Raw genomic sequence first — 72,089 nt, 5'->3', positions numbered from 1 at the left:
ACACGTAACACACATGACGTCAACGTTTTTATAGTTTACACAGAGACGATAACTTCAGAAACTTGCACTTTGAAACCAGTTTCCAAAAGTTTGTGTTTTCAGACTCCGAAACGACATTATGGTGTAAATAATCAGCCAAAACGCACAAGTTTTCCATCTTTAGTTGAAAATGGTGTTAAACGTCCCCTCAAAGAATCTCATCCAACAAAGATTTTTGGATTTTTGGAAGCGGATCACAGAGTGAAGGAACAACAGAGACAGACAAAACTGTTTTTACAAACATGATCATTTTTATTGGTCTGATTACAGTCATCAAGAATGACTGCAGTCAAAATAGATTTCTATAGACACAACAGCATTACTCCAGTCAAGCACTGACGGGACGCGTCGTTCACGCGAGGACTCAGGAGTCAGACGTGCTTCGGTCTGTGTTGTGTTGAGTGCTGTTAATTCAATCTCAGCCCATAATAGATTGTGTAAAGCTTGGATATATAATGATGGCGAAGTCTTGAAGCTGTGCCGTCCATGTCACCTACAGAAAACAACCGCATTTGATTGGATTTGACAACTTTATTTAGGGATGCACGATATATCGGCCACCATATCGGTATCGGCCGATATATGTTCATTTTTAGTGTTATCGGCTAGAATAAAAATTTGTGTGATATATTAAAGCTGATAAATAATGTATTATTTCCTTCAGCTGAGACACTTCAGATGCCACTGTTCAACATGATGGTTTTGAATTGCTTGAAATATGATTGAAATCACTTCAAAAAAGGAAAATACAGTAAAGTGCAACATGTGCAGCAGAAGTCTGTCATATCGGCTACATACAATTATAGTGAAAACATCATTATAATTGTGTGTTTGAGACATGGATTTTAATGGTGAGACTTTTGTTTTTGTAATCAGGCTCTCAAAAATTATATAAAAATTTGGATTTGGATTTATCGGCCGATATATCGGTTATCGGCTTTAAAAATATAAAGAATTATCGGTTATCGTACGGTATCGGCCAAAATGTTCATATCAGTGCATCCCTAACTTTTGTATGTGATTAAAAAGGGATAAATCGATTCTTAATAAAAACAATAGCGTGTTGTTCTGGACGGCATGTATGAACAGATGTACGACACTTACATGTTGAAGAGCACAGGCAGCGTTTGAGCATGAGTGCATCACCTAAACACAGATCATAAGAGATCATAAGGTTTATATAATGAAAAACAAAATGCAGTCAGACGGGAAAATAGTGTGTGTTTGCTTGTAGTCTGTGTGACTCCTTCAGTGGATGTTAGCGCTGCACGATTAATCGCAATTTACATGTAATCGCACTTAAACTGATTTGGCTTATCACGATTTTGAAATTGCAAAGGCTTTGATCATAACTATTTTATTATGTGGCGTGTGTGTGTTAGACGCCCTCTGGTGTTCAGGTGGAAATGTGGTGTGTGTGTGTGTGTGTGTGTGTGTGAGAGGCCCTCTGGTGTTCAGAGGGATTTTTGGTGTGTGTGTGTGTTAGACGCCTTCTGGTGTTCAGAGGGATATTTGGTGTGTGTGTGTGGTGTGTGTGTGTGTTAGACGCCCTCTGGTGTTCAAGTGGATATGTGGTGTGTGTGTGTTAGATGCCCTCTGGTGTTCAGATGGATATGTGGTGTGTGTGTGTGTGAGCGCCCTCTGGTGTTCAGATGAATATGTGGTGTGTGTGTGTGTGTGTGTGTGTGTGTGTGTGTGTGTGTGTGTGGTGTGTGTGTGTGTTAGACGCCCTCTGGTGTTCAAGTGGATATGTGGTGTGTGTGTGTTAGATGCCCTCTGGTGTTCAGAGGGATATGTGGTGTGTGTGTGTGTGTGTGTGTGTGTGTGTGTGTGTGTGTGTGTGTGTGAGCGCCCTCTGGTGTTCAGATGAATATGTGGTGTGTGTGTGTGTGTGTGTGTGTGTGTGTGTGTGTGTGTGTGTGTGTGTGTGTGAGCGCCCTCTGGTGTTCAGATGAATATGTGGTGTGTGTGTGTGTGTGTGTGTGTGTGTGTGAGCGCCCTCTGGTGTTCAGATGGAGCGTTTACTCCCGATCAGCCGCTGCACTGACAAACTGCGCATAAAATAATCACAGCCTTTGCCAAATCGCGTTCGGTTTCATTGCGATTATCGTGCAGCTCTAGTGTATGCCAGTGTGATGTTTGCTCCTGTTTTATCGCACTAGTAGTAATAGTGACGCTTGCCTCCCCTTTGAGTCGTACCTCCTTTTCCCGGCCAGAACTGAGTTGAGGTATTTCTTGGCCGCCATCTGTTTGCGGTAGCGGCTGTAGTTATCGGTGAAGACGGCGTCTGAGTGCCGTTTCACAGGCGTCTGATCCACAGCCAGCTCATCACTACAGCACACACACACACAGGAGAACACACACACCACCTCATCATTAACAGCTTCAGGGAATCAGCAACACAACAGATGATAGTACATTCATCAGTTTAACATCCATCATCTATTATATGAACATCTATTATCAAGTCAAGTCACCTTTTTACACTACAGAGTGTTTCAAAGCAGCCTTACAGAGATAACAGGAAAATAATGCAATAATGAGTTTGTTTCTAGAAGAAAATAGCGTCATAGTCCAGCTTAAGTAAATTCACTGATGGTTCATTTTTGTTGTAAAAAAGTTAACTTATATAAAACGTCTTATATAATAACCTATATATATATATATATGAAGACTTCAGATGCAAAAGCCTCTAAGTGCCATCTGAAATTTTCTTCTAAAATGATCATTTTTATCAAGCTCGTATATTTAAGTTCAGTAATTTCACTTTAATGACAATTAATAGGTCATTTTCATTGCCATTAAAGTGAAATAACTGAACATAAACATACAAGCTTGATAAAAATTATCATTCTAGAAGAATCATATGTGACCCTGGATCACGTCACCAGTCTCGAGTCGCACGGGTATATCTGTGGCAATAGCCAACAATACATTGTATGGGTCAAAATTATAGATTTTTCTTTTATGCCAAAAATCATGAGGATATTCAGTAAAGATCATGATCCATGAAGATATTTGGCAAATTTCCTACTGTAAATATATAAAACATGTATTTCTGTGAGTGAATGCTGCACAATCGTGAACATAAATGAACAACTTTAAAGGAGATTTTCTCAATGTTTTGATTTTTTTGCATCCTCAGATTCCAGATTTACAATAGTTGTATCTCAGCCAAATATTGTCCTATCCTAACAAACCACACATCAATGGAAAGCTCATTTATTCAGCGTATAAATCTCAATTTCAGAAAATTGACCCATGTGACTGGTTTTGTGGTGCAGGGTCACATATAATGGTGTCAATGCAGGAGATCAATAATATTATTGAATATTAAATGTCCCCAACTAAGCAAGACAAAAGCCAAAGGCGACAGTGGAACAGAATGAAGAAATAAACCTTGTGAGAAACCAGTTCTCCTCTGGCCAATGTGTAGTGTATGATTATGATTATGATTCAGCGTGATTACAGGTCAGATTGGATTGAAACATCAGTTCTTATGTTCTCGTTACCTGACTCTCTTTGCGAGTAAAGACTCCAGATACTCTTTCGCTGACAGTTGTCCGAGCAGTTTGCTGTATCCGCTCGTGAAAAGCCCGTCAGCGTGTCTGGAGGGTCTAAAAGCAATACAGATTAAAACAAAAACGCGTTTTATTGGATTGTAAGAGAGTGCTTTCTCGTAAACTCAGAGTTGTTTGTCCCCAGGAAAGCTCTTGTTGATCATCATCATCATCATCACGTTTACAGCTTAAGTCTTTCCTCTGGAGATCTGTAATGTTTTACGAGAGCTGTGTGTAACGCACCTCTGGACGGTGTTGGCGAGGTCATACAGGAGTTTATACGCCTCCAGATCCTGCAGAGACGCGTCTCTCGTCCAGTCGTCCTCGCCGTCCTCAGCAAGAGCGCTGCAAAACCATTAAGATGCAAAATACAAATTATTGTTCTTTACGCAAAGAAAATACGAAAGAAATGTCCAGGTCATATTTCTCCTCAAATCCAATAGAAAGAAAGAAGCCAATATTATTTTTTTTGCATTGTTGCATTATTTTCATGGCGATTAAACCCATTTTATAACAAATTCTGTTAATTCTCATTATTGAAATGCATATATATATAATATGATGCAATAATAATGCAAATTTAGAATAAACATTGCCATTAAAATATAACATTGTAAAACAAACCATAATGATAAATAAATATGGAGTTATGGATTCATATGGATTCAGTTATATTTTAAAGAATTTATATATATATATATATATATATATCATTGGCATGAAAATAACGTCTTAAAGAAATTATAATAAATATATGCTGATTTACAGTTACAAATTTCTTTAATAAAAATTGGCATAAAAATAATGTCACAACGCGAAACGAACCGATAATGATAATAAAATAGGTTTCATTTGAACTAATTTATCTTTAGAAAATGTATAAATGATATTTAAAACGTCAAAGTAATTAGCCTACTGTTTTTCCATATTATTTTGGGGTGAAATTAATTTGATTTAATTTATAATACAACATTATATACAATAAATATATAATGCAATAATAAGCATATGATACAATAAAAATAAATGATGAAAATAATACGTGATAATAATTTGGTTTAATTTATAATATAATATTTAAAAAAAATATATATATATTACATGAATCTTGATTAAATAGCATCTAATACCTGCAGATGAATGTGTGTGTCTCACCTGATGGTGTGTGTGTGTGTGTGTGTCACCTGATGGTGTGTGTGTGTGTGTGTGTGTGTGTGTGTGTGTCTCACCTGATGGTGTGTGTGTGTGTGTGTGTGTGTGTGTGTGTGTGTGTGTGTGTGTGTGTGTGTGTGTCTCACCTGATGGTATGTGTGTGTGTGTCTCACCTGATGGTGTGTGTGTGTGTGTGTGTGTGTGTGTGTGTGTGTGTGTGTGTGTGTGTCTTACCTGATGTCTGTGTATGCGGAGATGGCCGGCAGAGCGAGAGCCATCAGGAGAAGCGTCTGGAAGCTCATGATCACACTCATGACTTCTGCAGATGTGCATCACAACAAACATCTGCATTACACTCAGGATTCACAGTCACTTTCAGATCAACTCATCAGACGTTAGTGTTTGTCCTTTTTACATAACTGGCACTTGATAAAAACAGCAATAAATCTTTTTTTCAATACTAACATTTTAAATTAAAACGATATAAAATGCATCTGTATCTAGTTTCCATTTTAACCCCTCTTTTAGCTTTTTTCAGTTCATTTTAATGACTACATCACGTTATACTTTATTGCCCCATTCCTGGAAAATTTGTAATTTGTGAAATTAAAATCCATATGTAAAATGTGCGTATCATCAGAGACAATTCTTTTAGCTTGCTTTAAAATAGATATATAGATAAATAGTAACAAATGCATTTGTAAATTTGAACTATTTAGTTAAATTTTTTGTAATTTAACTAAAACATGCTTATGTTTGGGTCAAATATGAACAAACCCAACCTAGATTAATTTAACCCAACAGTTGTGTTTGTCCATATTTGACCCAAACATGAGTTGAAACAACCCAGCATTTCTTTTTAAAGAGTGTACCGAACTGATATGAATGTTAAAAGTGTGCTTTTATCCATCAGTATAATAGTAGTAAGTGCACAGCTTGAAGGAACTCACGGTTCAGGATGTTTTCCCAGCTGTCCGGTCGGTCGTATATGATCTCTGACTCCTGTCCGGATGAAGAATAGTTTCCTCAGCGCTGATCCCGTCGGTCTGTCTCTCTCTCTCCTGAACGCTTGCTTTTATACACCTGATTATTCCCTTTACTGAAGAAGTCTCCGCGTCTGTCCTGCGTCACGCGCTCCCGGTGGGATACACCCAATGCATGGTGATCTGGCGGTCAAACATAAATTGGGTTTCTCGGAAAGATTTGTCATTGCTGACTCATTTTTTTTATTTTTTACTTTTTTTATAATACTTAAACGGCATTCTGCATGTGTTTGGCGATTTGCTGTGACTTCTAATATGTGAAATGTTTGATTTTGGAAGTCAGATGTTGATGTTCCAGAGTTCGGAATGGGTTAAGCCGGTGGTAATTGGGCATCTTCATTAGATTGTGAAAGGTATGACGTGATGTGTGTTGAATCAGGGTCATTATGGAAGCATCGGTCAATCATATTACAGAATTCTGCAGGTCTGCTGATCTAATATTACTGCACAATATTCTCCACACACACTGTATTCAGGTCAGTGTACAGTACAACAGGTCATCTCAGGTCTTAAGAATATATAAAATATACACAGTTCTATTAAACATGAAATTAATAATTGATTAAATTCATAAATGCGTTGATTTTTATGATTGCCCATGCAAAGCCTGTTGCCAGGGTGTTGCTATGATGTACAGTGTTTATAGTGCATTGCTATAGTATGTGGTTGCTAGGGTGTTCTGGTTGGTTGCCGAGTCTATTTGATATTCTGGTCTGTATTTACAGGCCAGTTTTAAATGTACGCTGATTTAATTACAATAATGTATATTTTGAATAAAAATAGTCATGGAAATAACGTCACAATGCAAGATGAATCCATAATGATAATGCTAGTTTTCATTTAAATTAAATAATTATTATTATTATTTATCCATGTGATTTTGGAGTGATTAATATATTGAAAAAATTTATAATATATATTTTTTTGTTAAATAAATTATGAAAATAATTTGGTTTAATTTATAATATAATATTATGAAAATAATACACATTAATCTGAATAAATAAATAAAAAACATTTTGTTAACTAAATTATAGATAATATGTGTACATTTATTGTGTTTTATGGAACTTAACAGCTTGAATATAGAACCAAAATATGCACGTTGTATAAAATTAAAATTCTGTAAGTGATCACATTAATAAATGCATTAATTTCTATCAAGCGGCAACCTTCCGCTCTCTCTCCTGAAACCAACTTAAACTGCAGTTCATCCACTGGCCACTAGAGACCGGCTGCAGAAGAGAGTCAATCCCATAGACCCGCATGTTAAAATGCCCAACTTTACAGCAGAAAAAAACATGTTTACAGCCTGGTACAAAAAGTAGTTTTGATCTATAAAGCTAATTTTGTCCTTCATGACGACTGTGAGAAAGATGAATTTTTTTTATAACTCATCCGTTTAAATTATATTAAGCCTTAAAGTTCTGCATAATTAAGGGGTGTGGCTACTTGAGTGACAGGTGGATTGCCGCTGATGCTACTAGCCGTTTGTCTTCTCTTCTATCTGTTAGCGTCATGACACCTCTATACTTGTCAATGCAAAGCCTGTTGCCAGGGTGTTGCTATGGTGTACAGTGTTTATAGTGCGTTGCTATGTGTTTGCTAGAGGATTTTTCTGGTTGGTTGCCAGTCTCAGTGATACTCCGGTCTGCATTTACAGGTCAGGTGTCAATCCATCAGCATCTGGGTTATCTGGGTTTCTTGCAGTGATGCTGGTCTGAGTTTGTAACGACCCTCTGAGGACTTCATTTCCTGAGGACCGTCAAACCAGACCAGAAGACCAGAGCTGGAAATCAGCCACTAATTAAGAAGGTTCTAATGATGTTCTTTGATGAAAAAAGTTTGTTTATTTTTGTACGAAAATCATTTCGCTCTTTATGAGGAGCCATCACATTTCTCTTCACCGGTGTATCTGTTGTTTGTTGCTTTCCTCTTGTACATTTATTGCTAAAGGATCCAGTTCTGAATCTGAAGAACCACTAATGAACACCAAGAACTCTCTGAATCAACGAAGAACATATAATCATAATAATAAGGACTTTGCTGAGCATAAACTGCTCTAAAGAACCATTGATGTGTGTATTTTCTTTCTTTCGGCAGCATTTGTATGTCCACTAATTATTTGAAATCAAAGTTATTTTGCATATGAATAATTGATGATCCATATATTTCATCTTTTGGTTTGTAAAATGACTATTATGTTATAGCTTTTAGACAAAATATAGACTTTGACTTTTTGCACTTGATTTGATTTGATTGACCTTTATTAACCTAATGAAGAAAATGATCAAATGCACATAAAGTGAAAGTAGGGATGCACCGATATGAACATTTTGGCCAATGCGATAACCGATAATTCTTTATATTTTAAAGCAATAACCGATATATTGTCCAACAAATCTAAATCCGAGTTTTTATATAATTTTTGAGAGCCTGATTACAAAAACAAAAGTCTCACCATTAAAATCCATGTCCCAAACACACAATTATAATGATGTTCTCATTATAATGTTATGTAGCCGATATGACAGACTTGTGCTGCACATGTTTACTTTATTTTCCTTTTTTGGAGTGATTCCAATAATATTTCAAAACCATCATGTTGAACAGTGCGCATCTGAAGTGTCTCATCTGAAGGAAATAATACATTATTTATGGGCTTTAATATATCGGACAATTTTTTATTTTGTCCGATATATTAATAATTAATAATTTTATATATTATATATATATATATATATATATATATATATATATAATATTTTTATTATTATTATTATTATAATTTTTTTAGCCGATAACAATAACATTAAAAAGAACATATACCGGCCGATACCGATATAGTGGCCGATATATATCATGCAACAAAGCGCGTCTGAGGGTTTTCAGTCATCTTTAGCTGTTTCTCTGAGCTTTTTTGATTTGTCTTGTTTAGATTCAACCGAACCTTGTGACAAATGATACAGCAAACGCTCGTCAGCCTCCATATCACAGACAGAGCGAGTGACTCGACTGTGATTTGATATAAAGGGCAGTTTGTGTGACATTTGAACTTGTGCTTTGTCTTATTGGCTGAGATGCTTCCTCGGCTCTCGATTGACAGTTTGATGTATGACATCGAGACGAGACACTCGGGTCCACATTTGTTTTCCCACAACACAGCTATTGTTCTTTGTGTTTAGTTTAATTTCCAAATTTTATAGCCAGCCTGCGCATTAAAAGAGTTTGACTCAGTATGACGTGGAGAATGCGGTGATGAATCAGGCCATATAATCTCTGATATCCTCCATCACTTCCTTCCCAAACCTTCATATACTCGACCATTCAAAAGGTTGAGGTCAGAAAAATGAATACTTTTATTCAGCAAGGACGCATTAAAGTGATGAAACATGACAGTAAAGACTTTTATAATGTTACAAATGATTTTTTATTCAAATATATGCTTTCTATTAATCAAAGAACTGAACTATATCACAGTTTCCATAAATGGATTAAGCTGTTTTCAACATTGATAATAATCATAATTCATAAATGTTTCTTCAAATCATCATATTAGAGTGATTTCTGAAGGATCATGTGACACTGGATACTGGAGTAATGATGCTGAAAATTCAGCTTTGATCACAGGAATAAATTACACTTTACTATATATTCACTTAGAACTGTTATTTTAAATTGTAATAATATTACACAATTTTTTATTATTTTTGGTTACACTTTATTTTACGGTGTCATTGTTACAGTGTAATTATATATTTAAGTACTGAGTAATATTAAGCAACTCCATGTACTTACTATAGGGTTAGGGTAGAATTAGGGTTTGGTTGAGGGTTAGTTGCATGTAATTATGCATAATTTACTGTTATTACTATGGTAAGTACATGTAACATATGTAACAAGGACACTGTAAAATAAAGTGTTACCTTATTTTATTTTTATTATTTGATCAAATAAATACAGAATTGGTTTTTTCAGAGTTTTGTCAGAGTTTTTTTTTCAGGAACATCTTTACTGACCTCAAACAAGATCTGTTTTCTTTTGGGATAAATGCATGTTAATGCGCTGTGGTTTTTCACATTCATATCCATCATTGTTTATGAATCCCAGTATCTATAAAGTCCATCCGCTCCATATCTGACAGTCAAACTCGCATCAGCTGTTTTACTGCAGTTATAAAACCATCGAGCCGGAGTCGCAGTGCTTTTCTCTTTGCGATATGTTGTATAGCAGCCGACTTTAATATGCCACTTAAATGGACCACAGGGCTGTTTGGGTTTACATCGTATATATTATATAGTGTCCTGCCTGTTCCTGTTTTTGGTTTAGTCTGAAATTGGATTAAATTGATGTCTGTCGGATGAGCACTTTTCTGCATTTCCTCACTGATCGTCTTGTTTTGACAAGAAAACTCGGTAGCAGTTCCTGGATGTGCTGTTCATGTCAGGGTCATCTGTTGCTCACATCAACACGACTGTAATTACACTTCATTAGGAATGATGAGACACTCCTGACGAGTCCATCAGCACGGCTGCCTTTAGAATGGGATCTACTACTCCTACTACTACTACTTTTTTACAATATGCATTATACTAACTGTGCATAGTGTGGATTATACAGTACTTCTTACTAACTATATTTGCCTAAATTAATTGCATTCCCACAATGCAATGCACCTGACGTGACTTTCCACTTCTAGTGCGATCAAATTAACCGGAAGTGAAATTAATTGTTTTTATCTCCTTCTTTTTTTATCTCACAAATCGGACTTGTTTTCTTGCAATTGCAAGTTTATATCCAGCAAATTTTACTCTTTTTTTTTTTGCAATTGCAAGTTTATATCCAACAAATTTTAATTTTATTTTTTGCAATTGCAAGTTTATATCCAGCAAATTTTAATTTTATTTTTTGCAATTGCAAGTTTATATCCAGCAAATTTTACTTTTTTTTTTTTTTGCAATTGCAAGTTTATATCCAGCAAATTTTACTTTTTTCTTGCAATTGCAAGTTTATATCCAGCAAATTTTACTTTTTTCTTGCAATTGCAAGTTTATATCCAGCAAATTTTATTTTTTCTTGCAATTGCAAGTTTATATCCAGCAAATTTTACTTTTTTTTTGCAATTGCAAGTTTAAATCCAGCAAATAAAATTTTACTTGTTTTCTTTCAGAACTGCGAGAAATAAACTCGCAATTGCGAGTCATAAAGTTCCAATCAATTATGACTTTTTCCCTCACAGTTTTTTGTGAGTTTTTGTCTTGCAATTCTCAATTGAACTGTGAGATAAAAAGATGCAATTACCTTTTAATGTCTTAATTCTGTGGTGAAAACAAGCTTGTACAGAAATCAGCTGCGATTCTTAATATCTCCTTTTCGACAAAATTGGTTTAAAGGGGTCGTGACATGAGAAATCAAATTTGCCTTCATATTTTGACATATAAGAGATCTTTGTTCCATTAAAACATCCTGCAAGTTTCATAGTTTAAAACGTCCTCCTCATTTTCAACAAAGCATCTATTTAATCAAAAACAGCTCGTTTGGAAACTACAGGATTTGTGACGTCACACAGAGAAATACATTTGCATATGCCAGCCTCCAGAGCGAGACATCGACAAATAGTTACACATCATCACACCATAGGCCCCGCCCACTGGCGTTCAGTCGCTTAACGGATGACATTTGCTCACACTGGATGTGAGCGTCGAGTCAGAAGTAAATATAAGCACTTACTCGCGTGCTATAGCAATTGGCTGTGTATACGGTTTCGTATGCAATGACATTAGCCAGTCACAACAGTGGCCGTTTACTGACACGCCTTAAAGGATCCGCGCCTTAAAAACTGAACATTTCAGATACAGGCTCAGAATGAAGGTTGAAAATAATAATTTTTCTGCTTATACATTAGTTTTTTTGCACAAAAAATTAATTAACATTATTAGTGAACCTCAAAGAACATATTAATGTCATGACCCCTTTAAAAACTGCAAAACAATCCTGGGACCCAGGAATAGACTTTTGTCCACTGTAGTGGACATTATATTTTAGTGAATTTCTTTGACATCATACATGTCACATGTCACGACCTGGGTGTCCTGTAAAGAGCACATTCAGGGCTTTTCAGAGATACCAAATGTTTGGAGGTTTCACCATGAGAACTTCTCCTTGGTCTTTAAAAATGTCTGACACAAATGTATATTGTAATTATAATTTAAATCGGACTACTTTTCAAATTGTATTTCATAAACCAAAATCGCAGGAAAACATTATGGGGTTTCCAATAAAAAAAATACTTTCTGTTACAGAACAAGGCATTGATTTCATACGTGTCCACTGTAGAGGACATCAGGACTTACATCATGTTTATCAGGCATTTTGGGAGACACAACAAGAGAATATGGAAATAAATTATACATCAATATTCCTATGAAATATTAAATATTATTATTAAAATGTTGCCAATTATTACTCCAATTATTACACTTCTTTTTTCATTAAATGTTGCTCCAAGAACACATTAATGTGGTCATTAGATACAGTGTATAGATACATTGCATTGAATGGAAATATTAATTTATGGCCATTTTACCCACATATTGCATAAAGTAAAATGGTGTATCAATTCATTCCGTTATATCTTTCATAACATAGTTGAGAATCATCTTTATACAAATTTTGGTTAAAAAAAATCCTGAAACCCCAAAATTTATTGGTGATTGGAAAAAAAAATCCCATTGTTTTTGCCTATACATATAATTTCATGTCATTTTATTTTTTAAACAACTGAGTCCTGGTGTCCACTACAGAGGACATAGCATAACGTATGAATAAAATATTATTTTTAAAAAATGTTTTTGTTTTTTACCGTTTGTTTCTTATGCTCTAAACAATGTGATGACATGGAAAAAAAACTAAATTCAAAAAACTTTTTTTTTTCGGTGTCTCAGTTGTTTTTTTTCCATCTTGTTTTGGTTTTTGAGGACCTTTTTGAGGTCACACATCCTGCTCGAGTCAATATCCGTTTAATTTTACGAGTTTCTACCAATTGACATGAATTTGTTTGACTGGACACAACCTTTGACATCAACAACAAAAAATATGAGAAGTGTTTTTGCTCTCTTTTTAAAGGCGATAATCATATTTATCCTGCTGTCTGAACTGTGCACCATTATGCGGTTGGTTGCACTTTATTATCTGCATTTGGCATTATTTTTCCCTGCGGAGCAGTTTAAAATCATGATGGATTGTGTTTCTCACCGAGGGTTGTGGGATTGAACTGTTGCGCCGACTAGTGGTGAACATTTGCAATAGATATTTTTGAAAGGGAATAAATAGTGTTGACATCTTTATTAAATGTTAGAAAATGAGGTTTATTGGCAGAGTGAGTTTGTTTGTGCTTATTGTAAGCAATGGAATGTACCAAAACATGAAAACATTAAAGTTGTTCATGAACAGCTGCCCTCATGAATGCCTGTGAAAGAACCGTGCCTTCGTCCTTCGGTTCACGTCGTGTCTTCTTCACATTTATTGGCAGTAAAGGTCATACTTCAGTCTGGCTCCGAGTTTTGTCCCAGCTAGTTTCGCTTGGAAGAGCTCATCCATCTGTTTACTCTGGACATCGGAAAAATGATTCTTCCAGTCGCCCACCTCGCCTGTTTATAACAGAAGACAAATTACATGATAGCAAAATCACACAGCAATCCTTTCATCATAACCAACAAAGTGTAAACATGATGTAAATAATAGATCTATCATTCTATCACTCTGTTATTCCATCCATTCATCCATCCATCCATCCCCAGCCCTTCTTCTCAGATCATATAACTTCTCATTTTATATATATATTTATATAATAAAAACATATAACAGTTGCTGTACTATCCAGATCTTGTCTTTTTCATGGAAGTAAAAAAAAAAAAATCACCTTTATAAATTGTTTAAGAGCAAATACAAAAAAAACAAGTGCTAAATATATAATATAATAACTATAGTCAAAATTAGAGTCAAATATAGTCAAAATTCGGTAAAATATCATTATATATATTTTAGAGATATAAGTCACACATCCATAAAGTATTCCAAAGTTTTTAAACATTAGTATTTTTAATTTTTTAGAAAGAAGTCTCTTATGCTCATCAAGCCTGCATTTATTTGATCAAAAATACAGAAAAAACGGTAATATTGTGAAATATTATTACAATTTCAAATAATGCTTTTCTATTTTAATATACTTTAAATTAGAATTTATTTATATGATGCAAAGATGAATTTAGCATCATTACACCAGTCTTCAGTGTCACATGACACTGATCATATATATATATATATATATATATATATATATATATATATATATATATTGAGAAATATTCAATATTTCTCCTCAATAATTGATATGAACTCAAACATTTCTCATCATGTTCTCAAAAGATGAAATGATCCGGCTGTTATCTGGAAACATTTTGTACTCTGTACCCGAGGACTTTAAGGAGAATCATCTTGAGTTAGTTACGTAGATCTGAAGTCCGTCTTTTACCTTTTCTGAAGAAGATGTTGCCGAAATTGCCATGAGATTTCTGGGAGTTTTCCAGCATAGCATTGAACGTACTTTCTCCAGCGATGCTGCCGATCTGCTCATCCGTCAGTGGAAGGTTGAAGAACTCGGAAACTTTCTTCACTCCTTCTGGCAAGTTCTGCATGAACAGCAGAAAAGTCTCAGATGTTTAAAGGGGTGGTTGATTATGATTTGACTTTTCTAACTTTAGTTAGTGTGTAATGTTGCTGTTTGAGCATAAACAACATCTGCAAAGTTACAACGCTCAAAGTTCAAAGCAAAGGGAGATATTTGCTTTTAAAGGGGTGGTATAATGCCCTTTTCACAGGATGTAAAATAAGTCTCTGATGTCTCCAGAGTGTGTGTGTGAAGTTTTAGCTCAAAATACCCCACAGATATTTTTATATAGTGTTAAAATTGTCACTTTTTGAGGGTGAGCAAAAACGCACCGTATTGTGTCTGTCCCTTTAAATGCAAATGAGCTGCTGCTCCCGGCACCGGGGGAGGAGCTTCAAGAGCTCGTGTCCTTTTACCTCACACACACGCACTGAAAATTTCACAAACTTTTAGCCTTTTATGTTCAAACCGGAGTCAGACAATGATGGAGAGACTCAAGAAGAAGTGACAACATGTAGAAGCAACAGGACATTTCTGAATGGATAGTTGATGAGTTTATGAAGCTGATGTGTAGTTATCTTCTAGTCATTGATTAGCATATTCTGTCTTGATAATCTATAAATCGTGTTCAGGGGGCGGGGTTTATGTAAATTCTAGGGTTGGTGATGTCACTAACCCGGGAGGAATGTGGTGTAGTCTCTACCAGCCGTTTGTTGTAGTCCTTAAAAAGCGATTTCTTTAAAAGCAAATATCTCCCTTTGAACTTTGAGCGTTGTAACTTTGCAGATGTTGTTTATGCTCAAACAGCAACATTACACACTAACTAAAGTTAGAAAAGTAAAATCATAATCAACCACCCCTTTAAGAAATCGCTTTTTAAGGACTACAACAAACGGCTGGTAGAGACTACACGACATTCCTCCCGGGTTAGTGACATCACCAACCCTAGAATTTACATAAACCCCGCCCCCTGAACACGATTTATAGATTATCAAGACAGAATATGCTAATCAATGACTAGAAGATAACTACACATCAGCTTCATAAATTCATCAACTAACCATTCAGAAATGTCCTGTTGCTTCTACATGTTGTCACTTCTTGAGTCTCTCCATCATTGTCTGACTCCGGTTTGAACATAAAAGCCTAAAAGTTTTTGACATTTTCAGTGCATGTGTGTGTGAGGTAAAAGGACACAAGCTGTTGAAGCTCCGCCCCCTGTGCCGTGAGCAGCAGCTCATTTGCATTTAAAGGGACAGACACAAAAAAACGGTGTGTTTTTGCTCACCCTCGAAAAATGACAATTTTAACACTATATAAAAATATCTGTGGGGTATTTTGAGCTAAAACTTCACACACACACTCTGGAGACATCAGAGACTTATTTTACATCTTGTGAAAGGACATTATACCACCCCTTTAAAACTCAGACTGGTTACAATAACTTTGCAGGTTTAAAATCAGATTTGACCTTATTTACTTCTTAATACACAACTGATCCTGTGCACAATTAGGTCTTCATGATCAGAAATATTTGTTTAACTTATAAATGATAAAAACTCGTACCTGTTTCAGATCCTCATATGTCACGATCATCACGTTTGGGTCGTCTAGACGTTTCTCCCAGGCGAGAGCGTGATCAAAATAAGATCCCCAGGCAACTGAAGAGGAGACGCAAAAAAAACGTTAACAATTTTATTAATTAATGTTTAACTTTTGTGGTTGAGTGTTTTTCGCACCTTCACCGGCCATGAAGTCGGAGAAGAACTTGTCCCACGGCTCAGCGCTGGGCAGAACCGGGTTTTTGTTCATGAAATGGAAGTATGAGACGAGCGTGTCTTTGGGGTTTCTGAACACCACCAGAATCTGAAAACAGAACATGTCAAATTCTGTGTTGAGGAGATTAGATGAGAGGAATAGTGTGTGGCTGCAATGCTCGAGTCCGAACTGCATCACTCTTTATCTTTAGCCCAACACAATAGAAGTGGTGTTTAATGTCTTTTTTTTAAATGTAAGTTTTGCACCAAAAGGCACAGAAACGTAATTCATATGATGCATTCTGAAAGGGTTTGCATTTTTTGGTTTTGTTCTGATTTATGATACAAAGTTCAATATTGGCTAACAAATGTTATTACTTGCATAGTGAAATATAATGACAACCGACTAGTGGAGACACTTCACTGGGCCTCACTAGTTAAGTATCAGACAATACATGTTTTTAATGAAATACCTGTTTCTGTGATGGGCTGGGTTAGTGTATGTGTGGTGTGTGTGTGTGTGTGTGTGTGTGTGTGTGTGTGTGTGTGTGTGTGTGTGTGTGTGTGTGTGTGTGTGTGTGTGTGTGTGTGTGTGTGTGTGTGTGTGTCTGTGATGGACAGGTTTAGGGGTCGGGTTAGTGTGTGTGTGTGTGTGTGTGTGTGTGTGTGATGGACAGGTTTAGGGGTCGGGTTAGTGTGTGTGTGTGTGTGTGTGTGTGTGTGTGTGATGGACAGGTTTAGGGGTCGGGTTTGTGTGTGTGTGTGTGTGTGTGTGTGTGTGATGGACAGGTTTAGGGGTCGAGTTAGTGTGTGTGTGTGTGTGTGTGTGTGTGTGTGTGTGATGGACAGGGGTCGGGTTAGTGTGTGTGTGTGTGTGTGTGTGTGTGTGTGTGTGTGTGTGTGTGATGGACAGGTTTAGGGGTCGGGTTAGTGTGTGTGTGTGTGTGTGTGTGTGTGTGTGTGTGTGTGTGTGTGTATACACTAACATTCAAAATTTTGGGGTCGATTAGATTTTTCGCTCACCAAGGCTGCATTTAAAATACAGTAGAAATAGTTATATTGTGAAATATTACAATTATTACAAAAATACAATTTAACATAGCTATTTTCTATGTAAATATTTAGTGTAAAGTGTAATTTATTCCTGTGATCAAAGCTGAATTTTCAGCATCATTACTCATTCTAATATGATGATTTGATGCTCAAGAAACATTTATAATTATTATCATTATAATTATTATAACAGTTGTTGAAACCATGAAACATTTATTTCAGGAATTATTATTATTATTATTTTTTTTGATGAATAAGAGTTCAAACAAACGGCATTTATTTGAAATAGAAATCTTTTGTAACAATCTAAATGTTTTTACTTTCGATTTTCAGTAATTTATTGCTTCATCTCTAAATGAAAGTATAAAACTGTACTGGACCCCAAACCTGTGAACGGCAGAGTAGGTGAGTTTATTATAGTTTAGTTCAGTATAAATCACTCTCAGGTGAGTTTGGCACTTTTGGTATCTAGTGTCACATGACCTCTGTGATGTGATTCAAAGTTCACTCGTTGTCTCTGACCTTTGCTTTCTTAGTAAAGAAAGAGGCGGGCATGAGGTCAGGGTGCAGATGAGTTCCCAGAAGCCTCGGCGTGGGCATTTCCGACAGTTCCTGTGGGTCAGACAGAGTGAAGCTGTAAGATCACACATGCTGTGATGTTTGTGCGGGTTCAGATTGTTTGAGCTGTTACTGACCTCTTGAACATCTGGAGGTAAAAACTCAACCAGAGGAGGTCTTTCAGGAGGTTTCTCATTTTTCCCAGTGGAAGCGTTCACGATTTTCCGCAAGACTGCCACCATCCAGTTAAACCCTGTCAGAGATCGATCACAAGCAGATTTAGAGGAGAGAATTAAGAGTTGATCTCAGTAAATGTGTGTTCATATATATATATATATATATATATATATATATACACTGTATATACACTGCTGTTCAAAATATCTCTAAAAAAGTCTCTTCTGCTCACCAAGGCTGCATTTATTTGATTAAAAATACAAAAAAATAGTAATATTGTTAAATATTATGATAATTAAAAATAGCTGTTTTCTGTATGAAAATATTGTAAAAATGTAATTTATTCCTGTGATCAAAGCTGAATTTTCAGCATCATTACTCCAGTCTTCAGTGTCACATGATCCTTCAGAAATCATTCTAATATGATGATTTGATGCAACAAAACATTCATTATTATTATCAATGTTGAAAAGAGTTATGGACAATTTTTTTTTCAGGATTCTTTGATGAATAGAAAGTTCTATTTCATTTATTTGAAATGGAATCTTTTGTAACATTATAAATGTATTTACTGTAACTTTTGATCAATTTAATGCATCCTTTCTGAATAAAAGTTATTTATCCCCCCCCCCCCCAAATTTTTTTTGAACGGTAGTGTTTAATGTTACAAAAGATTCTATTTCAGATAAATGCTGTTCTTATAAACTTTCTGCTCATCAAAGAATCCTTATGTTGTTGTTGTTTTTTTGTTTTGTTTTTTTTACATAACTGTTTTCAAACCCTGATAATAATAATGAATTTTTTTTTTTCATCAGATCATCATATTAGAATGATTTCTGAAGGATCATGTGACACTGAAGACTGGAGTAATGATGCTGAAAATTCAGCTTTGATCACAGGAATAAATTACATTTTAAAACATATTAAAATAGAAAACATTTGTTTTCAATTTTAAAATTATTTCACAATATTACTGTTTTTCTTGTATTTTTAATCAACTAAATGCAGCCTTGATGAGCAGAAGAGACTTCTTTTAAAAACATTAAAAATCGTACCAATCCCAAACTTTTGAACGACAGTGTGTGTATGTGTGTATATATATATATATATATGTATATGTATATATATATATATATATATATATGTATATATATATATATATATATGTATATGTATATATATATATATGCCACAATTTTTGTTGCACATTGTTTGTAAAACCCCTTTACGTAAACTGTCACATTCATTACAATGTGATAATTCTGTGTGTACACAGTGTGGAAAGACCCGCTCTACTGTAGTTCAGTGCAGTGATTTACACAAGTGTGTGAGTTTCACGAATGCACAGAATTGCTTCAGTCTTCAGTGTCCAGAATTGCAGAGTCGTGTTGACATTGAGCAGAAGTCACTCATTATTACGTAAGAACTGCAAACGTGTGCCATGCATTCAGGTCACATGATCCGGATTGTGTAAAAGATTACCTATTATGCTTTTGTTACATGTTAATCTGTATTTAGTGTGTAATGTTGCTGTTTGAGCTTGAAAAAGCTCCAGTTCTTCTCTATATCAGTGTCAGTGTTTCTGAACTCCTGAAACGCCTCCATTGTAGTCTTGAGTTTCTTCCGCAAACGAACACATCACAATATTCCTCATTTAAATAATTAATATGCAGAATAAAGGGGTGGGGCCTGGTTGAGTTAGTTAGTAGTGGACATTTCCCAAACACACTCGAAGCGCTCGACCAATCACAACACACTGCTCCAGCCGACCAATCAGAGCACAGTGTGCTTTTCAGAAGGAGGGGCTTCATAGAGACAGGAACTAAACAGAGCGTTACTGACAGACTGGGAAGAGAGGAGCCGCAACAATGGAGAATATGGGGAAAATAATCAACATTCAAGCAGGAAAACCTGTTCTAGTCGAGCCTGAAAACAACACTTTGTAAAAGGGCAGAATGTGTCCCCTTTAAAAGGAAAAATGTGAGTCTGTTTACTAGAGCAACATGACAAAAGAAAGTTATACAACTGACATGTAACCCGACTCCACTAGCATTCTTTGCCCAGAGTTGCACTACAGGGCTAGGAAAGCAAACTTTTGTTTCACTCACCACATTTAGGGTACGCGACCAAGATGAGGTCGTCCTCTCTGGCCTGCAGCTCTTTCAGCTTGTCCAGGGTTTCCGGTGGGCTGAGAATGGAGGAGTACAGGATTCCCTCTCGCTTATAAAGCTTGTCTTCGTCCTTCATCTTCGCCGCTTTCTCCATCCTGGACTTCATTTGATTCATAGGTGGTGTTTGACTCATGTTTGCAGTCCTGGTGCTCGCTGTGAGCTTCAGATTCGCAGATGGACACACACACACACACACACACACAGAGAGAGAGGGAGTATTTATGAAGGAAGGAGAATGTTGTAGATCCGCCCACATTCACAGGCTCGCGTGAGAAAGGTCTTTTCCTCCACCCAAGGGCTGAATCAACACAAGGGCCCGTGTCAGTCTGACTGATGAGTGTGTGAGACTGAGAGTACACTAGCTAGTGTTCCTGAAAAGCTGGTTTTGGCAGAGGTGAAAGGTGAGTTTAATCTGTAATCAGTTCATGAAGCTCAGCGGCTGAACACACTCTGAAATGTGAAGCAGTGAGGAAATACTTTGCCCTTTGCATTTATGAGATATTATCATTTTTATTAATGCACTACACTTTAGTCTACTTGCTACTTTCTGTCCTTTGACGTTTATCATAATAGTTTATTAGCCTGCATAAAATTTTAGCTTGACCCAGTTTGACATGCCAGTATTGTTAATCTTTAAACTCTTTAATGTTTCTCATTGAGTGAATCTCATAAAAACTATCTTTGTATCTTTGTTTTAAAATAAAAAAATGTTTTACAGTGTAAATAAAAAAAAAGAATATATATATATATATAAAAAAAATTTTTATTATTTATTATTTACACTATATATATATATATATATATATATATATATATATATATATATATTATTATTATTATTATTATTATTATTATTTACACTATATATATATATATATATTTATTATTATTATTATTATTATTATTTACACTATATATATATATATATATATATATATATAATTATTATTATTATTATTATTATTATTTACACTATATATATATATATATATATATATATATATATAGTAAATACTTTTGATTTAAAAATGTCAAAAAATGTTGCACATTTTTTTAAAAAAACATTAGTAAATGTTTAAATTAACATTAACTAAAATTAATAAATGCCGTAGAAGTATTGCTCATTGTAAGTTCATATTGATTACTTTTAATAAAATTAGCAAATGTATTGTAGAGTGTTACCAAAACATGTGAATTATCTTTAAGATAAGCAGCCAATCCCTCACTGAACTTTATTTACAGCTTTATTTCTGTCCTGTTCCTTTTCTTGTCACGGTGAAAATAATCCAGTTAGAATGAAAGAAGTTTGTAACACAAGCGTATTTCTTTTGATAAAGTTGCAGAATTCAACAGGTTGTTTGGATCGTACAATCCTTGCATATGTTTTATTATGTTGTGAAATATTAATTTTATTGCTGCTGATTTTGTAATATTATCCTGACATTATCATTCTGACAGTGCAAGCATGATGTAAGCAGTTTCAGTCGGGTGGGTGTGGGTGTGTGTGTGTGTGTGTGTGTAACCTTTATGTTAAATGCATTAGATGCTGCACCTTTCCACTGATAGTCATTAAACACGTGAGCTGGCACTGCAGTCACTGATCATGTGTGTGTCTGTAGAGGATATCTGATTTTAGTTTAAAGTTGCATCATGGACATGATAACTTACTGTCTTAAAAATACAAATAAAACAGCAGGCATCAAAATTAGCCACACTGCAGCTATAGTGCTGTTTAGTGCTTATCAATGATATTTAATAAATTAATATAGTTTATTTTAAATAAAACACATTTCAGTGAGCATTAAAAATTATTTTCTATTACAAGAAAGTTTAAAAACAATTCCTGTGAAATATGAGACAAAGAATTGAAGCTTTTAAAAATATTTGTGTCTCCCAAATCATGTTAATACAAAACATTTATTTGACATGCATTCGTTTAGTATTTATACTTTAATCAAAACACTAAAAGCATGGGGGGAAATTATTTATTTATAATAATTAGCCTATATTATTATAAAATGATATGTGGAATTATTTTTGTATTATATATTATTGTAATTATGTAATTACAATAATTTATATTAGTTAAAAATTTAATTTGTGATTTTTATATTATATGTTATTAAAGTTTTTTGTTCTTAAAGTAATTAAAGTAATTCTTATATTATTATTGATTATTCTAGAACTAGATGTACCGCATGGCGGTACAAAATATGACCGCCGCTCAGGCCTGCACTGGCTTTCCACAAAAATAAATGACGTGGAGCAATTTGGCTGTATTGCGTGTTTATGTATATAAGTTGTATATTTTAAAAGACTGTCTGGAGTATTCCTGTGGATCATGGATAATTTAGAGTTTTGTAATTATTTGCCATTACTATTTAAGTTTTATATCAAAAGTCATTAGTTTAGACACTTAACATCCATAATGTGAAAACGTCACATCCATAACAGTGGTTAACAGTAAAAAGCGACTGAAGTGCCCTTGAGCAAGGCACCTAACCCCTCACTGCTCCCCGAGCGCCGCTGTTGTTGCAGGCAGCTCACTGCGCCGAGATTAGTGTGTGCTTCACCTCACTGTGTGTTCACTGTGTGCTGAGTGTGTTTCACTAATTCACGGATTGGGATAAATGCAGAGACCAAATTTCCCTCACGGGATCAAAATAGTATATATACTTATACTTATACATACTAAGTATGAAAAATCTGTGTTTTTTTTTTTCAAAGGACCCTCCCATTCAATTTATACAAACCTCTACCAAACGGTTGAGGTGCCTGTTGATGGTAAAAGTCTGTTATCTGACTTTGGCATGGGTTTGTTGTGTTTTACTGAAATAAAAAACATTTTTTCCCCAAAAAAGTGGTTTTATCTTGTAGCCCTGGTCCCAGAGTTTTAAAAAAACAATGTTAACAAAATTAAACTCATTCCCACTGTACCTAGTAGAACACTTAAGTAAATGTCCCATTGAAATTAATGGGATTTTATGGATTTAGGTGAAGAAAGTGTACACATAATACATTTTGGTCTGTACCATGAATAGAAAACTGATTCAACTATATAAACTATATATTTTCTGATAGCGTAGACTCTCAGGATGTGATCTAACATGGCATGAAACATGTCCCACCCACGTCATTAGTATACTGCCCAAGCATAACACATTGGGTATTGGTAAATCGGGTATATGGCTGATACCTAAAAAAAGTAGCAGTATGTGCATGTCTGTCTGTGTGTGTGTGTATGTGTATGTGTGTGTGTTTGTGTATGTCTGTGTCTGTGCGTGTATGTGTGCGTGCGTACATGTGTGTGCGCGTGTGTGTTTGTGTGTGTGTGTCTGTGCATGTGGATTTGTATGTGTGTGTATGGGTGTGTGTCTGTGCCTGTGGATGTCAGTGTGTGTGCATGCTTGCGTTTGTTTGTATTCCTGCATGTGTGTGTGTCACAGTATCATCCTAAACCAGCAACCCTTCGCTCAACAGCACCATCTACAGGCCGATGAGTGTACAGTCACTAAATGTGCACATAAATGAATTTATTTTATACCCCCCCATGGATGAAATTCTACGAAACTTAGCATACCCCCAGAGGATGTCAAGTTAATCATACACATGAAATATGGTGCAGTTCTGAACATCTCCACTGAAGATAGGGGCGATTAAAGCAGAATAATATTGCATTTTAATTTTTTATGGGAGGGGCGCAAATCACAAATGAGTGATTATGGGCTAGGTTGATGTGGGCCCTTAAGACCAACATACCATAAAAATTTCTTCATCCTTGGTTCCACGGTTCAAGTAGTTATTTAGGAAAAACTGCATTTTTTGGGTTTGGGGGGGCCCAGCGCGGGGGGGGAGTGGCCCCCGGGGACCAAACGAAATTTTTCCGTAAAAGTCTAGTGGGGCTACATGCCCACCAAATTTCATGTTCCCCGGTGTTTCGGTGTCCCTGGTATCGTTGACGGAAAATTCAGTAGATTGACGGGAAAAAAAAACTAAAAAACTTTGACAATCGATTATGGGCTAGGTTGATGTGTGCCCTTAAGACCAACATACTTTGCAAATTTCTTCATCCTCAGTGCCACGGTTCAGGTAGTTATTTAGGAAAAACTGAATTTTTTGGGTTTGGGGGTGCCCAGCGCGGGGGGGGAGGGGCCCCCGGGGACCAAACGAAATTTTTCCGTAAAAGTCTAGTGGGGCTACATGCTCACCAAATTTCATGTTCCCCGGTGTTTCGGTGTCCCTGGTATCGTTGACGAAAAATTCAGATGATGAAAAAAAAAAAAAAAAAAAAACTTTGACAATCGATTATGGGCTAGGTTGATGTGGGCCCTTAAGACCAACATACCATAAAAATGTCTTCATCCTCTGTGCCACGGTTCAGGTAGTTATTTAGGAAAAACTGCATTTTTTGGGTTTGGGGGGGCCCAGCGCGGGGGGGAGGGGCCCCCGGGGACCAGACGAATTTTTTCCGTAAAAGTCTAGTGGGGCTACATGCCCACTAAAAGTCTAGTGGGGCTACATGCCCACCAAATTTCATGTTCCCCGGTGTTTCGGTGTCCCTGGTATCGTTGACGAAAAATTCAGATGAGAAAAAAAAAAAAAAAAAAAAACTTTGACAATCGATTATGGGCTAGGTTGATGTGGGCCCTTAAGACCAACATACCATAAAAATGTCTTCATCCTCGGTGCCACGGTTCAGGTAGTTATTTAGGAAAAACTGCATTTTTTGGGTTTGGGGGGGCCCAGCGCGCGGGGGGAGTGGCCCCCGGGGACCAAACGAAATTTTTCCGTAAAAGTCTAGTGGGGCTACATGCCCACCAAATTTCATGTTCCCCGGTGTTTTGGTGTCCCTGGTATCGTTGACGGAAAATTCAGTAGATTGACGGGGAAAAAAAAACTAAAAAACTTTGACAATCGATTATGGGCTAGGTTGATGTGGGTCCTTAAGACCAACATACTTTGCAAATTTCTTCATCCTCGGTGCCACGGTTCAGGTAGTTATTTAGGAAAAACTGCATTTTTTGGGTTTGGGGGGGGGCCCAGCGCGGGGGGGGAGGGGCCCCCGGGGACCAAACGAAATTTTTCCGTAAAAGTCTAGTGGGGCTACATGCCCACCAAATTTCATGTTCCCCGGTGTTTCGGTGTCCTTGGCATCGTTGACGAAAAATTCAGATGACAAAAAAAAAAAAAACTTTGACAATCGATTATGGGCTAGGTTGATGTGGGCCCTTAGGACCAACATACCATAAAAATGTCTTCATCCTCTGTGCCACGGTTCAGGTAGTTATTTAGGAAAAACTGCATTTTTTGGGTTTGGGGGGGCCCAGCGAGGGGGGGGAGTGGCCCCCGGGGACCAAACGAAATTTTTCCGTAAAAGTCTAGTGGGGCTACATGCCCACCAAATTTCATGTTCCCCGGTGTTTCGGTGTCCCTGGTATCGTTGACGAAAAATTCAGATGACGAAAAAAAAAAAAAAAAAAAAATTTGACAATCGATTATGGGCTAGGTTGATGTGGGCCCTTAAGACCAACATACCATAAAAATGTCTTCATCCTCGGTGCCACGGTTCAGGTAGTTATTTAGGAAAAACTGCATTTTTTGGGTTTGGGGGGGCCCAGCGCGGGGGGGGAGTGGCCCCCGGGGACCAAACGAAATTTTTCCGTAAAAGTCTAGTGGGGCTACATGCCCACCAAATTTCATGTTCCCCGGTGTTTCGGTGTCCCTGGTATCGTTGACGAAAAATTCACGGGGGGCCCAGCGCGGGGGGGGAGTGGCCCCCGGGGACCAAACGAAATTTTTCTGTAAAAGTCTAGTAGACCAACATACCATAAAAATTTCTTCATCCTCGGTGCCACGGTTCAGGTAGTTATTTAGGAAAAACTGCATTTTTGGGGTTTGGGGGGGCCCAGCGCGGGGGGGGAGTGGCCCCCGGGGACCAAACGAAATTTTTCCGTAAAAGTCTAGTGGGGCTACATGCCCACCAAATTTCATGTTCCCCGGTGTTTCGGTGTCCCTGGTATCGTTGACGAAAAATTCACGGGGGCCCCAGCGCGGGGGGGGAAGTGGCCCCCGGGGACCAAATGAAATTTTTCCGTAAAAGTCTAGTAGACCAACATACCATAAAAAATTCTTCATCCTCGGTGCCACGGTTCAGGTAGTTATTTAGGAAAAACTGCATTTTTTGGGTTTGGGGGGGCCCAGCGAGGGGGGGGAGTGGCCCCCGGGGACCAAACGAAATTTTTCCGTAAAAGTCTAGTGGGGCTACATGCCCACCAAATTTCATGTTCCCCGGTGTTTCGGTGTCCCTGGTATCGTTGACGAAAAATTCAGATGACGAAAAAAAAAAAAAAAAAAAAATTTGACAATCGATTATGGGCTAGGTTGATGTGGGCCCTTAAGACCAACATACCATAAAAATGTCTTCATCCTCGGTGCCACGGTTCAGGTAGTTATTTAGGAAAAACTGCATTTTTGGGGTTTGGGGGGGCCCAGCGCGGGGGGGGAGTGGCCCCCGGGGACCAAACGAAATTTTTCCGTAAAAGTCTAGTGGGGCTACATGCCCACCAAATTTCATGTTCCCCGGTGTTTCGGTGTCCCTGGTATCGTTGACGAAAAATTCCCGGGGGCCCCAGCGCGGGGGGGGAAGTGGCCCCCGGGGACCAAATGAAATTTTTCCGTAAAAGTCTAGTAGACCAACATACCATAAAAAATTCTTCATCCTCGGTGCCACGGTTCAGGTAGTTATTTAGGAAAAACTGCATTTTTTGGGTTTGGGGGAGCCCAGCGCGGGGGGGGAGTGGGAAATTTTTCCGTAAAAGTCTAGTGGGGCTACATGCCCACCAAATTTCATGTTCCCCGGTGTTTCGGTGTCCCTGGTATCGTTGACGAAAAAATTCAGTAGATGACGGAAAAAAAACAAAAAAAACTTTGACAATCCCTATATGACCGCTTTCGCTAGCTACGCTAGCGGCGGTCATAATTATGGTCGCACTTTAGTTTAGGGTCCCTATAACTCACTATTAACTATGACTGCTTATTAATAGTTAGTAAGGTAGTTGTTAAGTTTAGGTATTATAGGATTAAGGGATATTAGAATATGATCATGCAGAATAAGGCATTAATGTGCTTTATAATACTAATAAACAGCCAATATCCTAGTAATATGCATGCTAATGAGAAACTAGTTAATAGTGAGAATTAGACCCTAAACTAAAGTGTAACCAAAAATGAATTTGGAATTTATTTTTATGCAATTTATATTTTATATAATATATAATAAAGAATATATATTTTCCATAACAGCAGTGTTTCAGTGTGTGCATGCAGGCAGTGGCCTCTAGATGTCAGTATTGTTGTAGGCAGATTTATCATTGTTTTGTTCACTGTTGGGATGTTGGGAATTCCGGCTGGGATCACCATCCTCACAGCTTAATTCAGGCACAGAAATGGTGATTAATACTCAGTGTTAGAGGCTCGTTCCAGTCACTAAATCCTCAGTAGTGAGCAGCAGTAATATACTGATGTTGACTTGCAAGTCCTACATCTCAATTGCATGATGCAAATTTGAGTTTATATATATATATATATATATATATATATATATATATATATATAAAATCAGCCAGACCTTCACCTTCTGCATTAACCAATAATGTAGCCTAGCGTCCTATATTCTCCTAACCGTGCAAGTTGAGTTACTTCCAGGTCATGTGACCGTCTCACATAGTAGCCTATATGAGCATTTCATAGTGCTCATACAGGCATGCTGAAGGGTGTGTTGAGTTTAATCCTCTCTTTGGGAATTATCAGGGTATTTTCTATCTGCCGGAGCTGGAGGAGCAGCCTGGGTCTGGAGCAACACTGGACCGGCATTCCCGATAAGCAGCTTTGAGAGAAGGAGGGGACTGAAGCGAACCGTCCATCTGCAGCCCTGTGCATCTCACGTTTACCGTAGTACAGACCAAGATTATTCACTGAAAATAGATTTATAAAGGTGACGGATGCATTCCAGTTTACTTTAATCTGGTTTAAAGTCGGCGTGAAACAGAAGTTGCACTAGTCTTTTCTTCCCTATTGTGTCATATATTTACATTTATGTATTTGGCATACGCTTTTATACAAAGCGACTTACATTGCATTTCAAGGTACACCTTTTAAGTTCTTATCAGTTCTTATGCGATATATATATGCGAATGAAACGCTTCTGGAACAAGAACAAATGTGGGCGGGGCTTGATTTTTTCCGTGGGGAACTGATTGGATGGTTGTGGTTTGCTATTGGCTGATCTCATGTGATTGACAGGTTGCTCCGCCCTCGTCATCAGAGAAGAGAAGAGATGCTGCAAGAGGAACTTATTCTGATTCAAGATTACCAGGAACATCAATTTAATACAATAATGATGATGTGCACCAATGAATCATTTAGAATAAATATTGCAATATTGCATAACCTTTTCTTTTTATTATTTCATGGTGACTTTGAGTGGCTGATGTGTTGATTTTGCATGAAAATTATGTGATATATTTGAGCGGATCTGAATCTTGATCTGTAGGCCTATCTTTAAAAGGACAATAATGCATTTCTTAACTATATATTGCTCCTTATGTGCCTTAAAACGCCTTAAATCTGATAAATTTGCACTGAATGAGAACTTTTATTAGACCACTTTTCATCTGTGGACACCATTTTAAACAGATCAGTCAAATTTAATCAATGTTTAGTGCAAATCTGGTATCGATAGACTATATAGATCTGGCTCTGTGAGACACTTTGAATGAATCCATGACACACATTAACATTACAGTACAGAACGGCTCTTTCAGAATATTATCCTGAACATTGTATAAGCATTCGTTCGTTTCATGTGTAATTGAACAGATAAGAGGCTCTCAGGCGTAAACGTCACATGCTTTTGATTTTCCAGGCAAAAACGACTCAAGTCCTTCACATAAACATCAGTCTACAGGCTTTCATAGTCTGGGAAGTTTCATTACAAGCTGTTCACACACTGGCAATAAAAAAAGGGATTAATAGGCTACTTCAAAAATCTTACATATAGCCCCTTTAAACTAAATGAAACTAGCAACTAGCTGAAATAAAATAAGTTTAGTTTTTGAAATATTAAGTAATGAAGATGTTTTGCTCTGGTTTTAGTTAGCGATAACAACCCTGTCTGGAAAATGCTTTTACCTTCAATTCCCCTGTTAGTCTGAAGGCTGTTCTCGCGGCCGCTGTTTCCAGTGTTGTGCTCGTAGTTGTAGTTTCATGCACTCGTCTGCCTTCAGCGGGCTGATCGTTCTGGACAGAGTTCCTGTTTCAGCAGCATCTGGAACAAGAACATCAGTACATGCCCACGGGTTAAAAATAGGCCCGAAAAACAACAGTGAGCAAAAATACTACACTTAGAGAGACCCATGCATCCATTTAATTGCATTTATTAATTAGTAAATTTCTTTTTTTATCTAGATTTTTATGTATTTAGTTTTATTTTTATTTGTTCTGAGTGTTTATTTTAGGGTGCGTAGTTGTTTAAGCGTTTAGCGTGATGCTGAGGTTCAGATGCTGTGTGTTTCTTCTGCTCTATGTGGCTTTGGTTCATAATGGATTTAACCTTTAGTGTAGCAACAGGCTTCATTAGATCCATTTCTATCCCATCTCGCCCTGTCTGCCGGGTCCCTCCTTGTTAAATTCTCCTCATATACATGTTTCAAGCTCAGCAAGCATTATAACGTTATTTTTAGCCGTGAGTGATTACAGGACCCATGTGTTACATGTTTTCAAACAGTAAACCGAACGGCACCAGATTAAACATCGTCTCATTCTACAGCAGACGGGCCGGCCGGGATTATTGCATAATATAGTATAGACTTTCAGTTGTACAGACTGACATTGGATTGCTGCATATTATTTTAGTGCAAATCGAGTGCAAGTCAGTTCAATCCCTGTCTTCTAATTTTCAACCGGTGGATCGCGACCTGAAAGTGGGTCAAAGGTTTGTTCTGACAGCAGGGATTAAAACTATGAATGCTGATAATAAATGCAACTAACCATGTAATTATGCATAGTTAGGAGACATAAATGGGGATTATCAGCGTGTTGATGTCATAGGCCTTGCAGCCAATCAAATGTTATTTTGGCACATTAATGTGCTGCTTTTTAGAAGCTAGTCAAATTAGAGATGTCAGCGTGTATTGAAACACTTTAATAATACTAGTTTCAATGTTTGGCTTTAATGTCATTTTATTTACTTTGGTATGCTAAACAGTTTCTCTACTGTCGTCCTTGTCGACTGCTAAATTGAAGCGTCCTCTGGTGGTCTGGAGGGATTTAGCGTGCATTATTTAGATGTAGATGTTAATGTCCACACCACTTATATTGATAGACACTAAAGCATTAAACACATTCCTTTGTTTGCACACACACCGACTGTGTGTGTGTTGTATATGTGTGTGAGAGAGAGAAGAGAGAGAGAGAGAGAGAGAGTGTGTGTGTGTGTGTGTGTGTCTCTGAATGTGAATGAGTGAGTGTTGTAACAAATTAGCTCAGAGGAAATATTAATAATTAATCATAACTTGTTATGATTATGAATATTTGGATCAGTCAAACTGATTAACTTGATGTTGCTAAATTAATATTAATAATTAATCCGTTCGTCCAGCAAACACTTCTGATTATTCATTAATTCTAAGAAAAGGGTATTTTTCATGGCCACAGAAAATAATTATTTCTTAGCATGTAATGCGCGTAGAGCGTTTAACAAGACCAGAAATCGTTAAATTGACTTTGCTGAAAGCAGAGAATCAGAAAATCTATTGTGCAGAAGTCGTATGAACTAATTCACAAACACACTTAGGGCCCTATCTCACACCCAGCGCAACTGACTTTGTACAGCGACGCATGTATCATTCCTATTTCTCACCCGACGCACAGCGGACTCTTCCCTCCACAGACGCACATCGGTAAATTAGGGACTGAACTTGCGCTCCCGGGGGCGGTTCAGTGAAAAGACTGAGGAGGCGTGTTCCGGCGCAAACGTTCCCTGGTGCTATTTTGCAGTTTCAGAAAACAATCCCGCCACAGACCAGGAGAAACCTCGTTTAAAGTCAGTGGCGCGTTATTCAGATGCTATTTTAAGGGCGCATGCTTGGCCATAATGTAGCGTGTGCACAACACACACACTTTGCTTCTCTCATCTACACAGACGCAGCAGTTCTCATTTTTGCAAATCATACATAATTACAAGGAAAAATATTCCACACGAGGGAAATCATTGTTGTGTCCATGAAGATGTGAAGAAATAGGCATAAATCTAGCTTACACATTTACCCAAATGTTTATACGCCTGTTTAACCGAAGCTAATCTGGGTGTGTTTCTCCATCCCCAATGTCACTTCTCTGTGTTTTACGGCCGTGACGAGAACGTCGGTCTCCTCGGCTGTGAACCGCTCCTGGCAAATCCGCCGTTATAATAGCAATCCGCCATGGAACAAGCGCGCCTGCTCTTAAAGGGAATGTGAGATGTCGCTCTGATTGGTTTATTTCACGTTACGCCCAAACCACACCTATGAGTAATGAAGCTACTTCAGACCAACACATTTTAGATTTGCGTCGGGGGAGAGAGTCATTTATCCCGCCGGTATAATAGCAACAGCGCCCGAGACCGTTTGATACTTGCGTTTCAGATCGTTAAAATTAGGGCCCCTAATCTTAACAAACACACAATCACACATACATGGGTAAAATGGTGACAGAATGAAACCGGAAATGGAAAGAGGGAATGAAGCTGGAAAATAGTCATTTTCCATGAAAGAACCATCAGCTTATTATTTTCAAAGCCTTGTAGAAGGGTTCACAGCTTATTCTGAAACCGTCAGTTAATTGTACGATACTTGCATTGCCGTAACAGATGAAGCAGTTTCGTAAAGTTCCAGATTTGATGGTCCCGTGAGTCGATGGCGTTGAATTTGCAATTGATTTCTTCTGTTGAAAGAAGAAGAGATGATGAACTTGCATGGTTAGTTCGCTCCGTCATGGTTACTTAAGCTTTCGGAGGGAAAGTTTTACGGCTCTTTGTGTTGTAACAGGATTGGGTGCTGGCAAAGAAACTATTAAAGATTCTTGTAATACTAATAAGTTGCATAGGTATCAACATATGATATACACGATCATGTAGGTCGGACATCAAAATACAAATTCGTAGATACCCAGAATGATATGCAATCAAATAATAGCAATACATTCATTACAGGATTGATACATAAACAAAAGCACTATAACAGAATGTGTGACCAAGTCGGCTTGATGTGTCTTTCCTTTCCTTTACTGCATTCATTCAGGTCATATAACCATGGCAACCAGAGCCCTGGTTCATTACTTTGGGGGTGTCGCACACACCTTGGCACCTTGTTTTGTGGTTGGTGAGGGTCTTTAGAGATTATTTGTTAAATATAACAAATACTTGTATCTGATTTGTCTCAGTCGTTACAGTGTGTTTGTGTGTGTGTGTGTGTGAGGTGAGGTGTGTGTGTGTGTGTGTGTGTATGTGTGTGTGTGTGTGTGTGTGTGTGTGTGTGCGCACGAGTGCTGGAGGTGAAATCAAAAGGTCGTATAATCGCATTTTCCCAAGGTGAATGTCAGCGGGAGAAAACATTATGTCCTCTCTGCGAGCAGCATTTCTCTCTTTCTCTTTCTGAATCTGTTTGGTTTTACTGTATATTCCTTTTGCAGTTTTTCACTGCAAAAATACTGTATCTTATTGTTTTCTAGTAAAAATCTAAACATCTTTAAAACAAGATTAAATTACCTGAGAAGCAAACCTGCATAAGATACTACAAGTTGCTTTCAAAGGAATCAGAAGGAATCTTGAATACAAGAGTTTTTGAAATGTTTTAGTGTGGTTTTGTCTGGTTGCTAGGGCGTTGCTATATACTTGGTGAGATTTTTCTGATTGGTTTGATTGTGCAATGGCATTTCTATAGTGTTTGGGGTGGTTGCTATCTGGTTGCTAAGGTGTTCAAAACGTTTTAGTGTGTTTCCGAGTAGTTGCTGGGGCGTTGCTATGTGCTTAGTGAGATTTTCTGATAAGTTTGTACAGTGCGATATGTTTGGGGTGGTTGTTAGGGTGCTGCTATGTGGTTGCTAAGGTGCTCTGAATGTTTTAGTATGTTGCTATGTGGTTGCTAGGGCATTGCTAAGTTATTCTGAATGTTTTAGTGTGTTTCTGTGTGGTTGCTAGGGCATTGTTATGTGCTTGGTGAGATTTTCTGATTGGTTTGTACTGTGCCATGTGTTTAGGATGGTTGCTAGGGTGATGCTATGTGGTTGCTAAGGTGTTCTGAATGTTTTAGTCTGTTGCTATATACTTGGTGAGGTTTTCTGATCCGTTTTCTACCATGCTATGAAGTTGCCATAGCATTTGAAGTGGTTTCTAGGGTGTTGATATGTGGTTGATGATGTTCTAAATGTTTTTAATGTGGTCGCTCAGGCGTTGCTAAGGTGTTCTGAATGTTTTAGTGTGTTGCTATGTGGTTGCTAAGGCATTGCTAAGGTATTTTGAATCTTTTAGTGTGTTGCTGTGTGGTTACTAGTGTGTTTGGGGAGCCGTTTTTTTTCCTAATGGTTTCCGTTTGCACTTCTCCTCCCTTGTTTAGTGGGCGTGTTAAACAAGCGCAGAAGGATGAGAGCGCTCTGTGCCACGGGACGCTGTGAGCGTGTCTGACGTGAACCGCTGTCGGTACACAGTGTTCCCAGAGAGTGGCCTATATACGGCAGCGAGAGCGAGGACATCATGTCTTCTGCTGCGACCGCCTCGTTTCACATGCTTCCCAGATTATAATCCCAGCCACCCCACGTGTCCTAATCAGAACTCAAAGAGAGGGTCCCCCTTTCTGCATGGGACCCCTCCAAATCAATTCTGCATCACTCACTAGTTTGCAATGGTGTCCTCATCGGAGGAAGGAGTCCTGAAGTGAACTCCGACCCAGACAGGTGTTGCATAACGTCTGGTTGGCCTGTCTTATAAGCCGCCAAAAGATCCGACTTGTTTTTTTTGGGTTTGCTGGTTTTGGGGTTGAGTGATATGTTAAGACAGGGCAGCTTTTAGCTTTTCGAGACTAGACCGTGTGGAATGATAAAACAGCAACTTGCATTAATGTGTGTTTCTACCTATTATTTCATGCTGAAAGCAAAGTGCACTTAAATCTGTTATGCACATTAATTTTATTTTTGTTTTTTACTGTAATACAACTATTGCTGGGTCTATTTTGTTTCTCCGTATTATACAGTTGATGAACTGAGACTTAGATTTTTTTATTATTTATTTGTTTATATGCAAACATAGCTCTGGAGACTTACATTTCTGCATGCTACGATTCACTTCATATCTGGATACTTTTAACATTCTAGACACGTTTCAATCTGATTTTAGCGCTTTGCATAGTACTAACTGAGTCAGCATCGCTCAGGTTACAAATGACATTCTGCTGTCCATTGATTTCTGGGTCATCTACTATCCTGATATTGTTATATTTTTAACCCTGGCTGGGTCACCTGGATGAAGGGTGTATGATATGACCCGAAGCATCCAATGACCTCAGGATCCTAGGATGTATCTTTGACGTTTTAAGTGCCTTATTTGACACTATTGATCATGATATTCTTCTGAAACGACTCGAGTGTGTAGTTGGGGTTCAGGGCCTGGCATTACAGTGGTTCGCCTCTTCGGTTTTTCTGTTAATATTGTGTCATTCACTTCACCTTCTGCGCTTATCTCATGTGGTGTTCCACAGGGGTCTGTTCTTGGCCCTCTTTTGTTTTCCTTCGTTATGCTTTCTTTAGGCGCTATCTTTCAGAAACTTAACATTAATTATCATTGTTACGCTGACAACCTCCAACTCTATTTTCCAATTAAACCAGAAAAAGATTTTTCAGTAGATCATCTCTTTTCATGCCTTGATGAAGTCAATAATTACCTAAAACTGAGTGAAATTAAAACTGAGGTGCTTCTGATAGGTTATGTTGTTACTAACATTAAAATACAGTTATGCTCCTTAAGTACACAGTACATTCCAAACACAGTAATGCAAAAAAAAAAAATCTTGGAGTCTATTTCGGTCCTCTACTTCATTTTGACAAGCATGTAAATGCAGTCATAAAGAGTACATTTTTCAACTTAGATCTATAGCAAAAAGTATTTATAAAATTATTTGAAATACATAGATAGTTATTTATTAAGATTGCAATACTGTTTACACAATAATAAACATATATATTTGTAAAAATGTATTTCATTTTCATTAAATGTCATTTCACTTTAATTGTGAGGTATTTAATTATATTTTAAATGGGTTCTTGAGTCATTTGTGAATGGCGAGAGAGACGGGCGAATGTCAGACATCTCTCTTCACATGCTGTTTGTTTACTCAAGACCCTCTTGATAAACACGCTCTATTTAGAAACAAACACAGTCGCTGTTTCCACTCTGTCTGCTTCACTCTGATGTCTGTGTGTGTGAGAGAGTGTGCATGAATAAAACATGCCAAATGTGTGTGTGTGTGTGTGTGTGTGTGTGTGTGTGTGTGTGTGTGTTTGGTGCCTAGAGACATCGTTCTCAGTTCCTCAGTTACTGTCGTCTGTAGAGTTTGTACAGCTGTGTTCAGCCATGTGAAAGGAGGTCAAACGCCTGGACTATACACACACACACACATACTCTCTCTCTCTGTCTCTTTCTCTCTCTCTCTCTCTCTCTCTCTCTCTCTCTCTCTCTCTCTCTCTCTCTCTCTCTCTCTCTCTCACACACACACACACACACACACATACTCTCTCTCTCTTTCTCTCTCTCTCTCTCTCTCTCTCTCTCTCTCACACACACACACACCTCACACATGACTGTGTATGTATTTATAAGAGCTCATCGGTCATTAATGCTCTGCGAAATAACTTTCCTCACATAAATCTCAGTGAAGTGTGTGAATTTGCAAGGGAAATTATGGTGTATATCAGTATATTTGTGTGTAATTGCATTAGTTTTTAATAAAACATGAACACAGCACACTCACTGCCATTTCATTTTCGTTATTTGTCATTTTAATGGTGTTTGTTGAGTCAAGCATTATCTGTTGTAAAGTTTTCTTTCATCGAAGCAGAGACCAGGAGACAGTTGGGATCGCGTTCAACGGAAGTTATTCTTTATTGAGAACTCCGCTGTACGTTGCTGTAGTACTTCCAACATGATCTAACTCTAATACAGTATGCATTGTAGTTATATACATTCCAAGGGGGAGGGATTACATAGAGGTGGAGATTCTGAACAAAGCATGCAAATTAAGTATACAGGTTAAGGTAACACCCTAGACTGTGAGGGTCTGGCCAATAATTCAATCAGCATAAGGCTCCAAGAGCCATTTGGGTCCGAAAGCCATTTGCAGAACAAAAGGTGAGATTCTCAGTGAATCATTCGTGTGCTAATCCCATCAGTCTGACAATAAGGAGAGAACAGAAATTGCAACTTTGCTGAGATCTTAACCTTAAAAGATTCTTTACCATGATGTTATGTACAGAAGCATATTTGAAATAGATTCTTAAATTTGTAACCCTTCAGTCCCCCGTTTGAGAGTTCTTAAAAACTCTCACAAAAATACAAATTTAGACACTTAAAAGTTCACTCTTGTAACTTGAAAAAGTTACCGGCACAAGCATGATCTGTGTTGTTCATCTGTAATTGCATGCTGACACAGAAACAAAACATGCAATTTAGGGTCCATGAATTTTCTGCGTTGTGTATTTTTCATTTTCTTTTGTGATAGTTCGTTCAGCAGTCGTCGTCTTGAGGTTGTGGCTTCATATGCAGGTGTGACGGTCGTTGCATATGGGTCTCGGGACAAGTGTTTATCTGCACAGAGTAAGAAAGAAAACAAGAGGCGACAGAGCAGTATTTCTTCAAACACTAGGGTTGTAGCAGTATTTGTTTAAATACGGGTTGTATCGTTTTCAGAGTCTGCTTTTGTTGTTTCATTCTTTCCCTATTTCTTAATTTATTTGACACCTATGGACCAGTGAGGTAGGGATAAGAGGGGGGATGAGGAAATCTTCACCACATGGCTGACCCCCGAGGCCTGTTGCACTTCGGTTCTTCCATGGGCTCCGCACTGGTCTATGTGTCCTATTCTGTCCCTGTTGTGTGCACACTGTAGAGTGTGTGAGAAAATTGGCACATTTCCATTCTCCAGTGAAACATCAGTCCTAATAAACATCATTAACAGAGGATGGTGTCTGATTGCAATATTCTGTGGTATAACATTTAAGGCTGTGAGTATACTGAATGTCCCCCAAACAAAGGCTGTGACAATCAATAAGTCTTTCATCTTTGTTGTAAGTTACTGGGGAGATTAAGCAATCACAGCCCAAATGGTTAACACCTCAAAAAGCTTACCCACGAGTCCAATGACGAGGGGAGGGGTTGCTTCAAAGTAGCAAACAAATGTAGTAAAAGCTGCATAACATTGTTAACTTGTTATTTTAACTAAGTTATTTTTGTTTTTTCTACAATCTTTTCCAAAATTTCCGTGCTTGCCACAGTAAGAACAACTGGCTTCTCTAGGACATTTGCGTTTCTTTTTCTTCTCTGAGTTGACCATAACAGAAACTGCTGCAATTCTTACTCTCTCTTTGACATCAGAGTCTCTTTCCCAAGTAACTAAACTGTCCAAGTTGTCTTGCAGGGTTCTTGTACACCATGTGATGTTTAAGTAAGGCAACGCCTTTCTGTGTTCTGGCAAAAGACAATGAAACCATGTGCAAACCAAAGGGCCATTATCACCTAACACCTTCTCTGGCGTGTCTGCAATTCCACTGTACTCTGAAGCGGTCTGGCAAAATCTTTCTGTGTACTCACAAACAGTTTCACCCTTCTTCTGTACCAAACTAGTGATCTTTGACCAGTCCACGTTCGGTCCAACAATGTCCGTTAACACTCTCAAAACTCCATCTCTCAATTCATATTTTCTGGCATTTTGAAACTCAGAATTGTTTACAGCACTTTCAAAATCATTGAATTCTGACTCAGTCAAGATGATATTAGCTGTGATATTAGCTGAGTGACTTCAGCTAGAGACATATCGTAGAGCCGCATCTTTTTGGACAACTCTCTCCTAAACTCAGAAAAATGTATTTGCACTGATGGCAAACTTTCAGCAATTCTCTCGATATCTTTAGGACCTAAAGATGTTTTGACTGCTTGTGGCTGCAATATGGGGGTTGCAAATGAAACTGTATCAACACCTTTTCCCTGAGGCTTTTGTCTAGCTACGCACACTTCAACTGCATTTACATCTGCATTGACATTGTCCTCTATTCTATCAAAAGACTGTAAATCAGGATAGCTTTCATCTGACTGTTGGTCTTCTAAATCACATTTGGTTGAGGCTTTGTTATGGCCCACCTTTGTCTTGAGACAGGACATGTGAGTCTGCAATTGTTTGTTCTGATCGTTTAACTTAGCAATACACTGAGCTTGTTCTTGTGCAATGGATAAGCTAAATTCTCTGTGACAACAGATAATGCCTTTCACATTTTTCTTCCTGATACATGCACCCAACACTTTCTTGCAATCTTCAATTGACCATACTTTGTCTGCATCAATGTCAAATTTCCTTGTTAAATTCAATCTGACTTGCTCAGTCACTATTGTGTCCATGTGCTCTGATAACAAAGACTTAAACTCCTTGTCTGTCCATAACGGTGTAGCTCGTCCAGCTTTTTCAGTTGTGGGAAATAGTCTCGCATTCCTTCTAACCATTTTGTGAGTTCCTTTGTTACTTCACAATCACAAAACACTAAAACTTCTCTCTACTGTCTTACAAACAGAGGGTACAATCTTGTTAACACAGCTTAACTATTGTTAACTTTCCAAATAACCACACTTAACTTCCCTGCCGTCAAGAACAGAGGATCAACAGACATAACTAGCATGTAAAGCTAATTCTTCTCTGCCTAAAGCAGGGAATGGCAACTGGCGGATTATTTTGGAAGTCTTAAATGCTGCACAAAACTCTTCCAATACTTGAGAAAAGCCGTAGTCGCGAGCGGCGATTTCACTGCCGCATACTGTGTGAAATGCACATAGGGAATCATGCGGCGCGGGATTACATTTTAAGGTATAGCCTAACTGTGCGTTCACACCGGAGGCGAATAGCGCGTCAAATTCGCATCAAAAGACGGTAGCGGTCAGAACTCTGGTGTACTTTGGACGGAGCGGGCAGTCTGACTGACAATAGCCCACCCCGACACCTTTTGACAGCGTATCCTTAATTTTGACCACCTGTACACCTAGCTCTGAGGAGCTGTTTGGTACTGAAACCATTGTCAGTCAACAACGTTCTTTTTTTGCAAGGATGTTTGAAATAGTTCGGCAGAAAATAGCCTACTTCATTTGTCAGTAGGGCAATATGATTTTCGTTTATGTTGCTTAGAAATTTGAGTGATAGGCTTTGTCCTATTTAATTTATGTTATTTATATTTCATAATTTTTTTCTGTGGCATTTTGTTCTCTGCTGACAGTAGGCCTACAATGTTAAAATAGCCTAATATTTATATTGACAGACCTCCTTAAACCTTAGGTGTGCATGTATGTGTCCCGAATAAATAATAATAATAATAAAAAAAAGGAATAAAGTTCAAAAGTCGGACTGTAAGTGAATGAGGCATGATTCACACCTTTATTAAAATGGCTGTAATCTGTTCTGTTATCTGTTAAAATAGTACTTGATCTGTTTAAAATGATTTCCTTGATGCCTAAGGTGTTAAATTCAAAATAAAAAATAAAAATAAAAATTTGTCTAATCCAGTAATTCATTTGTTCTATTTTTGATCTTAGCACAATCAGAAAACCCGTCGTTATTCGTTTTTTCATTTTAGTTCAGGAAATAAATAATGGAAAAACAAGTCGTTTTTCATCTTTTTATTTTTGGTTTTAATTTGAAAAAACGATTGAACGAATGATCCACGGACGGTGATGGACCCATCATATTCTGCGATTATAGGCCTTTATAAGAGTATTTCATTTGTATCCATAGGCCTCCTCTGTGTGGCTGGCCCGCCATCTACTGGCTAAAAAAAATATTGGCCCGCGGCCAACGTTACTTGCCGACCCCTGGCCTAAAGCAAAGGATACTATTAGCACTTGATGCTAACTTTCTCTAGCTTACAGATAGGTCTTCTCTAGCAAGAGCATACACACAATATTAACATGTAACTGTTAATCTTCCCTGCCAACAACAGAGGATAAATTTCATCTCTAAAAGAAAAACTTTTTTAGAGGCTCATCTTTAGTTAACCAAACTCTACAGCTGTTTGTTAACTACTTCTCTGAACGGTGCAGAGGAAAAACACATTTGTACTGGTCTGCATTGGTTCTTTGAATAGAGTGAAACTCACCGAATCGTTGGTTGTACAGATAAAATTTCGTCTGGAACTCAGTCAGCTTTGTTGAGATCTTTGAGCTTGAAGTTTCAAGATTCAGTCTGGAACTCAGTCAGGCATTGAGATCTTTTTGGAGCTTGAAGTTTTCAAACTGGAGGAAGCTGGAAAGATTCAGTCTGGCAATCTTTGTCAGATCTTTTGTTGAGCTTGAAGTTTCAAGATTCAGTTCTTTGAGCTTAAAGTTCTTTGAGTTTCCTTTTTCTCCATCCGGGTCACGGCACCATCTGTTGTAAAGTTTTCTTTCATCGAAGCAAAGACCAGGAGACAGTTGGGATCGCGTTCAACGGAAGTTATTCTTTATTGAGAACTCCGCTGTACGTTGCTGTAGTACTTCCAACATGATCTAACTCTAATACAGTATGCATTGTAGTTATATACATTCCAAGGGGGAGGGATTACATAGAGGTGGAGATTCTGAACAAAGCATGCAAATTAAGTATACAGGTTAAGGTAACACCCTAGACTGTGAGGGTCTGGCCAATCCTAATTCAATCAGCATAAGGCTCCAAGAGCCATTTGGGTCCGAAAGCCATTTGCAGAACAAAAGGTGAGATTCTCAGTGAATCATTCGTGTGCTAATCCCATCAGTCTGACAATAAGGAGAGAACAGAAATTGCAACTTTGCTGAGATCTTAACCTTAAAAGATTCTTTACCATGATGTTATGTACAGAAGCATATTTGAAATAGATTCTTAAATTTGTAACCCTTCAATTACTACACACTGTGCAGTTAGTGATGTGCTGAGTCCTCTAACAATTAGTCTTAAATGTGCACATCTATCTTCAATCCATCCATCCATCCATCCATCCTTCCTTCCATCCATCCATCCATCCATCCATCCATCCATCCATCCTTCCATCCATCCATCCATCCATCCTTCCATCCATCCATCCATCCATCCATCCATCCATCCATCCATCCTTCCATCCTTCCATCCATCCATCCATCCTTCCATCCATCCTTCCATCCATCCATCCATCCTTCCATCCATCCATCCATCCATCCATCCTTCCATCCATCCATCCATCCATCCATCCATCCTTCCATCCATCCATCCATCCATCCATCCTTCCATCCTTCCATCCATCCATCCATCCATCCATCCTAGCTCTGTCTTTGTTTTTTGTATAGCTTTTTCTTTTCTCTTTCTCTCTTGAACGGTTGTTTTAAAACGTCTAAGTTGAGTTTGAGGGAGCGTAAGCACGTGTCTTTTTTTAGCTGATGGAACATGATTCTACGGGTGTGATTTTATATATTCAGATGCGTGATGTATATTTCATTGTCACTCTCTCTGTCTCTGTGAGTCGAGCTGGCTGGAAAACTCCATGGATGTTTTGTGCATTTTATGGCCCGTTTCCCTTCTATACCATGAATGAAACCAAACTATAGAACAGGGCGGATTATCCTCAGTGCTTCCCCCATGACAGCATTAGTGTGTAATCCTGTGTGTGTGTGTGTGTGTGGCGGGTGTCAGCACTGTGACATACATTCAGCCTAATTAGTTTACACACTGTCTCCATCAGTGCTGTAAGCGCTCAGTAATGGATATGGAAACGTCCTCTAATACCTACAAGCACAAAGCTTCATTCACCGCATCCACAGGTCACCAGATCATTTTTGATTGGTTAAAACATCGCTCAGCTGTGCCATATGCAGATTAGGCTCCGTTCGGAAACAGCCTACAGCAAGTTTTTATTTTGTCAATTGTAGGGCTGAGCAAATATGGGCAGAACTCTTCACTGCCCTAGTACTTCGAAAAGCCTTTTAAAGGTATACGTGTGAATTAAACGTGGCACAATGGCCTTCGTCATCACATTATACTAATGCCTATCTAGTGCAAGGGATTCATCAGTATGCCATGATCTCGTCTGACAGCTTATACACTGAAATGAATGGTGGTGAACCTAAAGGGGTGGTTGATTATGATTTGACTTTTCTAACTTTAGTTTGTGTGTAATGTTGCTGTTTGAGCATAAACAACATCTGCAAAGTTACAACGCTCAAAGTTCAAAGGGAGATATTTGCTTTTAAAGAAATCGCTTTTTAAGGACTACAACAAACGGCTGGTAGAGACTACACCACATTCCTCCCGGGTTAGTGACATCACCAACCCTAGAATTTACATAAACCCCGCCCCCTGAACACGATTTATAGATTATCAAGACAGAATATGCTAATCAATGACTAGAAGATAACTACACATCAGCTTCATAAATTCATCAACTAACCATTCAGAAATGTCCTGTTGCTTCTACATGTTGTCACTTCTTCTTGAGTCTCTCCATCATTGTCTGACTCCGGTTTGAACATAAAAGGCTAAAAAAAAAAGTAAATTTTCAGTGCATGTGTGTGTGAGGTAAAAGGACACAAGCTGTTGAAGCTCCGCCCCCTGTGCCGGGAGCAGCAGCTCATTTGCATTTAAAGGGACAGACACAAAACGGTGTGTCACCCTCAAAAAGTGACAATTTTAACATGCTATATAAAAATATCTGTGGGGTATTTTGAGCTAAAACTTCACACACACACTCTGGGGACATCAGAGACTTATTTTACATCTTGTGAAAAGGGCATTATACCACCCCTTTAATAAACATATTAAAGTAGCCTAATGTACAATCTAGTATTGGTTAAACATGCATTGAGGAGAATATGTTAATGTTCTTCTCCCCCTCTTGATCTACTCTTTCGGTGTTGGTATTCTACTCATGTTTAACACTGCTTTGCTCAGGGTATTAGAAGGAAAGGTAACTGTTGATCTAGGAGAAAGGCTTTAACCCCGTCACTCCCGCACACCGGTGCTTAACCTCGAACTATGAGAAAGGCTTTTACGGCCTTGTCTCCACAACAGTGCATTATTTGTTACAACCAAGAACAACAGTATGTTGTTCTATTCCACTGTCTGTATATTTAAACATGTAACTTAATAAATAACTTTGCCTGCTTTAAAGGCTTTGAGAATCTTTCCTTTTATCTCTGAGTACGTTGAAAGCTAAAGTGATTATAACTTTCGTTATCCAAACGTTCAGGTTAAATCCTATGTTTTACTATCAGTTCTAAGAAAAACCTTTACCTTTAAAGAATAAGAGGTTAAAGAATAACAACAACTTTAATGGAGTCAGATTAATCATATTGGAGTCAGATAATTATTTGAATTATACAGATACACGTCATCCTTAAACTGCTTTTTGTTCCGATTATTGGTCCAAAATAGCAGCGTAAGCTTCCAGCCTTACACAATCGTTCCTATCGAGTCATTGAACATATTGGGCCAAATTGTGTGTGTGTGTGTGTGTGTGTGTGTGTGTGTCTTAAGCCCTGTGTGTTTAATATCGTACTGTTCATAAGTGTATCCTAATCCAGATTGACTTCTTGCCCTTTATTATATAGAGCAACATTTCATTTGTGTAATTATGAATTGTGGAAAAAATGGCAAGGTCTTTGTAATCTGCATTATGATCTGCATTACTCCTCGATGGTCTGACCTTCTGGTCATCAAAGGTCAGAGTGGACCATTTCAGGGATTGTGGATTTTGATTAGAAATGCCCACTTTTCAGCTTTGAATCAATTCCGACAGATAAAATCAGGCCTGGTCCTACACTTTTACGAATAGTTTTACTAATCAAGCCGAAATAAAAATAGGTCGCAAATGTCTGTTCATGGTGATTTTAAAAGCATTTCGTCGTTCCATGAAATGCATTCCGTGGCTTTAAAATATTCTGAAGCTGAGCAAGAACTCCCAGAATCCCACAGTAAATGTCTCATGGGCATCTGTACCAGAACATATAGAGTGTAAAGTCACGTGCATCTTGCGTTCATGGGTCTGTGCACAATTCGTGTGTATGTGCATGTATGAGTGTGTGCATGTGATGCATGTATAAGTAAATCACATGAGGAATCATCATTCTGCTTCATGCATGTTTTAAACCCTCCTGCAGTGTGTGAATGCGTCTGAACTGTTGCTCAAATGTACATGTGTATTAACGCTAAGGCAAATCAAGCGTGTCGTAAGCCATCAATCCGATATCCTGAAGAGACAGCACCTTTGTGTTTGTGAATATGGATTATGGCTGGAGTTGGTTAAACATGTCAGCGTCACGTTTGAAAACAGCGATGTTCTCTCATCATGCAAATCTAGGCTTATAGTCCTGTAGCGCAGACAGATTACTGAAAGCTCAACTTATCTCACCTCAGGCCCTACCACACTTTTATCAGGACGGGGTTTGCACTAAATATTTGAGTCTACTTATGAAACACTGAAAATAATCACTGAAATGTATGCATTTATTTTAAGTATTGGTCTGATTGGAAGTCTATCATTTTTGTTTACTCTATTTCAAAATAATATACTCTTATATTTATGATTTATTTCATTTATTTATTTACAGTCTAAATATTTACTATTGTCCTGGTTGGTTGTAGATAATTCCGTGTTATATATTCGAATTCAAAACAACATACTATTTATTTATTTGTTTGTTTATTTATTTTAGTTTTTTTTTTTTTTTCAGTATTAGTCTGATATTTAATTATTTCTTTATGTATAAGTAAGTATTCAGTTAATTGGATATCAATCTAATTGGATATCGATCATTTTAAGATTTATTCCATTTCAAAATAATATACTCTAATAATTATCATTTATTATATATATATATATATATATATATATATATATATATACATTTTTTTTTTTTTTTTTTTTTTTTTTTTTTTTACTTACTTGCCTTTAGTATTTGTCTGCATGGTAACAGATAATTTAATATTATTTATATAATTTCAAACAGTATGTTTTATTTATTTATTTATTTATTTATTTTAGGGCTGTGAAATGATTAATTGCGATTAATTGCGTCCAAAATAAAAGTTTGTGTTTACATAATATATGTGTGTGTACTGTGCATAATTATTTTGTATATATAAATACATACATATGCATGTATATATTTAAGAAAAATTTGTTAGTTATATATAAAATATTTATTTATTTACACAGTATATATAAGCAACTATTTCTTATATATATATATATATATATATATATATATATATATATATGCATAAATAAATATATGCATGCGTGTATATTTATATATACAAAATAATTATGCACAGTACACACACATGCGTATATTATGTAAACACAAACTTTTATTTTGGATGCGATTAATCGCGATTTAATTAATTAATTTATTTATGTATTTGGGGTTTCCAGTATTGGTCTGATATCTATTTATTTACAGTATAAATATTCAGTATTGTCCTGCTTGGTAGCAGATAGCAGATTTCATAATATTTATTCAATTTCAAAACAGTATTTATTTATTTAATTCCAGGTCACAAATGCATTAAAGAGTTATCCATATTTTCTCTAAATGTACAGCACTATAACTCACTGTCATTCATTCCTTGCCTGCAAACTTGCAAGTAAAAAACAGTCTCTAACATTATCCAATATTCATATTTTCACAACTAATGGTGCTTTCTGTGCGAATCTCTGCTCCACAGTGTTTCCAGACCATTGCCATGCGGTTATTAAGGTTACTGTTGGGAAAGTCCGTCAAATATTCATATGTGTGCGATGTTCCCACCTTCCCCGTGTCTCTTCCTTTCTCTCCAAATGTCTCTCTGGATTAGGCCGTCTGAAGGGATTCTGGGATTCTCTGCTGATTGTGTCCTTACCGAAGCAGATCAGTGGCTACTCACATTTATTCTGAGCGCGCTCACCTCGCTTTCCCGTTCTGCTCCACTGCGAGAGGACAGCGTTCACCCGACGAGACGTTTAACTTCAAGAAATGTTCTGTGTGTTAAGAACTTAATCTGTATTGATTACCTCGTGCAGTAAATATATCCAGGTGCTTTTGCTCAGCATCTACACGAGTACAACGGGAAGGAATCGAGTTCACTGTCCGTAAAGCTCCAGTTATATGCAGGAAACACCCTGAGGAATTACTGACGGATGAGTTCAGATCATTTCTGAATGTTTCAGATTATCAGAGCATCTAATGTACATCCAAACCTGTATGAACACAAAAGGAGATGTTTAGCAGCATGTGCACACTTCTCTTGTCCATACAGTGCTTGATGAACACATAAGCACCAGAAATGCCACTAAAAGGGGACATTTACCCGTGAATAATGCAACTCATCCATTTGGAAAAACATGCCTCTATATTTCTACACATTTAGTGAGTGTAGGTCCCTTCTGTCGTGAGGCACGTTTCTAGTGAAACATAGTATGTAAAATCTTCGGAGTGACTCCCGCCAGTCCATAATTGTGACAAATGTCGATGAAATGTCGAAATGAGTAACGTAAAGGTCGCTTGGATTCCGATATGACCGTTGCATTGCAAAACATCCCTGTATCTGATTTAGTACAACATATGGACGTATAAAAATAACGCCTTGTTTTTGTGCGACAGAATCCATCCATCCATCCATCTTCTTCAGCTTATCCGGGGCCGGGTCGCGGGGGCAGCAGTCTAAGCAGGGATGCCCAGACTTCCCTCTCCCTAGACACCGAGGTGTTAGTCCCTCCAGCGTGTCCTAGGTCTTCCCCGGGGCCTCGTCCCAGTGGGACATGCCCGGAACACCTTCCCGGGAAGGCATCCAGGAGGCATCAGGAAAATATGCCCGAGCCACCTCAGCTGGCCCCTCTCGATGTGGAGGAGCAGCGGCTCTACTCTGAGCTCCTCCCGAGTGACCGAGCTTCTCACCCTATCTCTAAGGGATCGCCCAGCCACCCTGTGGAGAAAGCTAATTTCAGCCGCCTGTATCCGGGATCTTGTCCTTTCGGTCATGACCCACAGCTCATGACCATAGGTGAGAGTAGGAACGTAGATTGACCGGTAAATCGAGAGCTTCGCCTTGCGGCTCAGCTCTTTCTTCACCACGACAGACCGGTACATCGACCGCATTACCTCAGAAGCTGCACCGATCCGTCTGTCAATCTCCCGTTCCATCCTTCCCTCACTCGTGAACAAGACCCCGAGATACTTAAACTCCTCCACTTGAGGCAGGAACTCTCCACCAACCTGAAGTGGGCAAACCACCCTTTTCCGACTGAGGACCATGGCCTCGGATTTGGAGGCGCTGATTCTCATTCCAACCGCTTCACACTCGGCTGCAAACCGTCCCAGTGCATGATGAAGGTCCTGGTCTGATGGGGCCAGCATGACAACATCATCCGCAAAGAGCAGAGATGAAATCGTGTGGTCCCCAAACCTGACACCCTCCGTCCCCTGGCTGTGCCTAGAAATTCTGTCCATAAAAATTATGAACAGAACCGGCGACAAAGGGCAGCCCTGCCGGAGTCCAACATGCACTGGGAACAAGTCTGACTTACTGCCGGCAATGCGAACCAAGCTCCTGCTCCGGTCGTACAGGGACCAGATAGCCCTTAGCAAAGGGCCCCGGACCCCATACTCCCAGAGCACCCTCCACAGGACGCCGCGAGGGACACAGTTAAATGCCTTCTCCAAATCCACAAAGCACATGTGGATTGGTTGGGCAAACTCCCATGAACCCTCCAGCACTCTGGAGAGGGTATAGAGCGGGACAAAAACTGCACTGTTCCTCCTGGATCCGAGGTTCTACTATCGGCCGGATTCTCCTCTCCAGTACCCTGGCATAGACTTTCTCGGGGAGGCTGAGAAGTGTGATCCCCCTATAGTTGGAACACACCCTCCGGTTGTGTTGAGGCTGAGAAGTGTGATCCCCCTATAGTTGGAACACACCCACTACCCCGGTCTGCCAGCCCAAAGGTACTGTCCCCGACCGCCACGCGATGTTGCAGAGGCGTGTCAGCCAAGACAGCCCCACAACACCCAGAGACTTGAGGTACTCGGGGCGGATCTCATCCACCCCCGGAGCCTTGCCACCGAGGAGTTTCTTGACTGCCTCGGTGACTTCAGCTTGGGTGATGGACGAGTCCACCTCCGAGCCCTCAGCCTCTGCTTCCTCAATGGAGGTAATTGGTGGGATTGAGGAGATCCTCGAAGTATTCCTTCCACCGTCCGACGACATCCCCAGTTGACGTCAACAGCTGCCCATTTCCACTGTAAACAGCGTTGGTAGGGCACTGATTCCCTCTCCTGAGGCGCCGGACGGTTTGCCAGAATCTCTTCGAGGCCAACCGGTAGTCCTTTTCCATGGCCTCACCGAACTCCTCCCAGGCCCGAGTTTTTGCCTCCACAACCACCCGGGCTGCAGTCCGCTTGGCCTGCCGGGACCCGTCAGCTGCCTCAGGAGTCCCACTAGCCAGCCAGGCCCGATAGGACTCCTTCTTCAGCTTTACGGCATCCCTTACTTCCGGTGTCCACCACCGGGTTCGGGGATTGCCGCCTCGACAGGCACCAGAGACCTTACGGCCACAGCTCCGAGTGACCGCGTCGACAATGGAGGCGGAGAACATGGTCCACTCGGACTCAATATCTCCAGACTCCCTCGGGATTTGGTCGAAGCTCTGCCGGAGGTGGGAGTTGAAGATCTCTCTGACAGGGGATTCGGCCAAACGTTCCCAACAGACCCTCACAGTACGTTTGGGTCTGCCGAGTCTGTCCAGCTTCCTCCCCCGCCATCGAATCCAACTCACCACCAGGTGGTGATCAGTTGACATCTCCGCCCCTCTCTTCACCCGAGTGTCCAAGACATACGGCCGGAGGCCAGATGAAACGACCACAAAGTCGATCATCGACCTCCGGCCTAGGGTGTCCTGGTGCCACGTGCACTGATGGACACCCTTATGCTTGAACATGGTGTTTGTTATGGACAAGCTGTAACTAGCACAGAAGTCTAATAACAGAACACCCGTGCGACAGAATATATGTTATAACCTCAACCACTTTTATCATAATGCATGATTTCTAAACTGATACGTTTTGACGTTTGCATAACATAACCAGCTTTTCTGACATGGTAAACTTGTTCGGTAGCTCACCTGGTACAGCATTAGAGCGAGTTATGGACCAATCAGGGAAGAGCAGTGTTATTTTTTAGTAGTATTGATATTATTTTGAATTCGATTTTATTTTCACATTTGCTTTTCACACTTGCATTTGTAAACACTAGGGATGCACAATATATCGGCCACCATATCGGCATCGGCCGATATATGTTCATTTTTAATGTTATCGTTATCGGCCCAATAAGAAAATGTGGCCTATATATAAAGCCGATAAATAATGTATTATTTCCTTCAGTTGAGACGCTTCAGATGCGCACTGTTCAACATGATGGTTTTAAATTGCTTGAAATATGATTGAAATCACTTCAAATAAGCAAAATACAGTAAAGTGCAACAGTTCAGTCTGTCATATCGGCTACATAAAATTATGAGAACATTATGATTGTGTTTGGGACATGGCTTTTAATGTATCAGACAATATATCGGCTTTCAAATATAAAGCATTATCGGTTATCGGTATCGGCTAAAATTTTGATATCAGTGCATCCCTTGTAAACACTATTAGGTTTAATGTATAACTTCTACGTTATTTTCATAAGCAATACAGCTTTAATGTTGTAGCGCCACTAACTGGACATTTCATTGCATTACAACAACCACATTGTCAGATTCACGTTCATTCATTTCGTTTAAAACTGAACATGCATTTAGAGCCATCCATAAAGCAACATAATATAATTTTGCATCGGCATTCGGCACGTGACTTAAAACTTCTTATTTCGTGTTCAACAAAAGAAAGAAAGTCACTTCGGAGATGGTAAACACACAACTCTTCCTGTAAACTGTAACCCAGAATATCCCCTTAAGATTACAGACTTTGATGTTTTACTCTTCAAAACAAAACCCCAGCTAATTCACTTCTATTGCACATTAATCGCCTCAGTGCATGAAAACACGATGATTATTTTAACACTCATCCGTCTCCTCGTAATGAAATGATTCAGTCATGCAGGATTTTAACACATTGTGATCTTCCATTCAGAATATTCCATAATTCCATAATTCTGTGATGATCCGTCCCTGCAGACGACCTTGTGCCTGAAGCATGTCTAATTTAAATGCATTACGCACCTCTCTCTCTCTCTCTCTCTCTCTATCTCTTTGTGTATCTCTCTCCCTCTCTCTCTCTCTCTCTCTCTCTGTCTCTCTCTCTCTCTCTTTGTGTGAATAAAGGTGAAGCAGAGTTCACAGTGGATGAACTCTAGTTGACCCTCTTGACGACAGAACAGACTGACCTGGACATGTTTGTGTGTGTAAGTGCTCACACCACGGGAGATTTACACACACACACACACACGTGTGGTTTTGGTGTAGCTGAGTGTTTGTTAGTTGTAGTTGCTTACGTGTGTTTTGCGCATTGATAGCATTTTATAGCTTTCCATGTATCTTTATCCGTCATTTGACCTTTGACCTCAAAGTGCTGAGGCATAATGGCTGCTTTAAAGCTGATTTGTGTGTGTGTGTGTGTGTGTGTGTGTGTGTGTGTGTGCGTGCGTGCGTGTGTGTGTGAATGCATCCATGAGGATAATGAGATATAGGACTTGCACGTTTATAATCGCACGTACACTATCCGTTGAAAAGTTTGGGGTCTATAAGACTTTAAATGAGATTAAACTAATCAATAGTGTCAGTAAAGCCATTACTCCAGTCTTCAGTGTCACATGGTCCTTCAGAAATCATTCTAATATGATGATTTGATGCTCAAGAAACATTTCTGATCATTATCAATGTTGAAAGCAGCTCAATATATGGAAACTGTGATACATTTTATTTTTCAGGATTCTTTGATGAATATAAAGTTCAGAAGAATGGCATTTATTTGAAATAGAAACAATTATAACATTATTAATGTCTTTACCGTCACTTTTGATCTATTTAATGCTGAATAAAAGTAATTTCTTAAATGAAATCTTATTGACCTGAACTTTTTAAAAAGTGGTTTATTTATATTTATATTATAATGAACCAAAAAACCATAAAGAGAAGATTCGTTGACACCACAGATGCTTTATTTTTATTAGTGAAGCTTTGATATGCCAGAGTTTGACCGCGTGTTGACCTCGTGCAATATTAATACGCTGTACTCTTAAAAACATAATTCCTGACGGAGTCAAAGTGGTTTAATAAATGAATATTTGATCAGGAGAAGTGAACGCTGGTTGAACTTGTGAAGAGAGGGAAGCGAGGCTGGTTGTTTAAGATCTTCTAAGATTGTGTCCGTGTGTAACAGGTGGCTTGTTTGGGAACGAGCTGGAGAGGTGCGGAGGAAACAATAGACGACCCGTTGAGCTTTAAGTGTCGGGACAATGATCTTCTGGGATTGATGGACAGATGTTTAGGCGTCTCCTGGTCTCTGGGATTGAAAAGGTTTAAACAGGCATTCAGACAGAGTGTTTTTTAGTTTGAAGAATATAAGTAACTAAACAGTTGATGATCCTCATTGACTTCCATAGTATGGGAAATTAAATGCAACTGTTTGGTTACAGACATTCTTCAAAATGTCTTTTGTGTTCACCAGAAGAAAGAAACTCATACGGGTTTGGAACGAGTAAATGAGAACTGAATTTTAAATTCTGGGTGAACTGTCCCTTTAAGAGAGATACATTAGGCAAAAACCGTATGGCAAAAAGTTTTTTTTTAAGCCAAAAAAAAAAAAAAAAAAGCTATTTAATCTACAAAATGGAAAAGGGATGATTAAATTGGAAACTCAAGCTGCACTGCAAAAAAAAATATATTATTTTGTAAGTAAATGAAACATTATTGGAGTATGTTTAAAAGAAAACACTATTTCAGTTTTTCTACATCAAAATTTCACCTTTAAAATCGTCGTGAAGTTGTGCTAGTCTTTTCTTCACTATAGTGCCGTATATGCCATAGACAGTATATAAACTGGACACCGCGACCCCATAGGTTTCAACGGAGAGAAGTTGAAGCACATTAGAAGCAGTCACTTCCTGATTGCCGAGCGTACTGCGCAGACTCAAACTGAGCTTGACGACGTGGATGTGACGTGAGCAACCTGCCTGACAGTTGTAAGTTTTCTAGTAGCCGTGCCAAGCGAAATCGGAACCATTCCCTTCCGAATCTCGCAGAGACGGAGAGTGTGAGTAGGAGCTGTCCATGAGCTAGGAGCAGGAGCAACGTCATGACTCTCTATGGGCTTCTCCCTTTACTTTATCGGACTTTATGCCTCCACGTCCCCCCGATTGATTGCGAGCTTCTCTTCCTGTCTCTACGGTAATTTCCAGAGAGTCGCGTGGTTATGACGCAATCGTTAGCCTACTTTTACAAAAACTGCTTCTACGGGGCCATAACGTAAGATACAAGGTAATGGAGCCTTTTATACATTGTCGTGTTTCTTTAGAAATAAACAATGGACAAATGGAGTCTTTAAACGCCTCAGATGTAAAGTTATTCGCTGTCAAAGTGACGCCAAAATGAATGGGAGTCAATGGGATGCTAACAGCAGGTGAAGGCTTGTTAGCCAATGGCGGCTCCCGGGGGTACCTTCAAAATAATATGAAACCCTGACCGCCTGGTATATGCGAGTGAAACGCTTCTGGAACAAGAACAAATGTGGGCGGGGCTTGATTGTGTCTGTGGGGAACTGATTGGATGGTTGTGGTTTGCTATTGGCTGATCTCATGTGAGTGACAGATTGCCCCGCCCTCGTCATCAGAGAAGAGAAGAGATGCTGCAAGAGGAACTTATTCTGATTCCTGAAGATTACCAGGAACATGAATTTAATAAATAAATCATTTAGAATAAATATTGCAATATTCCTTTAAAAAAAAATCCATTTTAATTGTATTGTGACTTAAGTTCAAACGGTTAATTGCTGTTTCTTTGAAATATACTAGCACTTACGGAGTAAAAGCAGTCGTTCCTCGTCTCGGTCGGTGTCACAGACGTAGCAGGAGGCAAACACACAAATGAATCTTGTCACAACATGATGGACATGAATAACGTGTGACGGCTCTTGTAGAGTGCTAATGGAGGTGTGTGTGTGTTTATACGCCTGCAGACGCACAGCTTATTAATAGAATAACCATTCAAAACAAGAGCTGCAAACACATCTGTTGTGCTACTGACTTCATAACTGATCATTAGTGGCATCATGCATCAATATTAGCTCTGCTCGCACCTACAGTTAGTGGTTTAAAACAGAATCTTAGGTAAGAAATATCCAGACATTAATGATTCCTCAAATCCTTTTGTGGAAGTGATCAAATGCACAATTTTTTACATGCTGGATGATATAAATGGCAGGAAATTACAATTACATTGATCGAGGGATCTGCAATTCCAATTCGAATTACTGAATTAGAATTAACATGAATTGTGATTCATATAACTAGCTCTGTCTGAGTCAACTGTGGCGATTCTATTTAAGAAAAAATATATAATTATTGTTGCAGTGCCACTGATGACCACTAGAGGTCCAGAAAGCTACAGCTTACACTTCATTAGACAGACACACACACACACACAGAGAGAGAGAGAGACTCTTACACACACACACACACACTCACTCACACACAGACGCGCTCTCACACACAGAGACACACGCACAGACGCACACACATACACACACACACACACACACACACGCAGACAGACACACTCAGAGACACACACACTCACTCACTCACACACACACACACACACACACACACACACACACACACACACAGATGCGTACACACACAGAAAGACACACTCTCACACACACACAAACACACACACACACACACACACACACACACTGCATGAAGCACTAATGTTTGATAAGGACATGCATTTTAAACAATCAATCAGTTTTTCAAGAATGTTTTGGGGATTTAATTGTTTGTTGTCTTTAAAAGACTTTTGTTTACAAGTTTGTTTACACTTGTAATAAAAGGGGCAGTCTGGGTTAGTAACAACAACAACAACGACACACACACACACCAAACTGCGACAGTGACACAAGGTCCTGGCAGACAGCATGTTTATTATGTTCTAGATTAGCAGCTGTTGGCAAGAGTTTACACACACACACACACACACACACACACACACACACACACACACACACAATCAATCACTTCTGCTCTGTGTGTGTGAGAGAGTGAGTGTGTGAGTGTGCGCGTGTGTATGTGTGTGCGCTTGTGTATATGAGTGTGTGTGTGTATGAGAGTGAGTGAGTGTGTGCGCTTGTGTATATGAGTGTGTGTGTGCGCATGTGTGTATGAGAGTGAGTGAGTGTGTGTGTGTGAGAGTGTGAGTGTCTTTCGCTGCAGGGCTAAAGCTGTTGTTGTCACACATGACGTTGTGTTGCTGATTAAATATTTGTCATCAGCGGCTCAGGTCAAGCACACACAAACAGCCAGTTACATGCTCAGATTAACACGTGCACCAACACACACACACACACATACACACACACACACTTCAAATATGTAATATTAAGGTATTTTTCAATTCCTTCAAACAGCTGATCTAATAAATTCATCCAAACAACAATGCTTGATTAGCTCACGCTGTGATTAAATCTAACGATGAGAGATTAGAATTAATCTAAGAAGACAGGCACTTCATGTAATTCCCGTTTAATCCCGGAGCGTTCCCGTTTGTGCCACGTTCTCCTGCCCTGTGAGCGTGTGCTGTAACCCACAGACGAGCTCTCCAGTGCCGGCATTAGCTTGTTGTCATGTCTCTTAAGTGGTTTAGGACCTGTGGACAGGTTAGCGCTCTGGAATAGCGGGATTATCGGAAGAGTGATGGTCGAATGTCAGAAAGGTTAAAAACGACTTCTCTGAGTGAGCGATGAACGCTGCCGTCACACAGATTCATATTTCATACATTTATTAAGTCAGTTTGTGGTTTTGTAGGTAGATGCAGCTGGCAGACACCGACACATCGAGTCTAACATATACCAGGTTTTTACAGTTCTTCAGATATTATGAAATGCTAAATTCCATATGATCACGATATTTTTTCCCCATATCATATACGATATCAATATTTATCACAATATTCATTTACCATTAATGGAGAGAGAAATGATTTCCACATATTTGTTATGAGAATTGCTTGAGAATCAGTGTAAACATGTAAAGTGGCAACATTTTAATTTAGGGCCCAATGAAATTAATACAATTTTTCCCTAAATTCTGTGTTTTCCATTTTATTTTTGGGAGGGATTCTGTGTTTTATGATTTAATAGAAATGTATATAAAAATCAACAATTTAATCAAGCTTAAAATGTAATCAAATGAAAATATAACAATTAAATCTAATAAGGTGCTGCACAACAGATCTGTATGATTTGAAAACATGGATGAAAAAATATTTTGGTTGGTTTTATGATATTCCTTAGAAAAATTATTATTATTACTTTGAGTAGTACATTTTAGTATACAGTAGTGATATATTTCACTGTGAGCATCACATGTGTGTGAGTTTGTGCATCAGATGAAAGTGTGTGTGTGTGTGTGTGTGTTAATGTACTCGATGCACTTGCAATCTCCTAACAGTGAGCTCATCATCTCAGTGTTTTTGACCTCTCAGGATTTGCACAGTGAACCGTGACCCTTGACCCCGTAGCTTAAGCTATACGATCTGGCAGAAGATTTTCACATGACTCCCTGTAGCGCCGTTAGAACGACTCGTGTTGAAGTTAGAAACACAGTTCATTATCTTTATCGAAACCTGGTTTTCTATGTCAGATTGTTTCAGGAATCAGTGGTCGTGTAATCCTAATCTCAGTAAAGGTCTTCTGCCGACCCTTGACCTCTCTAGACACTAGCTCCTTTGTGAAAATGACAAACTTGCGTAATCTGTTTAGTGTAATGCGTTTAAGACAGTTGGCCAGAGTTTGGCAGGGACGCTTTGCCAGTGACTTTGCCAGGCAGGATTATGTTGGATAGATGTTTGGGTCACCTAAGAGGATTGAAGGTTTGACATCATACCTCGACACCTGGAGGCGGAGGTGAAGGAGGGACAGACGTTTATACAACCATCCAAAACATGTTAGAAAACACTCAAAAAGGTGTTTTATTTTATTATTTTTACATGGTGCCATGCAGGGTTTGAAATGAATGTAAGTTACCGTATAAGTTACCGGCCATTCAGAACTTAAACTAGCCAAAAAAAGAGAGAAATGAACCAGATTAGCTATGTCATTAGCTGATGTGTTTAATCTGGTTCATTTCTCTTTTTTTTGTCAAGTTATTAAATTTGGATTTCATACATTCATTTCTTATTCAAACAAAATCCTGTCATCCAGCATCTCCTCTCTTCCTCTTTCATCCTCATCCTTTTCACCAAAAATGTGTTTTAGTTGGTCAGATCAACACAGGACAAAGAACATCAAATAAATGTAGGATGTTGGAAAATAACATTGTCTTTTCCGTTCACCAAATGCTTTTTAATCTTTTGTTGCTTCAATGCAAATGAACAAGCGCACCGTTATTTGTTGTGTAGTGACGAGTGTGTTCAAATGAGCCAGATATGAGCAGATTCTGCGTAATACACTGTATTTAATAAATAATGATGACTCACAAATATTTGCGCTAAATCTGCGCAGATTTGTCGAACTTCACCAGCAAAGTGAGTAAACATAGTAACATGCCAAATTGTCTCATGAGTTCATTTTACCCGCATTTGGCGGATTAACGGGTGTTAATTTCAAACCCTGGTGCTATAAGACCTTATGCGCCAGAGAAACGAGAGCGCCGCCATCTTTAGAATATTGTCTTTGAACTTACGTTTTTTTCACCCTAGCAACCACCCAAAACACAGTTTTCTCCAGAGCGGCTATATATATAAATTAACTAAATTAATAACTTTTTTTACATCAAAAATGAACCATCACTGAACTTACTTTAGCTGGACTATGACACTATTTTCTTCTGGGAACAAACTTTGTTGCATTATTTTCCTGTTAAGCTGCTTTAAAACAATCTGTAGTGTTAAAAGCGCTATATAAATAAAGCTGACTTGACTTGACAACAGCACCCTAGCAACCACTCAAAACACCATAGCAACCACATAGAAATGTACTAAACCATTCAGAATGATTTTATATACACACAGAGACTCCTGTGCTTCCAGGGTTGACATGAGCTGGCCTTTGTTTCTCCAACACGGTTTTGCGGCACGCCAGCTTCATCATTCCCTCTCCGAACGCTGATTCCCTTGTGTTGGCATTGTATTGCCAACAAAGCTCAGGCATGATAAATTGTTAAAGCTGGAGATTCCCTCTTGCCACAGGGAGGATCTGTCAGAGACGAGCTGTCAAACACGGTTTTGGGAAGAGGCCGTGAGGAGCCAAGGCTGTCTGGTGCTGCTACTGTCTGAAGGGTATCACACACGCCGGACAAACAGGGACACACACACACACACACCGGACAAACAGGGACACACACACACTTACTCACACCACACACACACGCACACACATACTCACTCACTCACTCACTCACTCACTCACACACATACTCACTCACTCACACACACACTCACACACACGCACGTAGAGAAGCCAAGGCTGTCTGGTGCTGCTACTGTCTGAAGGGTATCACACACGCCGGACAAACAGGGACACACACACACACACACCGGACAAACAGGGACACACACACACTTACTCACACCACACACACACGCACACACATACTCACTCACTCACTCACTCACTCACACACATACTCACTCACTCACACACACACTCACACACACGCACGTAGAGAAGCCAAGGCTGTCTGGTGCTGCTACTGTCTGAAGGGTATCACACCCGCTGGACAAACAGGGACACACACACACGTACTCACATACACAGACACACACACACACCGGACACACAGGGACACACACACACTTACTCACACACACACACACACGTACTCACTCACACACATACTCACTCACACACACATACATACATACTCACACACACACTCACACACGTACTCACACACACACTCACACACGTACTCACTCCCTCATGTACTCACACACACACATACTCACTCACACACACACACACACACTCACTCACTCACACATACATACACGCATAAACACACACACACACGTTTTCACTCACACACACACACACATACTTACTCACACACATATTCACTCACACACACACACACTCACTCACACACACACACATTCTGTAATTCATGTTTATACATATTAGTAGACTAATGAAATAAACTAGCGAGTGCATGAAGTATTTTAACAGACTTGGCTTTGTAAAAGTGCTCATATTAGCAGAAGCACTGAGACACTGATCTGACTGTGAGTGGATTAGACGTGGATCAGGCTGTAATATTGTTTATGATCTTCCATCAGCGTCACTGAGGAAAGACTGGTATGGTGATAATCTGCACCGCAGCGGTGTGCTAATGCTAACGTTAGCAGAGAAAGCTTTAATATACGTCAAACAGATCAAATTCACCACTGATCCCTCCAAATATCTATTGTACAAAAGATTTAATCTGATTTAATGCTATTTGATATGATGAGGGTTTGCTAATACAAACTATTTTAGGAATAGATTTGTTCTTCTTCCCCCTCCCTACCTCACCTTTCTCCTATGATTTGACTGTATATTTGTTTATGTAAATGCGTGTTTATGTTGTTCAAGGATTAAAACACATTTGCTGTCACGACGTTACATCCCTATCCACCGAGAATAAGTTAATTGTATCCTGCAGTAAGTTTTTGTCAAGACAGTATTAAAGTTAAAGATTCATACTGATATATTAGTATCTGCTGTGGAATAGCTCTGAAGATTATGTTTAACTGAACATCTTATTTATGTTTATTTTGGAATAACTAAAGCTGGCTCTAGAATCTTAATCATAGGGTTAACCGTAAAGAAGAATAACTTTGATATTGTTAGTAATATTTCAGCTGGACTGAAGCAGCTTCGGTTTACTTGATTATCCATGCATAATATTTTAGAAAAATCATGAGTATCAAATATGATCATCAGGCTTTTGAGGAAGATTTATTTGTTCATCTCTCAATCATTGTATTGCATTGCATTATATATTTTAAAACTACAGAGCTTTGATCATAAAACTAAGCATTTAAAAATCACCTTACTAAGACATATTATTGGCAGATATTTATATGCATTTTATGCAAGTATCTGCTATACCGTTATAAAGATGCAAGTGATCAGAATGTGTAACCTTTTAATAGATTTTTAACAAATATTTTGTCCGAAGTTTCAATAAACTGTTCCATTTAAAGAATATATATATATATATATTTCTGACTATTATTTCGTATGTCAGGCTTTACAGGGTTAAAGTTGTTGTGTTTGGCTTAACCTAAGTCCACAAAGAACAAGTTTGCAATGTTCTCTATCCAATAAAGACTGGTACTGTTTTCAAAATAAGGAATAAACCCTGTTATGTAATGAAACTAGAGGCGTTTGGATGAATGTTTTATACCCTGTAAACAGTCAGGAAGAGTCTTTTACAATGTCAGATCAGGTAAAAGCATAATTCATCATACATGACTTGGTTAAAGGCCGTCATTTACACTTTAACATGATCATCGTTGATTGGCTGTAGTTTTTGATAATATTGAGAATTATCTTCAACCCTATTAATTTAAGTGTGGATTTGTAATGGATTTGATACACTTTCTGCTGCATTGATTGTTGTTCCTAACTCTGTGAACTGATTAAAGGGGTGGTTGAATATGATTTGACTTTTCTAACTTTAGTTAGTGTGTAATGTTGCTGTTTGAGCATAAACAACATCTGCAAAGTTACAACGCTCAAAGTTCAAAGCAAAGGGAGATATTTGCTTTTAAAGAAATCGCTTTTTAAGGACTACAACAAACGGCTGGTAGAGACTACACCACATTCCTCCCGGGTTAGTGACATCACCAACCCTAGAATTTACATAAACCCCGCCCCCTGAACACGATTTATAGATTATCAAGACAGAATATGCTAATCAATGACTAGAAGATAACTACACATCAGCTTCATAAACTCATCAACTAACCATTCAGAAATGTCCTGTTGCTTCTACATGTTGTCACTTCTTCTTGAGTCTCTCCATCATTGTCTGACTCCGGTTTGAACATAAAAGGCAAAAAAAAATGTAAATTTTCAGTGCATGTGTGTGTGAGGTAAAAGGACACAAGCTGTTGAAGCTCCGCCCCCTGTGCCGGGAGCAGCAGCTAATTTGCATTTAAAGGGACAGACACAAAACGGTGCGTTTTTGCTCACCCTCAAAAAGTGACAATATTAACATGCTATATAAAAATATCTGTGGGGTATTTTGAGCTAAAACTTCACACACACACTCTGGGGACATCAGAGACTTATTTTACATCTTGTGAAAAGGGCATTATACCACCCCTTTAAAGACGTTTTGGATAAATAAATTAAAAACATCTGTCAAATGTATGAATTAGTAAGTGAGATTGCCTCTTTATTTCAAGATTGACATTTTACATTGGTCACCAAACATAAACCTTGTAACTCATATATGAGTTTGTGCTGTGGTTCAAACTAATTTACAAGGAACATTAATTTGTTTATATAGTGTGCCTGTAATATAGTCTGGTTTGTAGTTTCTTTAATTAAGCGTAGTTTTGTGGATCATGTTGACCTAGCTCTGTCTAATTTGGCTTCTGTCACGAGGGATTTGCACCAAGATTTTAATTGGACTCAGATGCTGATGATAACAAAAGACATGAGAATCATTTTCGCCTCTGTGTGCATGATGATATGGTCAGTTGTGAAGCGTTTTTGTGTTAAGAAGTCGCCCGCTGAGAAGAGTTCAGAAGAGTTGTGATGAACTCAGTGACCTGGAGGGTGGATCACCAGACGCTGTTATTGTTTGAGTTCTGATGTCCATCTGTAAGTACGCTGAAAAAAACGGTAGCATTTACTTGCGGGGGGGGGTTGTAATAATGCTATAATTACAAAGAAACAGCAATGATTTTTGATTTTGAATACTCTATTAGATGGACTAAAATGCTTCTGGAAAAAAAAGTTCCATGACCGATAATGTTTTTGTGCAAAATTTTTTAGAACATTATTAAAGACCAGATAACTTTAAACAAATGTTCTATCAACGTAACTGCTCATATCTTTGAGAGAACCTTGCCAGAACGTTTGTTAAAGGGGTTATGTTAAAGTCATTATAATCTGAACACACATCTGTATACTGTATCAGTGTATCAGCGTCAGTCATTATAATCTGAACACACATCTGTATACTGTATCAGCGTATCAGCGTCAGTCATTATAATCTGAACACACATCTGTATACTGTATCAGTGTATCAGCATCAGTCATTATAATCTGAACACACATCTGTATACTGTATCAGTGTAGACAGCGTCAGTCATTATAATCTGAACACACATCTGTATACTGTATCAGTGTATCAGAGTCAGTCATTATAATCTGAACACACATCTGTATACTGTATCAGTGTAGACAGCGTCAGTCATTATAATCTGAACACACATCTGTATACTGTATCAGTGTAGACAGCATCAGTCATTATAATCTGAACACACATCTGTATACTGTATCAGTGTATCAGCGTCAGTCAATATAATCTGAACACACATCTGTATACTGTATCAGTGTATCAGCGTCAGTCATTATAATCTGAACACACATCTGTATACTGTATCAGTGTATCAGCGTCAGTCATTATAATCTGAACACACATCTGTATACTGTATCAGTGTATCAGAGTCAGTCATTATAATCTGAACACACATCTGTATACTGTATCAGTGTATCAGCGTCAGTCATTATAATCTGAACACACATCTGTATACTGTATCAGTGTAGACAGCGTCAGTCATTATAACCTGAACACACATCTGTATACTGTATCAGTGTATCAGCATCAGTCATTATAATCTGAACACACATCTGTATACTGTATCAGTGTAGACAGCATCAGTCATTATAATCTGAACACACATCTGTATACTGTATCAGTGTAGACAGCGTCAGTCATTATAATCTGAACACACATCTGTACACTGTATCAGTGTAGACAGCGTCAGTCATTATAATCTGAACACACATCTATATACTGTATCAGTGTAGACAGCATCAGTCATTATAATCTGAACACACATCTGTATACTGTATCAGTGTATCAGCGTCAGTCATTATAATCTGAACACACATCTGTATACTGTATCAGTGTATCAGCGTCAGTCATTATAATCTGAACACACATCTGTATACTGTATCAGTGTATCAGCATCAGTCATTATAATCTGAACACACATCTGTATACTGTATCAGTGTAGACAGCATCAGTCATTATAATCTGAACACACATCTGTATACTGTATCAGTGTAGACAGCATCAGTCATTATAATCTGAACACACATCTGTATACTGTATCAGTGTATCAGCGTCAGTCATTATAATCTGAACACACATCTATATACTGTATCAGTGTAGACAGCGTCAGTCATTATAATCTGAACACACATCTGTATACTGTATCAGTGTAGACAGCGTCAGTCATTATAATCTGAACACACATCTGTATACTGTATCAGTGTAGACAGCGTCAGTCAATATAATCTGAACACACATCTGTATACTGTATCAGTGTAGACAGCGTCAGTCAATATAATCTGAACACACATCTGTATACTGTATCAGTGTAGACAGCATCAGTCATTATAATCTGAACACACATCTGTATACTGTATCAGTGTATCAGCGTCAGTCATTATAATCTGAACACACATCTGTATACTGTATCAGTGTAGACAGCGTCAGTCAATATAATCTGAACACACATCTGTATACTGTATCAGTGTAGACAGCGTCAGTCAATATAATCTGAACACACATCTGTATACTGTATCAGTGTATCAGCGTCAGTCATTATAATCTGAACACACATCTGTATACTGTATCAGTGTAGACAGCGTCAGTCATTATAATCTGAACACACATCTGTATACTGTATCAGTGTAGACAGCGTCAGTCAATATAATCTGAACACACATCTGTATACTGTATCAGTGTATCAGCGTCAGTCATTATAATCTGAACACACATCTGTATACTGTATCAGTGTAGACAGCGTCAGTCATTATAATCTGAACACACATCTGTATACTGTATCAGTGTATCAGCGTCAGTCATTATAATCTGAACACACATCTGTATACTGTATCAGTGTATCAGCGTCAGTCATTATAATCTGAACACACATCTGTATACTGTATCAGTGTATCAACATCAGTCATTATAATCTGAACACACATCTGTATACTGTATCAGTGTATCAGCGTCAGTCATTATAATCTGAACACACATCTGTATACTGTATCAGTGTATCAGCATCAGTCATTATAATCTGAACACACATCTGTATACTGTATCAGTGTAGACAGCGTCAGTCATTATAATCTGAACACACATCTGTATACTGTATCAGTGTAGACAGCGTCAGTCAATATAATCTGAACACACATCTGTATACTGTATCAGTGTATCAGCATCAGTCATTATAATCTGAACACACATCTGTATACTGTATCAGTGTATCAGCATCAGTCATTATAATCTGAACACACATCTGTATACTGTATCAGTGTAGACAGCGTCAGTCATTATAATCTGAACACACATCTGTATACTGTATCAGTGTAGACAGCGTCAGTCAATATAATCTGAACACACATCTGTATACTGTATCAGTGTAGACAGCGTCAGTCAATATAATCTGAACACACGTCTGTATACTGTATCAGTGTATCAGCATCAGTCATTATAATCTGAACACACATCTGTATACTGTATCAGTGTATCAGCATCAGTCATTATAATCTGAACACACATCTGTATACTGTATCAGTGTAGACAGCGTCAGTCATTATAATCTGAACACACATCTGTATACTGTATCAGTGTAGACAGCGTCAGTCATTATAATCTGAACACACATCTGTATACTGTATCAGTGTATCAGCATCAGTCATTATAATCTGAACACACATCTGTATACTGTATCAGTGTAGACAGCGTCAGTCATTATAATCTGAACACACATCTGTATACTGTATCAGTGTAGACAGCGTCAGTCATTATAATCTGAACACACATCTGTATACTGTATCAGTGTATCAGCATCAGTCATTATAATCTGAACACACATCTGTATACTGTATCAGTGTATCAGAGTCAGTCATTATAATCTGAACACACATCTGTATACTGTATCAGTGTAGACAGCGTCAGTCATTATAATCTGAACACACATCTGTATACTGTATCAGTGTAGACAGCGTCAGTCATTATAATCTGAACACACATCTGTATACTGTATCAGTGTAGACAGCGTCAGTCATTATAATCTGAACACACATCTGTATACTGTATCAGTGTATCAGCGTCAGTCATTATAATCTGAACACACATCTGTATACTGTATCAGTGTAGACAGCGTCAGTCATTATAATCTGAACACACATCTGTAGACTGTATCAGTGTATCAGCGTCAATCATTATAATCTGAACACACATCTGTATACTGTATCAGTGTATCAGCGTCAATCATTATAATCTGAACACACATCTGTATACTGTATCAGTGTATCAGCGTCAATCATTATAATCTGAACACACATCTGTATACTGTATCAGTGTATCAGCGTCAGTCATTATAATCTGAACACACATCTGTATACTGTATCAGCGTCAGTCATTATAATGGCTTCTATTTGCTTTTGACGCTATGCTCATATCCAGTAAAGGCAAATGTCAGCTGTTAAGGGAACACCAGTGGGCGGGGCGTATGGTGCAGTGATGTGTAACTATTGGTCGATGTCTTGCTCTGGAGGCGGGTGTATGCAAATGTTTTTCTCTGTGTGACATCACAAATCCTGCAATGTATGGAGTTTGGTTATGCTTTGTTGATAATGAGAACGTTCTGAGCTCTGAAACTCACAGGATGTTTCAATGCTACAAATACCTCTTATATGCCAAAAGATCAAGGCAAATTTGATTTCTCATTTCACGACCCCTCTCTGAGAGCGTTCCCTGTTAGCTAGACAGTATTTGAGTTTGTTTGCTTGATCTTTCTAGCTCTGAAACCAGTGCATCAGAGGACTGGTTATGTAAACTAACTGGCTGTAGTTCACTTCAGGGCAGCGGCTCTGTCTGGTCCCTCGTTTCAGAGGGAACGCCGGTGAGACAGATGGTGTGAGCCCATGTGACCGACCCCACCACCCCTTCACGCCGACTGCTGGGCTTTTGGTTCTGGCTGACTCTCTTCCAGTGAGCATGCTGGGTTTGTTGAGTCTGAATCCTGTCTGAAACGGCGCTCAGCCGGACCACCTTTGGAGCCCAGCTGGTTCAGAGCGCTAATGATGTCTTAATCTAGGTTAGTGATTATTTCAGACAAGTGTAGTGAGAGTTTAGCATGTGCTTTTTGTTCCGAGACACACTGGCATGATCCCAAATAAACACAGTAATCTGTGTGGTGTGACGGGAGGTTGCAGTGCAATTAAAATTCCCTTTTTGCCCAACCGTTTTGCATTAAAAATCTATATTTTGTGTTCATTTTCACCCGTGTGCACTTCAGTCCAAACGGACGTGCCATTAGTGGATATAATCTGTTTTTGAGGTTGTTACACAACACTTCACACTCAGAACACAGAGTACAAAGTCGCATACTGACACACACACACACACACACACACCGTGGCATTCGTCCTCTCTGTGAGGTCTAACCCCGCTCGCTCACCAATCCCTCGGCACGTCACTTCCATTGCATTATAAAGATGCAGTCAGAGAGCATGATTTTTCTCAATGGATGCGATAGCATATATGAGTTATCATGGAGGAAGTTGGTTCTTTATTAGGCCTATATTACATGTATATTTATAAAATAAGACGTTTAATTAATAAATTAAATAAAATGTAATCAATTGAATACAATTAAATGGGTATTTTTTAGGCTTTTAGTCCATGTCTTTTTGTTTTACACCACTAGTGAAAATGCATTTTCCAATTTTATACAATATCAGAGTTAAGCGTTGAACAGCATTTTAGTATTAGTTAAGAAGTACTAATAAAAGTGTTTTTTTGTTTGTTTGTTTTTACAATATAAGGTGATTTTGGATGCAGTGGATTTATGCCAGTGTTACTTTTGTATTATTTAAAATGTTATGTTATGTGCTTTTTTAATGTTTATTTTTAATAGTTTTTTTAATATTTCTGTTTAGCTTTATTTTTGTCAGTTTTAGTCATTTTAGTACGTCAATTTAAGCTATTTTTTATTTTATTTATTAAACTAATATAGTATATTTACATTTATTCAGTATATTTACAAAATACTAATAATGATGTTATTTAAATGCAAAAATTTAATAATAATAATAATAGCAAAAATATTTCAGTTAGGTGCCAAGGCAACAATTCTAATTTTCTAATAAAGTTTTTTATTCTAATATAATCATATCATATATAGCCTAATATTTAATAACCGAAAAATATTTGTAACCGTAAAGATTGTAATAGTTTAAGTTAACGATAACAACACTGATTATTTTATTTTTTTTGCTTGTTTCATGTACTGAGAGACTTTCGGGAGACTAGTTAGTTGCTCATTTAAACTGGAAAACTGAACACATTTAATTGTTACATGATGCTTCATGTTCTCATGTTCTCTCCTGTGATATTTTGATCATGTGGTTTATTATAGTGAGGTTTCAGCAAGATCTGATGAGCTGATCATTGCAGTCAAATCCATTCAGAAAGGCATTATTCGTCTCAGAAATGAAGTATAATGTATAGTTCTGGTGTCTACCAGCAGGGGCCGTTGTAGTCGTGATCTACAATGATATCAAGAGACAAGCCTCAGAACATGTTACATGAGAGATTGTGAGACACTTAATAGTGGCAGGTGATGTAAACACACACATACACACTGACCTCATGATATAATTGCCTTTATGTCAGTATATTTAAATCTGCTTGTTAAATGTAATGTAACATTACAGCTGTTTATCTTTCATCTGAATCCAGTTAGGTTTGTTTTGATGCTTCCAAATACAGAATAGGCCTAGTTTAATATGCTTACTGTACTTACAAGCATGTCGTCCTGTGTGCTTTTCTCCGGATATCCGTATATATCCACAGGCGGACAGCGGCTTCATATTTAATCCTGATTCGGAAGTTATGTCACGCTGTCATTTTAGGAGTGTGGAGTAACTTTGTGAGAGGAATTAGGCAGCTTTTATAGTAAACAGGCCAAAGTACAAATCTCAATCACTGTTCAAACTGTACAGGATTGGAGTGCAACATTTGATTCGTTTGAATTTGGCCTATTTTAAGGCAAGGCGAACAGGGTAAAAGATTTAACTAGATATCACCATACTTCCCCTGTTGATTGAGTGCATTAAGAATTGCAAATATTTTTTTTTGCATTACAAATTCTCTGAAATGTCATGTTTAAGTATGCAAATGCGTCATCTGTTGTTCAAAAGATGCTTGGTTATTTTGGCAGAAAACAAATATCATCTGTTGCTCGCACAAAGCTCATATCCATATGTTATTATATCATGAGCTCAATATCATGCAGACACATTGTGTGCCTCACAATGCTCCATATATAGGGAAACGGTCCGTCAAGACTAATTGCAGCTTTATCCATACTCAGTTTTGGGGAGCGTGACCCATGAAAGCAGAGGCCAGGTCATTTGTGTCTCTCACATTGCTCTGCCTGTCACGGGTCACTGAAGTGTGTGTCAGGGTATGTGTCCCATGGCTCCTTCTATGAGGCCCCGTGTGTGTGTGTTCTGTGACTGACAGCTCATTAATGACTAACGACTGGCCACGCCCCCCCATGAGCACGGCAGACTATTCTCCACGTTTCTCAGGGAATAAAACACCCTAAAATGTCCTTTATAAGTTGTTGGACTGGTGGTTTTTCTTGCAGTGTGGAGGTCCTGGAGATCAGCAAAGTAGTGATTAAAATGAATTTTTTAGTTGTTGTATGGTTTTAATACTTTGGCTGTGTGACTGTTTATAGATGTTATGGACATGCGCATCATGAACATGGATATCAGAGGTTTGTTATAGACACACTGGTCGCCATGTTGAGGAGGACCATCATGCACTGGTTAGAGAAACTCTGACACGAGGGTCGGTCTCTGTCTGTGTGGAAAATCATCTCATTTACAGTGAAAACAAGGGCTGAAACTGCTCCCATGAGGATTGTTTAAAATGTTTAAAATGGTTTAAAATGAATATTTTCACCAAAAAAAAAAATAATAATAATAAATAAATATATATATATATATATATATATATATATATATATATATATATATATATATATATAGTGTAAATATACTATATATTATTTATGTATACATTTCATTTATTTATAAACTAAATTTGCAATATTTGCACAATTGTATTTTACATTTTGTATATTTACAGTAAATACTTAAAATCAAATCTATTATTATTAACACACACACAGAGAAACACACACACACACACACACACACACATTATATATAAAGCCTAAAATATTAACATTTATATTAATTACACAAAATTATAATTTGCCATTTAAGTCACATATTATTATTATTATTATTATTAAGATTATTTGAAAATAAAACTTAATATTAAAATTAATACATTAAAATTAATATTACATATTTTTGTTAAGATTATTTTGTAAATATACAGAATGAATGTAAATATAATAACACTATAAAAACACTTTCTCTTCTATATATAAAAAAAAAAAAAAAAAAATCCTGCGTTAGATTAAACTGAGAATGGTTATAGCACTTGCATATTGTTGTCCTACTGTTAGTTTCACTGCTCCTATTGTTCTCTTGTAAGTCGCTTTGGATAAATGCGTCTGCTAAATGAATACATGTAAATGTAAATAAATTTAATAAATTTAAAATGCAAAATAAATTTCAAAATGAAAACTACATGCAGTATATTTACACAATAATATATATATATATATAAATTAATAAATTATCAAAATTAATAAATTGAATAAATTAAATTCCCTTTTTAAAGTGGAACTACTTTTCTAGGTGGATGAATGTGCATTACCAGCATAATTCCTGTAGGTGGAGTTTACTCAGAGTGTTTACTCAGTGTGAATGGTGCATTAGATATTAGGAGTGTTGAAATGAATCGTCTGCGTCGATGCAGTAATAGACCAAAATCAATTACAGACTACTGTGTTTCTCTGATGTCATTCGTCACATACGCGCTTCTCGCGCTAGCGTAATCTTGAAAAGTGAGGATGCAATGCATTGTGATATCGAAATGTTGACATGATTATCATAATCGAATTGAATCGTGAGACCAGTGACGATGCACACCCCTATTAGATATATCACGTCTCTTTCTGCTATCCATGATTTGAACGAGTCAAAATAATGTTTTGTGGTGATCCATATAATGCCACAGATGCTATCGATGGATCTTTGATTGTACTGAACCAAGAATGTTCCTTTAATTTCAGGTGTGTGTCAGTAGCTGTACGGCGGTTCTGCTTGACCTCGTGTGCTTTGTTGTGTGTGTGTTTACCCTAGCAAGGTTCACACTGATCTAATGGAGGGACACAAGTTACGAAACAGCAGCGTTCGCTGTGGCAGCAACGTCTGGCCCCGCAGCAATGTTTACGCTCAGAGTGATTTTATTAAAACAGTATAGGTCAAAGCAACTGGGCCATTTCTGTTAGCCCCTCAGCTCAGCCACAAATATACTGTTCCCGACGGGCTTGGAGCTTGACTGACTCAGAGAACAGGATGTTCTGGACTCGTTTCAGAGGAGGAGGGGGAATAACAGAGAGAGAGAGAGAGAGAGAGAGAGAGAGAAGAGGAAAATGAAAAAAAAATGGGGAAAAAAACCTGCGGCTACTGTGACAGCGGCAGCAGAATGCCGGCCTGTTTGTTTTGAACAACTTTAAATGTGCTTTGATGCTTGAATGGCAACTCAAAAATTCAGGGCCAAACCCTGAGAGAGAGCGATCGATGTGGGGGTGGAGTCAGAGGCGGGGTCAGAGGCGGGGTCAGAGGCAGAGGCGGGGCCATCCATTATGAGAACAAACACAGACTTCACAGAGATTATCTCTTTGGTTTTTAACAAGCGATACAGATTATATTCATGTTTTTGAGTGTTCTAAATGAACACAAAACCAAATCCAATAAATATGAAAATTATAATTAAAGTATTCTGGTGGCCTCAGCCTCCTGGTCCTAAATGCAGCTTTTAATACTGTTTGCCATTCAGTACTTCCATCTCGTCTAACTGCTGTTGGTATCACTGGTACTGTCTTTCGGTGGCTAACTTCATTAATAAACACACAACACACAATAGCATTAATAAACACACTGTGGTGTACCTCAAGGTTCCGTTCTTGGTCCACTTCTGTTTCTAATCTGTATGCTTCCTCTTGGTCAGATCATTCAGCATCATGGTCTTAATTTCCATAGTTATGCTGATGATATACAAATCTATCTCACCTTTCAGCCTAAAACTGAATCACCCCCCCCCCCCCCCCCCCCCCCATCACTTCCTCCATCACTTCCTGTCTACAAGATCTCAAAGTATGGATGGCTCAAAACTTTTAAACTATGACTACAAAACTATGACTCGGCTCACATCACATGCTCTGGCTCCCTATCAATCGCATTCAGTTTAAAAAACTTGTCATTGTAGATCTGTTTTATTTGTGTTATTTGTCAATATTATATAAAGTGTCCTTGGGTTCTTGAAAGGCGCTATATAGTAAATAAAACAAATTATTATTATTATTATTATATAAACAATGCTAAGATTATTTTTATGCAGAACCTTTATAATTATTATTGTTTTATTTCAGCTTTTTGACCTCTGGTGATTTTTTATTTATTTTTTTAACTAATACTTATAATGTTTTTATGTAAGTATTGGATAACTGATCTGATTTTTTAATCATTGTTGATTATTAATTATTGTAGACAAAATTATTTACAAAAAACTGGTACTTTGGCTAAATAATAATAATTATTAGTATTATTAATAATAATTTAGTGTTTTTAAATATGATACAGATTATTTTTATATTTAAGTGTCTGATAACTAAATATGATAACTAGAATAATCTAATAATTATTGTCTTATTTCTGCTTTTTGACATATGTGATTGTTTTTTATTGGATAACTGATATGAAGATCGGATTTTTAATTATTGTTAATTATTATAAAATATGTAAATGAACATTTAAAAAATAAATATAAAAAATATCTAATTAAAAAAAATCAATATTTACAATTTACAGTTTGCCTCACTAATATAAATGATTAATATTATTAATAATAATAATTTAGTTTTATTTTAAATATGATACAGATTATTATGTGTCTGAGAACAGAAATACAGAATAATTTATAATTATTGTTTTGACATGTACTGATAAC

General features: G+C 38.1%; 2 protein-coding genes across 2 annotated transcripts; both read right to left on the bottom strand.

Annotated features, from left to right (window-relative positions):
* Positions 1-275: 275 nt before the first annotated feature.
* Positions 276-5,830, bottom strand: vipb (vasoactive intestinal peptide b). The gene is made up of 7 exons (XM_084101453.1): positions 5,702-5,830; positions 4,986-5,070; positions 3,843-3,944; positions 3,552-3,656; positions 2,239-2,370; positions 1,144-1,185; positions 276-532 (listed from the first exon to the last, which is right to left on the bottom strand). The coding sequence occupies exons 2-6, from the start codon at positions 5,063-5,065 to the stop codon at positions 1,182-1,184; spliced, it is 423 nt and encodes a 140-aa protein (XP_083957579.1). The 5' UTR covers positions 5,066-5,070; positions 5,702-5,830; the 3' UTR covers positions 276-532; positions 1,144-1,181.
* Positions 5,831-13,136: 7,306 nt separating this feature from the next.
* On the bottom strand, positions 13,137-67,854 carry sult6b1 (sulfotransferase family, cytosolic, 6b, member 1). The gene is made up of 10 exons (XM_084101307.1): positions 67,735-67,854; positions 32,071-32,157; positions 29,368-29,503; positions 20,116-20,338; positions 17,968-18,083; positions 17,795-17,884; positions 16,202-16,328; positions 16,029-16,123; positions 14,328-14,484; positions 13,137-13,443 (listed from the first exon to the last, which is right to left on the bottom strand). The coding sequence occupies exons 4-10, from the start codon at positions 20,309-20,311 to the stop codon at positions 13,316-13,318; spliced, it is 909 nt and encodes a 302-aa protein (XP_083957433.1). The 5' UTR covers positions 20,312-20,338; positions 29,368-29,503; positions 32,071-32,157; positions 67,735-67,854; the 3' UTR covers positions 13,137-13,315.
* Positions 67,855-72,089: the final 4,235 nt, after the last annotated feature.

Source organism: Abramis brama (assembly GCF_963993115.1).
Source record: "Abramis brama genome assembly, chromosome: 23".
Lineage (NCBI taxonomy): Eukaryota > Metazoa > Chordata > Actinopteri > Cypriniformes > Leuciscidae > Abramis > Abramis brama.
Note: the sequence above shows the minus strand (reverse complement) of the source record. Positions and strands in the feature narration are given on the sequence as shown.

Coding starts and splice junctions, on each gene's coding strand:
- sult6b1 (XM_084101307.1), bottom strand. CDS start 20,311: ATGAGTCAAACACCACCTATGAATCAAATGAAGTCCAGGATGGAGAAA. Junction 17,885..17,967: donor TACCTCCAGATGTTCAAGAG/GTCAGTAACAGC, acceptor TCTGACCCACAG/GAACTGTCGGAAATGCCCAC. Junction 14,485..16,028: donor CATATGAGGATCTGAAACAG/GTACGAGTTTTT, acceptor CTGTTCATGCAG/AACTTGCCAGAAGGAGTGAA.
- vipb (XM_084101453.1), bottom strand. CDS start 5,065: ATGAGTGTGATCATGAGCTTCCAGACGCTTCTCCTGATGGCTCTCGCT. Junction 3,945..4,985: donor TCCGCATACACAGACATCAG/GTAAGACACACA, acceptor ATGGTTTTGCAG/CGCTCTTGCTGAGGACGGCG. Junction 2,371..3,551: donor TTACTCGCAAAGAGAGTCAG/GTAACGAGAACA, acceptor TGTGTGCTGTAG/TGATGAGCTGGCTGTGGATC.